The 62,985-nt window shown below is 43.9% G+C and overlaps 2 protein-coding genes across 4 annotated transcripts; one reads left to right on the top strand and one right to left on the bottom strand.

Moving 5' to 3' along the window:
• Positions 1–3,299: 3,299 nt before the first annotated feature.
• LOC8029061 (meckelin) lies at positions 3,300–43,408 on the bottom strand. Of its 3 annotated transcripts, XM_029972522.4 has the most exons (29): positions 43,147–43,408; positions 42,153–42,241; positions 41,960–42,059; positions 39,226–39,310; positions 39,090–39,156; positions 37,503–37,583; positions 35,440–35,502; positions 34,580–34,716; positions 33,724–33,826; positions 33,549–33,635; positions 33,109–33,171; positions 32,757–32,814; positions 32,561–32,650; positions 32,345–32,480; positions 32,147–32,255; positions 30,095–30,151; positions 27,271–27,369; positions 27,100–27,198; positions 26,441–26,527; positions 24,231–24,539; positions 18,151–18,291; positions 14,682–14,762; positions 14,501–14,617; positions 11,930–12,046; positions 9,985–10,015; positions 8,544–8,632; positions 4,911–5,013; positions 4,685–4,827; positions 3,300–4,302 (listed from the first exon to the last, which is right to left on the bottom strand). In XM_029972522.4, exons 1-29 carry the CDS (start codon positions 43,355–43,357, stop codon positions 4,222–4,224), a joined length of 3,033 nt encoding a protein of 1,010 aa, XP_029828382.2. In that variant the 5' UTR covers positions 43,358–43,408; the 3' UTR covers positions 3,300–4,221. The 3 variants fall into 3 exon arrangements, with proteins under 3 accessions (XP_029828382.2, XP_040062946.1, XP_040062947.1); XM_040207012.3 differs by lacking the exon at positions 18,151–18,291 and having other exon boundaries at positions 43,147–43,400; XM_040207013.3 differs by lacking the exons at positions 3,300–4,302; positions 4,685–4,827; positions 4,911–5,013 and having other exon boundaries at positions 8,614–8,701; positions 43,147–43,400.
• Positions 43,409–43,878: 470 nt separating this feature from the next.
• LOC8029059 (mitochondrial import inner membrane translocase subunit TIM14) lies at positions 43,879–44,627 on the top strand. Its single transcript, XM_040207010.2, has one exon. It carries the CDS (start codon positions 44,054–44,056, stop codon positions 44,408–44,410), a length of 357 nt encoding a protein of 118 aa, XP_040062944.1. The 5' UTR covers positions 43,879–44,053; the 3' UTR covers positions 44,411–44,627.
• The last annotated feature ends 18,358 nt before the right edge of the window (positions 44,628–62,985 follow it).

The raw sequence follows: 62,985 nt of genomic DNA, 5'->3' as shown, positions 1-62,985 counted from the left end.
GCAGGCATGTTTGTCAATTTTTAGAAAAATAAATAAATTTTAAATAAATATGATTACTTTATATTACAAGCAAGCTATACCCATAGTTTGCGCCTAAAACGTATTAGAGTTCTCCTAATGTTATCGCTTTAGTTATTCACTCTCAAACGGGCCCCCTCCATCAGTGCGCGTTAATGCAACTGTCCACCACCTCATGCCTTACGATTTTTCCTGCCCCAAGTATTTTTTCTAGTCAAAACTAAGTTTGGATTCGTTCATACCAGACACTAGACAATAACATATAAAAACATCAGTTGATTTGAAAATGTCGACTAGCCATCCTTTGGTCGATCTTATCTGAAATCACCCAGTTATGACCTTGTTTTGTTGCAGGCGTTTATACTCGATGACGAGCAGCGTACAACTATTTAGGCCCTGTGCTGTTTTTGGATACACAACAAATATACACATTTTTATTATTATTATTATTATTATTATTATTACTATTACTATACTAATAATAATTCTTGCTTATTATAGTATGCTAACTTTACTAAGGTATGGCATCACATTATTTGGTAACTGTGCAGAAATATGGAAAAACTAAAATTGACCGCATTCTTAGGAATTTGTTAAGAAGTGTCGGTTATCATTATGATCTTTCATCAGAAGCTGACATCTTTGAGGCTCTACAACTGCCTAACTTCCATTCACTTTTTTTGCAATGTGTTGCGCTTTCTCATTTCTGGTGTAGTGAATTTAAACATTCTTTTGTGCCCCGCAGAGATTGACGTACCTCTGATCGCTTTATAATCCCCCGGTGTTTTAGAAGATATGGTAAGCGAGAGCACTCTTACTGTGTGTATACATTCTTAACAGACTCCCCGACCACTTCTTTCAAGCTCCAGTAGTAAAAAAACTAAAAAAAAGAAAACCCTCGAACAGTTTTACGCTCTAATTAATTGTACAATTTCAATAGTGTAGTGTTGTGTGATATTTTGTATCTAAGATGCTTGCTGTGATATTGTGAGGTGATTATTTTCTGTTTCTCGTATAATGGCGATAGATGTTTTAAATGGGTGCTCTACAGACTTCTTCTGTGCTATATGTGACATTCCATTTGCTGGGTACTGTCCTTCGAGCCTCTACTGGCTTCGACAGACCCGTTACTTTAGAGTGTTATCAAGGTACCTAAATAAATAAAATGATGATGATGATCATGATGTATTCTTGTTTTTAAGGTAGAGCTGCCTTTACTATTCCGGTTGCTTTTTCTAGGTTGATCGGAGGTTCTTCGCTTGTTTCTGCCGGAGAGGTAAGACTTGTTGCAAAGCTGCTGGTGCTTCTCTTGCCTGCGTGGTGGTGTGGTGTGCCGTCTCGTTTTGGGATTCCAGTGTGTCCAGGTAGCCACTTAATGGTCAGGTTAGAATTGTTTTCTGAGCTTCTCTAATTACAGTGCTATTTTTAACAGTTCTCATTGTTCTATCCTGTTTACACGCTCTACACGCCATCGGCGGGTCTGAAAGTCTAGGCTTTGTACAACATTTCGAGAGTTCATTGAATCGCTTTCGGCAGCTGCCAGGATGGATCTCAGTTCGGCCATTTTGACTGAATTCTTCTCCGCATCTTTATGTTCCGATCCTGCTCCCAGTTTATTTCGCCCATGCTGTAGTAACAGCCTCAGAGTTATTCAGAGCATCCGTATATTAACTTATTTGTCACCTATTTCTTTTGTCCCCCCCCCCCCCCCCCCCCTTCATGTAATGCCTCCGGGCGCTTTGAGGGAAAAAATAAATTAAATTAAATTAAATATATTTGATTGATGAAGAATCTGCTAGCACAGAAACGTTTCCACTCTTTCAAAGAATTGTCAGCGGAAGTAAAATCTTTCCCTTTGCGATGCGAAAAGATACAAAAAGAGGCTATTTCACGGTATAAAAAAGGGGCGATCAATATGAATAAATTGTAGTCGCACTCTGTCTTCCGACGTAACAAAGATACCACATTGATCAAGAGTTCCCAACACAATTTGTAGGTATTTGTTATTAATTACAAATATGGCAAATGCTTATAATTTAACTGTTTGGTTTGTTTCGAAAATAAAATAAAATACATTTATTTTCCCTGTAATGCCAAATTAGAGCGCAAATGCTAATTAGAGAGCAAATTAGAGCTCGGTGCAGAGAGGGTGGTAGGCCCCTCCTCCTCCCTCTCCCCCTCCTCCTCTCATTCTTCTCCCTTGCTCCCCTCCCTCGTGACGTCACTCATGAAGGCCTCGTGAAGGTCGTGACCTTCGCGAAGTCACGCGTGGGTCACGCGTGACCCTCTTGATGCGAGACCCTCGTGACGTGACGTCACGTGTAACGCCATTATGGGAAACGTCCCATAATGCAACGCAAGGTTACGCCGACGGCGACGGCGACGCCGCTCAAGCCGGAAACGGGCACCTAAGAGCTGCGCTCTAAAAGGTAATCATTTTATTTTTAGAGCGAGCTTTTTTTTGTAATGTGATGTCATAAAATGTATAAACTTATGAACAATGAAAGTGAGACAGGGGAAAACGTAAAGCAGTAACGAGGGAGTCGGAGCAGAGTAGCGCAATCTAGAACGCCCTCTTTCGGCGACTAGCGGCGAACGCCCGGGGGTTCCAACTCCCATCAGAAATGCATGGGGAAGGTGAGAAAATCGCTGTTTCTTCAATATTGTGGGGATGTACGGAACGTCAATAGTTTTTGACATAATAAAGAAACATTTTAGAATAATTTGCGCTATGTTGCATGCCATGTAAGGGCGTGCCATGCTTGAGCGGCATTACGCAGCAGACGACGCGGCGACGTCACGGAGACGTCGCACCGTCCACGTGACCCGCTCCGGCCAACCCAGGTGACCCGCTCCGGCCAACTCGCCTGCATCGCCACTTAGTTCAACCCCCAGGAAGTCCATCTCCGCTGCATACAAAAATCGTCTGCTTCAAACGCAGACGATTTTTGGAAATTGCCTTTTCAAAATTTTCACACGCATCCGATATTATAAAAACGCTAATAAAGTGTTTAGTGCTTTACCAACTTCACGACAGACTAGTTTCGAAAAGTGTGAACTTGGCATTTATCTTTTAATCAGCCGTGTTGAGTCGATCTCCCTGTATTCTCCCATAGGGCGGTCCGCCTCCTGGAACCCCGAGTACCACGTGACTCGCGCCGCGCTGCTCTGTCGGCAGTGTCTGTCCGCACCCCCCCCCCCCCCCCCCCCCCCCCCCCCCCCGCAGCCCCTTCGTGACGCCACTGTATCTACCCTGTGAGAAGAAATAATCTACCCACAAACCAGTTTGCAAATAATTTATTTGCGTACAGTAAAAAAAAAAAAGAATTGGCAATGTTTAATAATGCATGAAATGGCAAAGTTCTATAACGCATGATATGGAGTTTTTAAGAGTGACTGTTTCAATTGTTTGGAAGTAATTAAACAGTTACTTGTTCCAGGAATGAAGCCAGGGAGGGGGAAGGAGGATACTGTAGGGTTGTCACATGATCAGGGAGGGGGAAGGAAAGGCACTGCAGGAGGGGGTTGATGGCAAAAGGGGAGCAAAAGAGGGTGGGGGCACTGTAAGAGGCTGAAGAGTGATTGGGAGAGGGGAACATAGAGGAATGGGGAGAGGGAATTGGTGTGTCTTGTGGCATAAATTTCCCCACTAAATTTAGTGTTGGAACTGAATTTGTTGCGTCCCATGACCAAGGTGGGGTGGGGAAGGGAGAGGGTATCCTAGGAGGATGGGAAGAGGGGGGGAAGGAGGGGGAGCAAGAGGAAAGATGTCAGATGTGGAGGACACCCGGGGGAGGGGGGGAGAGAGAAGGGGACAGAAACGATGGAGAGAGGGGATTGGTGCATCATGGGACATCAATTTCTCCGCTACATTTAGCAAAGAAAGTGAATTGCTGTATAGGTCACGTGACATAAATTTCCCCACTAAATTTATTAAAAAAATGCACGAATGAACGGACAGACATCCAGACAGACAAACAATATTTTGGGACTAGGGGGTTCCGTTAAAAAGCATTTTATGCTTTAAAAATAAAAGATGAGGTTCTACAGCGGTTCACTAAATGTAGTGGGAGATCAAATTCAAGTCCTACATTCCTTTAGAAAATCCCCCCTAGCATAAAATAAATACTGTGACAGCAGGAGAATGAAGCATTGAAGATGCCAGTTAGATGAGAGACCTTGATCATGAGTTCCTTCTAGGTTTCACCACAAGAACCTTTCGTCCACAAGAGCCTTCTTGACCAGGTTTCTCCTGCTCAGCAATCTTCGAAATCCTTCTAACATCTGAAAAGTTAAGAATATTTTAGTACTTCTTATGCCACCTTAAAGGCCAATAAGCAGCCAGAAAAAAAAACAAAAAAACTGCCTCAATTCCTCCTTTCTGTATAAGAAAGAGGGAACCATCCTCTTGCTGCAAGTAGCAGCTTAGAGACCCACTCCTGTGGGGAGGAAGAGAGAAGAATGCAAGAGAATGGAGAGAAGGAAACGAATTTCTTCCTGGAAGATGACGGCGGAATTTTCACTACACAACTACACAAGTCTCCACCTTGCCACATAGAAGAAAACTAAAGAAAAAAGCAAAATCTTTGCCTCAAGTCTACTATTGCAGTTTAAATTGTTTCACTTCAATTTTTTTTAAATACTTTTTATAGATAAATTAGCAAACCTTGTCAATGATGTAGGTGAAGACTGCAGAGATGACAAAGTCAGAAGATGCAAAGTCAATCACACAAAACATGAGCATGTCGAAAATAACAAGCGTAAGCTCGTGCCCATGGTAGATGACAGCATCAAAGGAGTGTCCATTATCTGAAATTATATAAAAAGCAGGTCATAAGAAAATCAATCTTGATAAAATGAAAACTGATGCATCCAAAGTTTTTTTTTCTTACCATTGTAAAAAAAGCCACGGTCTACAACGTCACTGAACTCAATGTCAAGCAACTTCTCAAAAAGTGTTCGATCTTTTACAGTGTAGTCAATATCCTTCAGGGACTGTAAAAGCACACAGATCAAAATGAGAAAAAGTAAAACAGTTAAAGGGGGGGGTGCAACCATTTCCGGACTTCGGTCAAAAAGTTGTGGAAGTCGCCCTCTGACTACTTGTAAGGTAAAGAACAGAACAGAACTCCGATTTCGCCTGCGTGTCCTCGTTGTTGTGTAAAAAAAAAAAGGATAAATATTGGCATTTCTGGCACCTCTCAACTCACTCCGTCTTCAGGGTCACACCTGGTCGCGCTTCTAGTGACGTAATTCGAGCTGCCGTGTAGGTTCCCCGCGTTTTCTCTCGGAGGACGCTTCCTCTCCCTCTATCTGTTGAGATTAGTGGGCGTTATGCTGCAGTTTAGAGTCGAGCAAGGTCAGGTAATCTCGCCATAGTTCCTTCGGCTGCCACTTGCGGCTACAGGTGGGGGAGAAAGCTAGACTTTTGCTTTGCGATTATGTAGCGGAATCGCAACGTTTTTTAATGAAGGAGATGTTTTCTCTATCCTCCGGGACACGATAAATAATGTAAAAATGACGAGATACAAATTCTTTTAATCTTAAAATCGTTGCACCCCCCCCTTTAATGATGTCTGCTCACATGAGGCCAACGATGCAGAGCTGACAAAAATGTAAATACAATATACAGGGTGTTTCACCCATGAATGAGAATAGTAATTAAAAAAAAGAAGGCACTTGAAATGAAGTGATTCTTTTGGGATAACAATATTGACCATGGCGAATGTCAGGTTATGTAAGGTGATAAATACCAAGTTAGTGACCCAAAGTCGCTCATGAACTTTTGAAATATGCTCCTTGCCTGCCACAATCCATTTAGAGCTTTTTGCCAGTCGTACAAGTACTATCTCCCAGCTGGTGTTAGAACTTGGACAACTAAACTGTACTCCATGCTATTCTCTTCTCTGGTAAATTTAAACTGTAAAAAGGCACACCATGCTCTGATGTCTCCTCAGGCGCTCAGCTATAGGCTTTTTTTTTTCCCCTCAACTTCAGAACGGGGGACTCCAGGCAGCCTAACTATGCCACAAGACGGCACGGAAAAGAATTTAATTTTTCTGACTTCTAAAAATTGCTATAGCATATTTGGAGGACAGGCAACAGGTCTCCAACTGAAATGTGACAGATAAGGAAAATATTTTATAAGGTAGACAGTAGATTTTAGGTGACTCGATTTCTAGTTATCACATTTCATTCATACTCTGACGCCTGCCACAGTTGACAATGCTATTCCAAAGAAATCATTTCTTCATTTGAAGCATCTTTTTTTTTTTTTTTAATTATTTACAGTTATTGGTGAAACATCTCGGAGAGTCGCAGCCTGCGGGATGAGACTCTCCAAGACACAGCCCGCAGGCTGCATCTCGGAGAGTCGTGGCCTGCAGGCTACGGGCAGCCCGCATGCTACGGGTGATCTGATCTCGTCGGTTCATTTTCGCTTGATAAGGATCCCTGCCCTTTTAACATATTCACATAGTTTATACTTATCTGTGTTCATTTGCCCTTTGTCTCGCTTAATTTTTTGCTTCCGATCTTTTTGTAATGTACAAAAATTCCGCTATTTGGCTGCAAGCGCGAGCTATTTATTGAAGGATGCATCTCGGTTGTGCAAACTCCCGATCAGCGGGAGCAAATGCCAAAGATGAAGCTACAAACTCGGGATTTTTTACTTAAAAATATATATATATATATCCCCATTAAAAAACAAGTATATTTGTTCAGGGCGTTGTAATAAAAACAGTCAGAAAAGCAAGAACTGTCAATTTAACCGATTGTTTCTTAGGGACACAGTGAGTTTGGTTAATTCTTGAGTGAATCAAGCAACGGGAACGATAGTGTACTTGTTCTCTTGTTCCATTAAAAATGCCAGCACGTTGGCAGGGCGGTATAATTTTAATTCTTGTTTTCACATGAGGTCAGGGCCCAAAGTAGTCATTCAAACAAATCAAATCTATAGATGTGACTGGCAAAACTGAGAGTTTACAAAAAGCATAGAGCATTGAGAACCCCTGATTAGAATATAGTTTTCCATAGACACACATGCAGCTCATTCACGACACGCTTAATAACTCTGACGTGGACTTCTTCACTCATTTTGAAAAGTTCAAGAAAAGTGTACTATTACGTTTCCTTGCTAGTCATATTTTTTAATTGCCTCACGTATATATGCACCCCTCCTAAGGCCTACCAGGTGTTTGGGGACACTACAGAACACATGATTGGTTGATTGCAGGGCTGGGTGGAGATACTCCAAAAAGTATTTGGGAATACAAATACTGAGATTCATGTATTTTAAGACTCAAAATAGAGATACTGAGATACATTTGTATTTTATGCAACGGGATTTTAAGACTCAAAATAGAGATACTGAGATACATTTGTATTTTATGCAACGGGATATCCCGAGATACTTCTGCAAAAATGGCGAAAAAGTACTCTGGAATAAAAAGACGGATACTTATAGAAATACATTTGTTCCCGAACGGTGTTACGTGGGGAGGGTGTAGTTTGTGGCAAATGCAAACGGTAAGTACGCTTGTACTCCTCTTTTTGTGTCATTTCATGCACTTCCCCTTGCTTTGAACTCTTCATTTATATTAATGCCGCTAAAAACAAAAACAAAAAAACTTCACCCCCGATGAACCACATAGTTACTGAACGGTAAAGACTGCGTGCTTCGCTTGACAAAAGGCGTCTGCACGAAATGAATCCTGTTTTGCCGTGACAGAGCATCTCAAACTGTTGTGTTGTATGCTTCTGAATCACCCATAATGTGGGGAGACTAGACAACAGAGCCATACCTTCTCTACACTCAACTCCTTTACAGCGTTCGCTCTAAATCAACTGGAAAAAGTGAAGGGCTTCGTGAGAGGCCCGTTCACACTCTTGTGACCCCTTAAAACTTAGTGCCTTGGAACCTCTTAATATCTCGTACGAGAGGACATACTGGTGCCATCTATTGGGTAGCAGAGTAAACTTAGCGGTACGGCATATTTTCTATTTCTCTAGCGCATTATCCTTTCTTCCTTGGCTCAAAAAAATTTTGTCAATGTTATAAACGAGCCTTTCTTATAGGTGTTAGCGCAATTGACCTCGGAAATCTCGCAAAACCTTCGCTCTTGTGAAACGCAGTTCCAGGGTCACCGCATAGATGGCACCAGACTGCCCGTGTGTTCCCTCATCCTAAGAAATTTTAAGAGGTTTCAGCAAGTCTCGTCTCTCTCGGTCGTACTCGGTTGTAAGAGTGTGAACGAGCCTTTATAGGGCAGGTTCACATTATAAATTTGCCCACTTTCCACTTCTGTTGCAGGAAAATCCCATGTGTATTTCAAGTGAGCAAAACTCATTTGTGAAAAAGAAAGCTATACCTTCTCAACAGTTTTGATATAAATACCACATCCTGGCTGTCCTGGTGTTACCTTACTAAAAATATTTACGAAAGAAATGGCAATATGAATAAACCGAACTGAGTCAGCACAAAGGTATATCAGAATGGCATCGATTTGAGCAAATTTCCTGCTTACGTGATCGAGAAAGGCAGATAAAAACTTGGTGACAATGTTATATGTGTTGACAACAGTATCAATATTGGCCCTGGAAAGATGTCCATCCGCTGACAAAAAAAAAAGACAATGTTGAAAATTGGTCCGGTCACAGTGCTCTCAAATGCACTTTGATCTTTCTGAAACAGCACATATTTTTTAAAAATAGAATCTTACATGAATAAAAAAAAATCTAAACCAAGGCCATAAAACCAGAAAGCCAGTAATAGTCATGCACAATTCACCTCATTTAATACAATCATAATGCAAAGTGCCACCTCAAATATTCTGCTTAAGGGGATACTGAACCTAAATTCGGATTTTGAAAAATAAGAATGCAGAAGTGCCGAATGGGACGCTACAAACTCCAAGCCACAACTCGTACATCGGCATCTCGAATGGACGGCCATACTTTCGGGAAAGAAGGGCGCGATCAAGCGAGGGCTACGACGTCATTGTCCTCCTGGAAAATTTGAGAACGAGGGGAAGCGGCCTCGCTTTCCTCGGCCTCGCTTTTCTCCTCCTCGCTTCGGTTCACCAACTCGACGGGACGTAGCGAGGAGGAGAGGGAATGAGAATTGCGATGTGATTTGTTGTCTCGTCGGCCTCGTCAGCAGTGTTCAATCGCGCACTTCTTTTCTAAAAATATGGCGGTCCGTTAGAGATATCGGCGTATGAGTGATGTTTCGGGGTTTTGTAGCCTCGTTCCTATCCGTCCAGCCTTGTTTTGCGAGCTCGAAATTTCGGCTCAGTATCCCTTTACGACAGAGGAATAATATTTGGCTTTTTAGCCGTTAACCCAAAACGAAAGCATAAACTGTATCTCTATCATCTAAATATTTAATGATCCAATCATCCTCTCGAGAGTTACAAGTCTGAACATTCAGACTGATTCTGTCAGCATACATTTCGGTTAAACTCTTTGCCTTTCTAATAAATATTTGGCGCAGTATGGCCATAGTAGCTTTGCGCCAAAAAGCCCGTAATCAACGACATCTAATAAATATTTTTTCTCTCATTATTCAAGTAAGGGAGAGAATTTAAAACCTGAATGAATCGAGTTCAAGTGGCACTTCTCTGAGGAAAGGATCAGCTTAAGAGTAACAAACACTATTAATCAGTGTGTGTGGCTGTTTCTATTTCGAAATTCACTAAAATATGATACCGTAAAATACCAAGCATCGACCCATTGCACAACAAGCGCCCACCCCTCAATTTTGCAACATTCAGAAATTACAAAAAGGGCATAACTTTACATATTGTTGACCTAAGGAGTGCCCATCCCCCAGTTTTACATAAATTAATTATCTCCATATTTTGAGTGGGTGCTTGCTCAGGATTTCACGGCAAATGTGAAAATTATGCCAGATGCTCTCAATGTATACTAGTACTATATACAGATAAGAAAAGTGTATGCTCCTACCTATCTGGATTCTATCTGGTGCTTGAGTGTACTAGAAAAGAAACAAAAAAACAGTGTCATTTAATTAATCATTCAAGGTTTTTTTTATTTATAGCTTTATAGCGTTTTTGAATAAGTCAGATGAAGCCGAAAAACACTCACCGGTAAGAATATTGAAGATTTGAATTTATCCGAAAAGCTCAGAATTTCGTGACTGTCAGTGGTGAAAACCTAACCAGTACCCAAATATTTTTTCTTGACTCCCAGGACAACTTATGAAATTTTTATTTGTTACGACTGTTCTTTGTAAAAGTAACAAAAGAATGTCTTTTGACCTCCTATCAGAAAAAAAGGAAGTAACTTTCCTATGATAAGAGTGAAACAGGTATCGCTATCCCTGCCACTTCACTTAGAACCTTCCTCCTGGGCACATCTTTTTCCTAGATGTTCATTCGTCTTTCTCCTGCCTCCCCCTTTATGGGGATTATTTGTCGTGTACGCTGACGACACTGCCAGAGATTCAGTCAAACTTTTCAAGACCTCTGCATGATGTGCAGAAATCAAAAGCTACCTCGAAATCAGGCCAAAAAAGAGTATATAAATTTTGAAATGACTGGCAGAAACAACAATATTGTCTATACGTTTTGCCACGTACAAGCTATAGCGTGCCAAATGGAAAAGGTATCCTCCACATTGCTCAGTACTAAAATTCCAATTGGCACATCCATACGAAGAAAGCTTGTCTGGAGACAGATAAGTCTTTTTCATTAGCTGTGTGTTTTTTGTTGTTGCTGTTTTTTGTTTTTTTTTACATTGTAACCCAGGGGCAGGGGACAAACGGGACTGACAACGCAAAGGATCTAAACATAGCTGAAGTTTCATTAGGCCAAATCATCCTGTTGTCCATCAAATTTTGCCCCCGCTCCTGGGTCACCATCTCAGTATTGAACAAGCTCGCCTGCACACTTGATTCGTTTTTTGTTTTTTTTTACAAATAATTTATATAATGAAAGGCTGATCTCTCAATCTATTGGCTATGAGAAAACTTCTTTACCGAGCATCTGAAAAACTAAAAATTTTGTGAACGATGAATAAAGCTCCAAATAACACTGAATTTTAGCAAAAAAATATATTCTGAATGACACCCTCCAAATTTGCTCAAAAATAGTAGTCTGAAAATGAAGCAACCTGCTTATAAGATGAAGTTATGTTTCTAAAGTTCAACGTCATTAAAAAAATTATATAAATGTTAAATACAGCACTACTGCCAGTAATCTGCATAGTTCAACACATTTCGTATACAACTATATTCAAATAGTCTAAAGGGACACTGACACACCCTCCCCCCCCCCCCCTCAATACAATTTTAATTTTTTGCCAGGCGATTGTCAGAAGACTAGCCCATCAATATTTTGTGACAGTGTCACATATATTCTTAATAAAGTAAAACAACGCAACTGCTCGAAACCGAAACTGGACTGGGGAGGAAGAAGAAATATAGAAAAAGAAAATGTTGCTGGGAGTCACGTGACTGAGCAACTGTTTTTCTTTCAATCAACGTATTTGCACCTCTTTAGAAGCCACAAAAAAATTGGTCTATTTTTAATATTAAGTGTGTGCCTTCGATGACCCACGACTTTGATTATATTTGGTGGTTGTTTAAACCATAGAAAATGGCACGTGACCACGGAGAAGAGCGTGAGCGTGACTCAAACCGTCCAATTCTCGATCGGCGGTTTTCGGGTGGAAAGAAAACAAATTTCGAGCTGCAAATTGTGTTCTGCGTAGTTAGGGTCTCGTGTGCCATGTACAAATAAAAATCTATGCGAGCATAAATACCCTGTCAGTGTCCCTTTAAGTGAGAGATTCCCTAGTTCAGAAAATGCAAGTCCTGACTGGTAAATTTAAAGGAATGTTCCGACTTCCCGTGCATGCAAGCAAGTAAGCTTAATTGCTTATTCCTTACCATAGTAAGTGGTCTCCGCATGCGACAGTATTGCTCATAAACGCTGGCTGGCAATGCCATCTGGAAAGTTTGCTGCTCGGTATCTGGCAAGAGGCCTCTATGGCCACACAGGTCTTCCTGAAAAATGTAATAAAAAGAAAATGGGCTTCATTTATGTGTAATGGCAATACACCGACAAAGGTACAAAATTTATCCATGTAATATTCTACTGGTTCATTTTGTTTCAGCATCCATCACATAGGCTGTTCAGGAACTAAGCTAATAAAGGCTATAGAAAGGCTTTGGAATTCCAGCAGGACTCCCTTTTCCCACTATAAACTGGGAGTGCAAACTCATGCCTGTCTCAGGCGCTCTTGCTGAATTATTCCCATGGAAAACTGAGGGCAACATGTTATTTGCAAACGACAGGCCATGACACCTCTGGAATGAGGCTTTTGTTGGATATGTGGGAAAGAAGAAGGTCGACGAGACATAATCAAACCTATAAAACATGCTCTATTTACTATGTAGCTTCCCTGCTGATGCCGCCACCAATTTGAAAGCAAGGTTGATTTGTGAGTCTGCTCACCGTAGCCCAGTTGTGCAAAGAGCAAAGCATGGTGAAGAAAGTGGAGGGGTTTGCTTTCCTGTTTTGACTGGGCTAAGTTTATTGATAGCTTGAACATTTCGTGTTGGTCATCCCTGAACCAAGCTTCCAGCAGTGTTCACAAGACTAATAAGACTTCTACCAACCCCAGATGGCTGTATAAGTAAGGAAGTCCAGAGCATTCATTTATGGTTTGCATCTAAAAAGGTTTAAATATATGATTAAAATAGGTATTAATCGATTCACCAAAGCTGACCGACTTTTGTGAGCCTCTTTTTTTTTTATACATGTAGCTGTACCAAGAATTTTTCCATAGGAGAGCATTCACTATTGCTACTGTACTGGATTTGACCGGCTGAAAAATGAGATTGATGCTTGCTTCATACTTCCAGCACCACATAGCAGTTGCTTCCGGAAGCGCAGCACAAGAGCCAAAATTGTGATGCCAATCTGAAAAAAAGCTTTCTTCCACATCGAGCATCCATTGTGTTTCAAGGAGGACTTGCTATGCGGCGCTGGCAGCACAAAGCGGTCATCATCCAAATGTTACAGCCAACGAAGTCTAGTGTAGTACATAGTACTATACGAGAGTGTCAGAACTAGATAATGCAAACCTACGAAAAAACCCAAACCAGTGCTAGCCGTGCTCTAAGATGTAACACCTTAAAGAAAAATGTGCATTAAAGGGCAACTCCGCTCAATTCCGAAAAATTTAGGCTTACATGCGATTCAAATTCACAAAGCACTACTAAACAACTCTACGTCTTCGGATTCACGAAATGTGGAATATTATTTGTGTAATCCTAATTTAAACATCAGCTGATACCGAAACCGAAACTTCGGTTGCGTCAGGCAACATTGGTCTCGGGTCGTCAGAGTCATGGCCACGTCACGTCGAACCACGTGGTGTTGTGACGTTCGGGAGGGAGCGAGAAACAGGACACGCGACGCGGGCAGGCGGGCAGGTCGCTTCGCATGGCGTGGACGGTGATGGCCCTGGGGAGAGGGGGAAGGGAAGAAGACGAAAGAGGAGAAGGGGAGCGGAGAAACAGACCGATAAGCGCACAGGGCAGCGCAAACGAGCGCATCCGTGTTACGGTGATCACGTGGACGCCCGGTCAGCCAACACCGGGAGGAGAAACTCATGACGTCATCGTTCCATTTCGCTCCGAGAAGTAAAAGCAAGCAAAACGTGAGAATGACGTAGTCATGCCTCTGACGTAGTGGCTCAATGTCGGCTGCTCCAACTCCGTGGCGTTGACTGCGCTGATGATAGCGCCTCGCGCCGCACGCTAGAGTTGGCAGATTTCGGCGACTTGGCTCGCTTGAAGGTTTGCTGGCCAGTTTATTAAATATATAAACGGAATTAGATCGTAATATTTGACATGGGGTCTTCCTATATCATACTGAAGAGGGCTACATAGTTTTATAAATATCAAAAATGAAGCGGAGTTGCCCTTTAATGCTTCCAGACTTTTCTCCCCTCAGTGCCAAAAACCGAATATTGTTTGAAACATAAAATGGTTTCTCAGAGTCCATTTTTTGCAATGTAATAAATGGGATGAAGCTTGCACTAGAAAGGCAAGTTGGAATGACTATGGGTATATGTGAATAGGGGTGTGAATTGCACAGCCCTGCACAACTTGTAGCCTCAACAGTGAGAAAAGTAGACCACATCACCTTTGAACTCTGAAAGCCAGAAATGTCAGAGTGTAATAGACCAGTATCACCAGCCAGTTTCGTTACGCACCGCTGGCTCAATGCATCGAGGAAACTTTAGTCTTTTTGCACGTGGGACAACCTCGCCGAAGCACTGCACATTTAGAGCATGACACAGCACGAGTCGTCTCGAGAACTGCCACCTGCCTCCCTTGAACTAAAACATGTGCTGAACACTTGGTGAAATTGGTCTATTCAAATCCAGCTACCATTATTTGCACACCATAAGAAAAACCATACCAATGAAGCAACAAATGGAGGTGTACCTCTTCCCTACGCAGCAGTTCGTGCATTTCTCTCATGGAGACATCTGCTTGGCCTTGAGCCGACCTACCATGGATATAATATCCAAACTTTGGCTGTACAAATATGAACACACTGATCTGTGGGGGAAGGACAAAGTATATAAGCAATGTGGCGGACCAAGATTTCCCCCCTTCAACTTACATTGCTGACAGAGCACAAGTCAACGAAGTGCTGCAGTTTGTCTTCGTAGAAGCGCTCATAAATGAACTTGTGAAAAAAGACCTGAAAAGAATGAGCAAATCTGTTTCAAAATCAATACCGACTTGCTCAAATGTGATGCCACATACCTAATAGTTTCATGCAGACTGCACGCAAAAGACAGATATTTCTTCCAGAAAAAATAAGAATCAATTAATAAAAGTGTCTCCAGTGCATTGCTTAGCCAGGCAAATGAAATGCACAACACAATGAAAATAATATCTAAGCTGCATAATACCCTGATTCAACCTCTGACTGCCCTAAACAGTAAATTAATAAAAAAAAATTTAAAAATTATGGCAGCACTTTTATTGTACCTGACAAAATCGCCACATGTAGAATATGTTTTAGGTCAATAATATTTCAGTGTTATTGTTTATGTACCGAGACTCATACCATGACTTCCGACAAGAACAGCATTGGTTGTTGCTTTTGTCACAAGATCGCTTACGCCAACCAATGAGGTGACACCAATGAGGGAGCTCTGCTGTGACAGTGACACTATTGCATTGGCCACTGAAGTATGAGATCTACCAAGCCAGTTAAATCTTCTAAATTTGGTGGATTTAGCAGGTCACATGACCACTGTGGCCACGTCACATGATGACGTATGGCACTTAGCAAAAAAAAAAAAAAGCAATTGGGAGAAACCAGAGATAACCAAAATTTAACAGTAAAAAAAATAAATTTCAAAAGAAATAGAAGTACAAGAAAGAAGTACACCGAGTATAGGCTGACAATGCTGTCGCTAGTGCCACAGCTGAATGCACCTGAGAGCATATACCCAGAACCCAGTGCATACAGTTATTTGTTATGGGATGTGGATACAACAGATGTATCTGCACCCAATCCACAATCTGCATTTTTTTCTTCTTAGATTTTATGCACCTTGTGCATGTGCTCTCGCACAAACAAAACCTTCTGAAGACCACACATCTTGTGCCTTTTATTTTCATAAATTTATATGAAAACACAGACGCTCAACTGACGGATAGTATGGGTCACTGAAAATTCAGCTAAAGAGATTAATGGCACCCTCTGCACAATGCACAGTGCATGCAGTGTCCAGAGCAGTCTCTCACGCTGGGATTTTAATCTGCAGAATTTTGCAGTCTTCCAACTCACATTATAACTTAATGTACAGGGTGGCACAGGCAATCTTCTGCTTGTGGAAGATTCACTTGTGGCGCCATCTCCCAATAGGTGCAGCGAGCGGACAACAGATTGCAGCGTCTACTTGCTGTGCCTTTTGGGAGATGGTGCCACAAATTTATGCAGAGTGCAAGTTCGTCTGCTTCTTTTGCAAGGGTTGTGGTGATTTCAGGACACCAAGCTCTAATTGGCTCTGATTGAAAGATAGTGGTTAGACCTCTAGGCAGCTTGCTTTGAGGTCTACCCACTATTCTTCAATCAGGGCTCTGCATTCTGACATCACCACAACCACTGCAAAAGAAGCAGACGAACTTGCACTCCGCATGGCATCACTATACTCTGTCTGCGAACGCGTGCAACTTGAACTTCGCAAGTTTGTTGCTTTAATTTTTTAGAGAAAGAGAACTAAGCCTTGAACTTTCACATGGTAAAACTGACCTACTCTGTGCGCTTTCGGTGAAAGTTTGAACCTTCTATGTGCAGGCGCCAATTTTTCCGGGTCGTTTAAAAGCGGAAGATCTGCTTGTGCCTTGCTAGGCAATTGTGTTGCATACGTGAAACGTTCTAGCATCATAAATATCATTGTTTAGCAGCACGTCTAGCCTCTTCAGCCAGACGCCTACATTCCAAGAGCTCTTCATTAGCTAATTTAATGCATGGCATGTGTACACTTGAAATTATAAACCTGGTTATCTTCCAGAACCCTCTTAACACATTCCTTCTCGCCTCCTCGCCTACCTCTCTTCCTCACTCCACCCCTCGTCACATGACCTCCCCAGTAACCAATCAGTGTCGAGTACCTCACCCCTCCTCTCCCACCCATCAACCAATCAGTGTCGAGCCTCGCGGCCACGCTTTTATTCAGGCTTCACTTTTGGGCTGTATGAAATGCCAAACACCTAGTCAAAGAATGCTTCACGTTAAAAGTCATTAGCCTTTAGAGCAGACAAACAAACACTGACTTCTTAAAGAGGCCCTGCAATCATATTTAAGTGTCTACCTTTTTTGCGGTTTCCATGTCTCTTGGGGTTCAGGCAAGCCAGCGGGCACGGAGAAAGTAACTAGATATCAGTGCGTCACATTATAACCGGACGACGCGGAAACCTCCTCCACCAACGAGGGCGACCCGCAGTACCAAAAGCGAGCAAAATGTGACGTCTTTGGTCCTGGGCTTACTACTGGTCAGAGCCGCTAAAAGCTTCTTTTTAGTCTAAATGCAAAATATAAGCTGCGCAAACCGTTTCAATTATTTATAGAAGTAATTTTTCTTTTTTTTGCTCAGTGTTTTAGATCAGAAAAGAAACAAATGCAGTTTATGAAGTATGGAAACTAGATATGACTCGTCGACATACCCGCCACCAAGCGGTGGAAAAGGCGGCGCATACTAGAAAGGAGTAGTGGGATCAGGCGCCGACACGGAAAGGTCCCGGATGTACGCGGTGGCGCTGCGGTCGTATGGACAGGAGGATACGACCGGCTCCGAGCGTTCCGAAGGCCGAAGCTTTGTCTTGTGGTTTGGCCATTTCGCGGTATGGCAGCGCGAAGTGGCTCCCATTCTGAACTGATCTTTACCCCGTGTTTGCTCTCGTTTGTGGCCAAAGAAGTGTAACGCCGAATTAGTGTTTAATCGCGCAGCAAATGCAGTGAGAGCCGCTCTGGCCGCCCGCTGCATACAGCCTATTTAGAACATGCTTTAGTGGCTCCCTCTCGCGCCGTCGACACGAAGTGCGGGAGCCGTGAGCGCTCGATGAGCTCACTACCCCTCCTCTAGTTCGCGGTCACTCAACCAACCAAGGACGTCATGAGGGAGGTTATTTTTTGCTTGTTTTTGTAATTTTAATTTGCCTATAACTTTTAAAATAAAGCGAATTTAGAGAAAAGAAAAGTTTCACTAAGTTACTACATTCAGTGCGCTCAGGTTCGGTGCAAATTAAAAACCAGTAAAAAAGTCTTCGCACGGCCCCTTTAAGAACAGAAGAGACAGCGCCAAGCAATCTTTGCCTCAGCAATTCAGCAACCACCTGCTCTTAAAAGGTTTTACATCCCCACCCAATGTGGGAACCATGAAGATGGCATCCAGTGTGCACCCATGAGATAGCCATCTGAATACGATGCACCACCACAAACTTTTGTTAATCTTTACTGGCCTTCTGAGGTTTTGTTGCAGCTATCAGCAGATAAGCAGGGTTCTAGAGACCAAGTGAAACGGAATGTGGAGGAGAAAAAAAAGAAGTGATAAATTAATTTATAGCTGGCTTACTTGCAGTACTGCAATTGAGAGGTAGAGGGAAGCAGCTAAGGCAAACCGACAAGTGGCACTGAAAGGAATGTTCGCATTCTTGAGGTTGTGGACATAGTAACTCTCGGGAGTGGCGAGAGTCAAGTATTCCAATCCAAGCCCCTGCAAAACAGAGATTGTGAATTGTTAGTCACAATGTATGGATACATGCAGACAAACATAAATTTGCAAACACAAAAGCCAATTGTGAGAGCTGAGAAACAAAAAATTCAATTTCAGGAACTAGAAGGTTCCCTGTATCTCGGCACTGCAGTCACTGCCTGTTGAATATAGCCTAAACTAGCACTTTCAAAAAAGGGTGGCTGTAGCAACTGTGCTGTAGCAACTGCACAATGTTGAAAGTGCTTGTTGATATGTATAAACAAATCTGTATCAATTTGTGTACCTCCTATACAAGATGTGCACAGTAACTGTTCCTAGCCTAGTCCTTGCTTTTGTTAGGGTATATACCATTTAGGTAGAAAATGCAACAGAGCCTGAAACACTAAGTTAACTGAATGCCTCCATATTTGCTAAACAGGCATGGTGAGAACAATGGTTGGGGCAGTATGCTCAGTACCCACTACAATAAATTCAAACTATTAGGCCACATAAATATCAGTGAATTTAAAAATATGTAAAACATAATTTGAGAGTATGTTCTAAACACCATTGTAGTTCACTTCTTGAAAATGGCTCCAGGTGCAGTCAAACTTTTTAACGGTAAACACCCAGCTCCAGTCTTGGGCAGTAACTGGTTAGGTACTTTTTTTGGTAACTTGTAACTGCAACACATTACTGTTTAGTGTAAATGACTTATAACTGTAACAAAGTTACTATTTATTGAAAGTAACTATAAAGAGCAATGTCATTACAGTAAAACATATAAAATAGCGCAACAGAAAACAAGGACAAGAAGTAAACAGGACAGGCGCTAATGTCATTACAGTTACTTTTCAGATTTTGAAACAAAGCTATTTGAAACACGACCAATCGTCTCGCAACTTCTGAGAGCAAGCACCATAAGAAACAGCAGCAAAAACCGTCTAAAGCAAAAAAAAAAGTTTTGTTTAAAAATTATTTTGAGTTTTTCAAGCTTGGCCAAGCTAGTCCCGCCAGCTATGGCGATGGGAACGATTGTGATCCTACTTGTGCATGGTATATCACATACAGCGCGCGTAGATGGAACAAACCGTGGCATCTTTAAAGCGTTTCTCCTTTCTTTGCCTGATCGAGGGAGTGGATGCTTTTCACAGAGGACACTTTTTTGTGATTGTTGCCAAAGCATGCCCGTGGATTAGGGTACAACCGATTTTCCAAACCTCGTTTTTTTTGCTGCCGCTAAGCGTACGTTTCCCTCTAATTTGAATCAACCAACTCCCAGATGAGCCTCTGTGGTTCTCGAGTTCTGACCCCATTCCCTCACCCTACCCACCTTCCCTTTCCTTAATACAATCCGATTACAGTCCTCGCCTCTTCTCCCATATGTCACCCACTTGTTGCCTATTTCTTTGCTTCCCGAGTCCAGTGACTTGAGAAAGAGCATTCACTAGCTCGAAACCTTTTCTCTGTAGTTTTTTTTTTTTTTTTTTTTTTTTTTTTGTGTTTTCTTGAAATTGAAAGACCGCCATTAGCCGGGACCAAGGACACCTGGCATCATTTGATTTATATAGCGGTCTCTAGTTGCGTTGGTGGGATGAAGTGCAAATGTGTCCGATCTGGTTAAAAAACTGATGGAGAAAATATTGCCAAGCCAGATCAGAACAGCTGACTGAAATTCTTGATGCAGTGACCGTTTGTACCTTGATAAGTGCTCCCTTTATGCCGCTGCCATATGGTGTCCAGCGGATTTGAGGGAGCAGTATCGACGCAAAATTGACCTAAAAGTTTTCAAGAGGAGCGCCGTGTTTCACAAAAGATTGTGCACAGAAGTAGAAAAGGATTTGGCTCCCGTTCTGAACTGATCTTTACCCCGTGTTTGCTGTAGTTTGTGGCCAATGAAATGTTATGCCGAATTAGTCTTTAATCGCGCAGTAAATGCCATGCGAGCCGCCTTGGCCACCCGCTTCATACAACCTATCCAACACGTGCTTTAGTGGCGCCCTTTCGAGCCGTCGCCACGGAGTGCGGCAGCCGTGAGTGCTCGATGAGCTCACTATTCCTCCTCTAGTCCACGGCCACTCAAGCCAGGACCTACGACGTCATGAAGGAGGTTATTTTTTGCTCGTTTTTGTAATTCTAATTTGCCTATAACTTTTAAAATAAAGCGAAATTTGAGAAAAGAAAAGTTTCTTTAAGTTACTACGTTCAGTGCACTCAGGTTCGGTGCAAATTAAAAACCAGTCAAAAAGGTGTTGCAGGGCCCCTTTAAGAGAACATCTACAAAGCTGATTGCAAGGTATGACTTGCATTATTTTTTTTTTGGTCTCACACATGCAAGATTTTAATTGTTCCGTTTCATTTCTCCTCACTGATGAAATCCGAAGATATGATTGACCGACTGTAAACTTGCACCACGTTTGGATATTCCCGAGCATATTGGTCGCATGTGTACACGTCTAAACCTTAAAGGATACTTCAACAAAATTTGAAGTATACCTGTCGTGTTCACAAATGCTGAATATGATCCACAATATCCGTAAATGATAATCGCACGTTCGTATTTTGAGCCCGATGGCTGTATTTTTCGTTATGAACGGTCCACTTTGGCAAACGCTCGGAGAGCAGCCAGCTGAGGGCACGTCACATCCGCCGCAATCATGACGTAGTTTGTCTAAGGACCTTACGTCCGGATGCAGCGAATGCCCAGCGAGCTATCCCAGTCAATCCCGCTCTGTGGACGTAACCCGTAATATGCTTTCCGCGCGTCGCTCTGCCCCCTCTCCAAGGTCACCTGACATTCCCACGGCCTTGGAAAGGCCCCGATGGCTCGTAGAATCCGCTGAAAGCAGCCGAAGCACACCAGCAATCAGGCCACCGCAAGTAACCCCGAAGCTGTCTTTGTACAAATTTTGAGTGATGGGTTAATCTTTTGTAATCTTGTAGAGGGACAATAGCGACTTCTGTGACACACAAAAGGGATTCTCGGGGAGAGGGGAGTTCCTCCTTCAGCTCTACTCTCGTAGTGGCCGGAGGCGAGGCAGTTACCGTCACTACCTGTCAAGGTTCCTAGACGGGCATTACAAACGAGGCGTTAGTGACATCCACCAGGTGCTCTTTGCTAATTGTTTAGTTTGTTTTAAAATTCCTTTTTGTGTCTTTTTCAACAAGAAATTGGTATGTCTGATGTGATAATGTTCCATTCAACACGAATAGACCAAGAAATAAGCGCCGAAATTTCGTTGTAGTGTCCCTTTAAGCTGGCCGCGCTTATTTTCAAGTTTTTCTTGGATCCTGGATCATCACCCAGCATCAGCTGGCTCATCATTGTGAATAATTAAAGCCCTCCGTAATTTTGTCGAAGAACAGAAATGTTTTATTGATGTCAAGTCACGCAGTATTTACCCAAATACTGCTCTTAAATATGACCTGATTCAGGGTTCTATTTGAGGTAAAAATTTAAATAGAAAGGATCAAACATGCGAATATTGAGTATTGGGGAAACCTCAGTTTTTAGGAAACAATATTCATTACTGTGAAGAACAGATTGTTTTAAAAAAAAATCTACACCACTTTAAAGGCCTATAACAAAGGTACCTTTTGAATGTTCTTAATTATTTTTTTTTAAATAATGAAAGCGTAATGGCATTACATTTTCGCAGTACCTGACTGTAACAAGTTACCCTTTCAATTTTCTAACTACGTATATACTTGTAACAGATTTACTTTTTCCCCCTGAATATGCATAACTATAACACAATTAGGGGGGTACATAAATCGTTCCAATAGGAACTAGTGCACAGTGAACAACATATATACTTGTAATGTATACTATGTAGTATGTAGTATACATACATACTATATACTTGTAACAGATTTACTTTTTCCCCCTGAATATGCATAACTGTAACAGAATTACTTTTTAACACCAACATGCCCAAGACTGGTCAGCTCAAATCAATAGAGCCCTGCGCGGATAACAGTTTGAGTATCCACATCTGATCCGCATCCGCAGACTTACATTATTGTATCCGTATCCAATCCGCATCCGCATACTTCGTATCCGTATCCGAACCGCATCCCCAAAATGTGGAACCATGTCAATGTTCTTGCAACCACCAGAGGTTATGATTACATTGAGACTAGTAAAATCAGCAGAAATCACACCGACCGTGCTCTTCCCCGCTGCACACGGAATCGGAAACTTTCACCTACTCTCCCCTGAAACCTAAACGCCTAAAAAAAAGGGTCATAAAAAAATAAAAAAAACGTTCGGAACGGGAGGAGGAGAAGCAGTGGTAGGAAGACAAAATCCTTTCTGTGATGTTACCGAGCATATGCAGACGCCTCGAGTCTCGCGGTGTTTCGTGTCAGCCAGCGGGCAGGTGCACCAGAGTCCAAGGCCTGATCGGATCGACTAACATGGTGTTCGAAAAAGATTGCGGCCTGCAGGCGCCCAAATATATATATATATATTGAAAGAAAACTTTTTTTTTTTTTCTTTTGCTTGGGGCGGCTACGGAGGTTGCGTGTGACAGCCGCTGGCATTGCTGGCACCCTGGCGTCGTAACCGGACGAATATGAACTACCAGACTTTCTTGGCTAGAACTCTAAGCATACAAAAAAGAAACAGGCAATTTAAGGGCTGCCTATGTGTGTGCGCCGCTGATTCCGAAACTTTGCAAACCGTGGCGCCACAGGGTCGCGCTCGCTGTCGAAGCACTTCTTTTGTTTTTGGTATCATGACAACACCACTCTCTGCGGAGGGGGGGAGGTTTCTTCTACTTTTTTGTGACTTGTTCGTTTGAGCTTTTCTTTGCCCGGAGAAAGTTTTCCGCTCTTTTCCTGCCAAAGTACTAGCTTTCTCGGGACGATTGATGCCCAGCATTTTTTACTTTTACTTTTTCTATAAATAGCATTTTTGACGAGATGAAATGCACTAACTGAAGCGATCTTCAGTAAGAATCAGATCTTTCTTAGGATCCCCATCGTTTCTTCGAAACGCGTTTTATGGAAATATGTTTCGTGGACAACTTTTCACGGAGATACATTTCATGGACACACGGTTCGTCAACGCTGTACGTCTTGTGGGCTCACGCCCCTGCGACGTTTTGTCGACAACGTATTTGTTCACTAGGCAGCTAAAAGCGAGCGTGCGATTCACTAAGGCGTGCTTAACCCAAACCATGTCCCCCTCCCCCCTGTTATCCAGCCGAGACGCAAAAAGTTTGTTACAAAAATAGCAGGGTTGTGTGCGACGAAACGTCTCAGGTTTTTCGATGAAACAAACACGAGAAGCCTTTCGATCAAACGTCGCATGTCGACAGTACGATCTGTAGATGGAACGTCAGTCAACGGACCGAATGCCACCGGACAAAAATTTAGATTCGGATCCGCGGCTATCCGCATCTGCAGCCCCTGAAACCGCATCCGATCTGCAATCCGCCAAAATCCGCCTAATTTCTATCCGCATCCACCAGTTTACTGCGGATATCCGCAGATATCCGCGGATAATCCGCGGATATGCAGGGCTCTACAAATCAAAACAATAAACAATTTAATCGTGAAACTGCGCTGGCTTATTAAATAACAGTACTAGGAAAGATACTCAGAATTGAAAAGTAAAGTTGTCACCTTGTCAATGTATGATATGTAAATGTACAAAAAAGGCCCATAGACTTTCTCCAGGCCCCAGAGAAACTTTGCAGCTGGTGCAGTTTGCACACATTCGTTCCATGTGGTGCTGGGCCATCCCCAGAAAAGTCGCATGAGAATTTAGAACCGACAGTGTGTTTGCCGAGGAAAATTGCTTTTTTTCTTTCATACTTTTTTTAATCAGCATTGTGGCCGAAAGCAGGGGAAACAAGCATGCTGTCACTCAGTCCTTCACGGTTTCATATCCAAATGTAAAACAAGACCCAAACAGGATGTGAGAATGTGCCGACCATTGGGCCATGGCTCACCTTGAGCAGCAAAAGCAGGGCCAGCAGCTGCATGGGGAGCGACACCCTCCTATGGCACTGGAGTTCGCTCCACTCGTTGGCCACAAAGTAAGATCGCCAGATGCTGACTGCGGTGGTACTCTCTCCGGCCGCGCTTCCGGCATCGCTTCCAGATGGAGGGTGCGAGGAGTCGTCGGCGCCGGGAAGTCGGGAAGAGCGGCCGGGACGAGGGTGCCGCGGCCAGGACGGCGTCGCGTGCGGGCGCTCCCAGTCCAAGAAGAAAACGTCCACGCTGCTTTGCACAAACACAATGTGCAACAGGTACAGGGCCTGAAAGGAGGGTGCGATCACGTTGCAGCAAAGCCAGCTCTCCACATTTCGTCGCAAACCCGAACGACTGCCCTGAGTTTAAGTCGCCGAAAGTCCGAATGAGGGAACTTTCCCGACATTGCTGTGTAACGGGCAATAAAACAAGTAGATCATGCTGTAATCTTTGTTTTACCCAGTCACATGGGACCTAAGAGGGAAATGTGTTGCTTCGTGCAAAATGTCGCAGCCGCACCGGGGCCTGCCATGTGCCGCGTGATCGTCACGATGCGAGAAGTTGTTCCAGGGCAAGTGTGAGTGTGGCAGTACCATACAACCTGGATGTCTGTGATATACTGCTTTGAATAAGGGAAGCTTTAGGTTAGAGCACCAAAGAATGATAAATCTATCACAAGTATGGGAGACCCACCAAACAGTGCTGATTTCCTCTAATTACTGGACACTTTATGAAGTACAGGGCTTTAAGTTACAAAGCGGCACTTTCGATGATGTGATCATTTCGAGGTATTATGGAGCACTTTCTGGAGAAGCAAAAAGAACTTTTGGGGCATAAACACACATTGATTCTCATTCATTCCAATGCAAGTACCTACTACAATAAGATTTATGTATGTTTGTCTGTCCAACTAAAAGACAGTGCTTCTTTGCCTCCTCATGTTTGTGCAACCGCTTGTTAGCATCCGTAGCAAAGCATAACTGAATAGAAAGCTAATTTATGTATGTGCATCAGTGTAATATTTTATGTAAGGTCTTATGATGATGCACAATTGTATGTGGACAATAAATATGTTCAGAAGGCTATTCATCAGATTTTTCCCATATCCAAGTTACCAAAGTAATAAAGTAATCTTAAATTTGTAAAAAAAAAAAAGCTCAAGGTACAACTAAGCATTTCTTATGAGTTGTGAATGCGAAAGCATGCAAGCCGCTCATCTGCTCCCTTTGTCGTCTGCTGCGCACTAGCGCGCGCGTGCTTCGGGATCTCGGAGGCCATGGAGCAGCGGCCAATGGGAGCCCCGTCGGCGCGCGCCAGCCAATGGAACCGAAGGCGAATCGCTCCTATTGGGATCGCGGCGGAAACTAGGAGCCGTCTTCGCGCTTCAAAGTGATGACGTCAGCTCGCTCCATGAGACCCAGTTAATGCTTTCGCATTAAAAAAAAAAAAAAACATTCTAAACACTTTTTTTTTTTTTCGTTTGAGTACTTAAAGTGCTTTTAAACAGCACTTTGCTCTGGAGGAGTGTTTTCGCACTAAGCAAAAAGCTGCGCAACGACAAAGCGACATATGCAAAATCAGGAGGTGCACTGCACGAGCGTAGCTTCTCCACTGTGCATCAGTGCGCGGTGGAATAACATATCAAAATAATGTATCACTTAACGGAGGTAGTAATCCGCTCGAACAGACTACGAACAATGTGAAATATTGCGAAACTTCTGAGCATTGTACCATGTTCCATACGAAAATATAATAGAGTGATACATTATTCTAAGCGATAACAGTTTTGACAATTTGCTTACCACAATGGTCCAGGGAGTGCAGGGACGTCTAAGCTATTAGTCTCAATATCGATAAACTGAAATGAACTTTTTGTGCAATGTCCTCACATTCTAATCAAATGTAGCACCGTAAAATACCGACCATTTGCCCATTCTACAATAAGTGACCACCCCTCAATTTTGCAACAATCGGAAAATACACGAAGGACACATCTTTACATACTGTTGACCTAAGAAGCACCCATCATGATTTTATATGATTATCTCCAAATTTTGAGTGGACACTTTCTAGGGATTTTATGGTAAGATGTAGCAGGGTCAGTACTGCTCTTTTTGTTGCATCTGGATCGGAGTGAGATGTTTTACTGTGACATAAACAAGTAAAAACAAATGGAGGGGTGTCTTACTTTCATGAAAAATGCAAAGATGATGAATGTCTTGATTTCTTGCTCCTGATGTGGACTTGGCAGCAGGAGATGGACAACATCTTGCATCTGTCAAAAACAACAGGATGACAAACATATGCACTGTTACTTCAAAGTAATCTATTCTCCAAAGTGTTATTGTTTGCATGTGCGATTTGGAAAGATTATTTGTAGATGGGTTCCTTAAATCAAATGTTTTCAAAAATCTGCGACAAAAACAAATTACTAAAGAATATGTTAGCATCGACAAAAATGTGTACGTCAATGATGATTCCAAGGGCAAAGTAATAATAAAAAAAACAAGAAAACAAAAAGAAAAAATCTGAAAACCAAGATGGAAGTAAACAGTAACAAAAAAAAGTACCCGAACAGATATTTGTAGAATATACTGTAGATGCACCTTGGATGATAAAGCTTAGTGCTTGGCACTATTTTGTATGAATAAAACATGAAAAATCATACATCCTGCATTCAGGTCAACATACACACAAATAAAGATAACAATAAACAACCATTCTTTGCTCACTTAGGTATATGACTTGAGGTGCAAAGACATGCAGACACAAAGCATTACAACTAAGGAAGAACTGCATAAAGGATGACATGCATGAACATATAGGCCTTTTACGATATGGACTTGCCTTGTACATTACTAGCCAGTTGAGTGATGCACACAGCACAACCATCAGGAAGACATTGGACAAGCTGGCACAAGTGAAGATGATGAGTTTGAGCAGTGCCTGTAGAGTGGTATATCGTAGTCATTATTATTTTCTCTTTTTTTTCCTCTCACTTGTAACGTTTATACATACCACAATGTTAACGGACGTTTTGCCGGACCTGCGAGCCCAGCTCCCCATCTGAATGCACGCCCACAAAATGGCGAGTGAGCTCAACACACCTATGGCAATCTAAAAGAAGGGAATAGTGAACAACATGGCATGGGCCGCTTTGCAATCCCATAAATGCGCTTGTCTCAGATGTACAGGCAGAGAGGGCCACCCGATATTTGTAACTAGCTATGCAGAAATAAAATTGTTAAAATTCAAACAAAACTGGGAACAGCTGCGAGCAACACCAGAAATACTTTTTCCAATTTAATACTTTGCACCAAAAACAATACCTTGAAGCTGACCCCCAAAATAAAATTAAGGCAGTTAAGAAAAAAGATTGCCCTCCTGAATGATGGCCTATGACAGGCCAAAGTTGGGTAAAGTACATCTAAAAAGTACTTGAAGCAAAGTACAAAGTAAACGAGGTTATGCACTTCAAGTAAAGTAGTAAGCACACAGGGCACAATGTACTTGCAGTAAAGTACTAAAAATACAATGTACTTCCAAAGTAAAATATACCCTAAGTACTTTTTAACACAATATTTCATGGTGCCGTTTCATTTTTTTTTTTTTGTCATTTACTTGTAAGCATTGCCTCAGGGGTAATTACGGTACATCAATTATTTATTGAAATGGTGGCAAAAAATGGACGCATCTCCATGTGGTAAATGATGTTGATTGGGGCGAAGCCCTGGTGGTGCTGTTGATACTGACTTTATTGTTCATAGGTAGTGCTGATGGTGCTAATTTTTTTTATTGCTCATAGGTAGTGCTGAGTTCCGGGTTGCGTTTCGACTTCATTATTACTGCTTTATGGTCGGTTAAATGCAGAGCCAGTGGTTCTTCTAGCGGATCAGCTTGGATCGGCTAGAAGCCGTGGGAACGCATCTCCACCGCTTAAAGGGATACTGAACCAAAGAATTTAAAGTCCATAATAAGTGGCACACGTTCTATCCACGAGCCAGCAGCCGCCGGTGTGCGCGAGCACACGCAACGAAAATGATGTCAAAGGCCTCCATTCGCGCTTAAGAGAACAGTGAAATGCATGGGCCTCAGGCCAAAGGAAAATAAAGACAGGCTTTTCATCTCTACAAGTAAAAGCTACGTGCTTGTTAGACCAATTAATCGCTTACCTTTTATACCAGACACCACTGAGTAGATGAAAAACTTGTCTTTACTCTCCTTTGGCCCGAAGCCCACACATTTCACTTTCATCTTAACCGCAAATGGAGGTCTCTGACGTCATTTTTGTTGCATGTGCTCGCGCACACCGGCGGCTGCTGGCTTGTGGAAAGAATGAGCGCCACTTATTATGGACACTAAATTCCTTGGTTCAGTATCCCTTTAAGTCAACGGTCCATGTCAGAAAGGGAATGTGTGGTATGGATCGTGGTGATATATGCAGTTGAGCATTTGACCGTAGTGCCCTCTCGTCTATAAACGTTAAGCCAATGCATGCAAAGTTTAACACGATTATATAAGCATTTGACCGCAGCGCCTTCTCCTGTATAGATGTTGAGCGGCTACATGCAACGTTGGAGGCAGGCACACACATTGCAACCAGCACCCCCTCCCCTTCTCCCCTTTCCGTTCCAACCGCTAACCGATTTGCCGAACTCTGATGCTCATACGGCTCATACCTTGTAAATTATTGTAAATAAGCTGTTTGGAAAAAAAAAAAAAGAGTGTAGCGTAGGGGTTAAGACGTCTGCCTCGTAAGCAAGCGGTACTGAGTTCGAACCCCTTTGCGGGCGTAAGTTTTTTTTTAAAAGTGGGCCGATCCCGAAGGCAGTGCAATCGATGTGAGCGCGGATGCCGGACAAGGCTAGACCCTAAGGAGCTTTGCCCCTAATACTTATTTGTATCCAGGGTGGTAGGAAGCTTCTGGAGGCGACATGATGCCACCAGAGGTGAAGCCGGGGAAGACTTCCGGTTTGGAGGTACACGCCCCCAACGATGACCAAAACGAAAAGACGCTATGGGTGGAAAGGACAGCGGATTTAGCACCAACAGCTGCTTTGGTCACCCTTGAAGGCATTCCCATTGACAGCGACCTCTACTTCCGGCTTTACTTGAGATTTTCTCGTTTGGCTGGCTTGAGCCAGTATGTCACCTCCTCTTCTTCCTACCTCCATGTTTGTCTTGGTTTTATAGCCATTACTTCACTTGAAGAAATGACCAGATGACGTCCCGAAAGACGGTAGCGCGTTTTCACACCACAATATGCCTTTTCTTCTTTTGTTCTTTTGTTATAAATTGGAGAGCTCTTTACTTGCCCCCCAAGCATTTCTTCAGAGTTGATGAAGCATCATTTTGTGATACAAATTAAACAACGCCAAATTTGGGGAACATACTTTGAAGTCAAGAGTTGTACTTTTCTCGGAAAGTACCAGAAAAAATGCTTGAAGTAAAAGTTATTATTGAGAGAATGTACTTCACATAAAGTACATGTCTTCTAAACCTACTTGAAGTAGTACTTTAAGTACAAAGTACTTAAAGTGTTTCCCAACACTGTGATGCACTACTGACATTACCAATGAGCTTCAATGATGGCTCATTGACATCCCCGACATATTGATATTCCCCACAAATTAACCGATCTACAGGTGTTTTGATGAAATCTGCATAAAGAGGCTCAGCTGGTTTATTTATTTCTTGTACAAAAGGGACCAATTATTGCTGATGAAAATTTAAGCTTCCTGAACATCAGGTGACAGGAGAAAAAAAAAAAAAAAGAGGTTTATGTAGCTCGTACTTTGGACAAACAAGAGTAGCGTGTCCCAGACACCTAGATCACCCTTACCGGCATGTCATGTGCAGTCTGGTTTCGATCAGAGGAGTAAGTGACTGAAAACGAAACCTGCGAGAAGAAAACAGTGTAAGGGATCTCACCAGTTCTCATATCGGTTAATGAAAGGAACCGAAGAAATTATGCAGATGCATCGGAAGGTACAGCCTCTGGCTCAGCGGCGCCGGAACAGGGGGGGGGGGGCAGGGGGGGGATGGCCCCCGCACCCCGGACAGTTAATAAATTTAATGGAAACAATACGGGGGGAGGGGCGCAAAATGGCCATCACCCCCAACCACAACCGCCATTGCCCCCCCCCCCCCCTCTTTGGAATAGTTCCGACGCTTCTGCTCTGGCTAGAAAAATCTCTAGAAATAAAGATTCAAACATGGAAGCTCCAATAGCACCTCAGAATGGCAGTGCCCTGGGAAGATTACTTTTTCGAGTTCTTGCCATAATTATGGCGCTTTTTTTTCTTTAAATTTATACTAGTACACAGGGTATGGTGCTCGGAAGTTCCGCAATATTTCTCATTGTTCGTAGTCTGTTCGGGAAGGTTACTAGCTTCGTTGAGCGAGCTTCTCGCTGCGCACTGGTGCACTGCGGAGAAGCTACACCGTTGCAGTACACCTTGTGATTCTGCATATGTCACTTCCAGTGATGCGATTGAACAGAGTTATTTTGTAGCACCTTTTGGAGCACCTAAAGGTCAATTATGAAGCAGCAAAAAGTATGCTTGGAGCACAAGCACACTCTTCATTTTTATTCATACCACAGCGAATATTATATGTTAAGATTCATGTGTTGGCCTATCCAACTAAAAAAACGTGCATGCTTTGCCATCACACTTCTGTGCAATGGCAGGTTTGATTTCCTTAAACACAGCACTAGCTGCTCAGTTGCAAATAGGAGCACCAGGCATGGCAACAAGATGCTGATCGACGAAGGACAGTATGGACTGTTGTGAATGGTCATTTTAGGTACAAAATAAAATGTAAACCCTTTTAAGTTTTAAAAGTTGTAATAAAACAGAAATTCTTAATTTAGATTTTAAAAAATTTTAGCCCTTTGGCTCAGTTTGGTGCAAGTGGTGCAGCGATCATCACTGGTTTCGCTACAGCACAGCCTCTTGCTAAGAAAGACAACACTCCTCCAGAGCAGAATTTTTAAAAGCACATCAAGTACTTAAAAGAAGATTTTTAAATAAGAATAAAAACAACTCCGTCTTTTTTCTTACAAATTTAGCGATATTTTTGTAACCTGGGTATAGGGAGAGTTGATGAATAATCTTCTAAATATATTTATTGTTCACATACTTATTTTGCATCACCATCATCATAGAGACTGAAAAATTGAAGCTCTAAGAGCACCTCAGAATGGCAGTTCTCTGAGGAGATTACTTATTCATGCTTTTCCCACAAGCTTTTGCTAGCCTTGAGCTTCATTTTTCTTCTATAAATTTATATTTGTATTTACTGAAATATCAGATTGGCCAAATTATGCAGCTAAAAGTCTCAATAAGAGAGTACTGGGCAGATGCCCAGTACTCTCTTGAACATCAACAAGATGTTACAAAGAAGACATAAGCGATGCCTAAGTTCAGATTATCAAGATCCTTTCGAGTACAGGTTTAGCCATACAGATGTAACCATTGAATTTTCTCTTCTCCACTCGCTTGAGCTAAGCAAAGAAGACACAATACCTGAATCTGAGGAAGCAGTTGGTCATTGCAGATGGTTTTGTCTACATGCTTCAATAAAAGCAACAATGTATATATAGAGTACATTGTGCATAAAGATCAAGATTCAAATTAGGTGCAAAAATATACAACAAATTTCAGAGGATGGAAATGTAAAATGCAGCATTCAGTCTTTCCTCCTATGATAGCAAGTTTTGTTACTTCTGTCTCTAGGCTGTTGCATTTCCATGGGTTTGTTTCACACACACTCCAGCCAATCTCTTAGCATATTGCTGGACATTCCTAGTGAGTAATTGCAGACTGACCTCAAAGCTACATTTAAAAATCCAGCTCAGAAATGAGGATGTTTTCTGATGCTGTCCACTTACAGGAACTTGCAGGTTTTGTTCGTAGGCATCTCTTGCGACTTCACCATAAGTGACGGTCAACAGCGGTGGGTAGATGGTGCCAGGCTTCACTTTTTTATGCATTGTGATGCTGTTAGATAATGAAGCAATGGATTCATTAGGGACAAAGAAGATCTCAGTAACTGTCAATATTGTGTTACAGATAGGAGACATGCGTACTGAATATTGATGTCTTTAGCGTAACGTAAAAATCTGACGGGCGACTTTTGCGGGGCTGCAGTGTCTGTGCCGTTTCCAGACATGGGGTCAAGCAGAAAGAATCGTCTTACTAGCTGCCATGTAGACACGCCCTCATCTGAAAAATAGTGTCGAGAGTTAAAGTTTCGGGGGCTCTTTTGTCACGGATTCCCTCTGCCAAATGTGCTGAATACTTGCCACTGAGTTTCTTCAAGTTTTTCTCCATGTTTTCTATCTTAGCTGGCACTGGATATATTTTATCTTCATTAGCTTGTTTGCTTTCCAGAACTGTACATAAAACGAAAAATTAATGAAGAAAAAAGCACAAACAGGATTAATAGGCAGCTCCTAAAATATTTGAATCTGTCTCCAGAAGCATGAGAAATATCCTTACAGAGTTCATAAAATATAATTTGTGAAGAGTCCCACAAATCTCTCACTGACTTTTGGCACTGAAAGTAATGGAAGATTATATGAAACAAGAGTTAGCAACATTGCAGTGTTGTATCCATTTGACTTGCACATTCTTTTCTCCTACCAGTAGAGAGTTTTAGCAGAGTGTTTTTTCGCCCCGATAACAACACCCGAAAACGATACGATGCATGCCCAAGTTTGGCGGAGGGCAAAGGAGGTATCGTTATGGGGGCGAAAAAACAATCTGCTAAAACTCTCTAGTATGAGCAGATAAACATAGCCAGCAAGATGCACATTGAGAAGTAGTTTCATAAAAGAAATCTTATACCCACCTTGTCAAAAAAAGTTGTCCCAAATCGAAGTACATCAGCATTTGCCAGAGAAGTACCACATAACTGCAAATGTAAATAAATTCAAAAATTATTTGAAAAATAAGGGAGGCACTCACTTGATCGAATGACGTTTTAGCGAACGCCCACGTTTCATCGAACTACACTTTAGCGAATAGTCGGACGCCGCGAAGCGGCATTTTCGGGTGGGCCAAGTGAGTTCATATTTTTGTACTGAGTTGCCGCAGACTGTCGCCACAAAGCGGCGTAAAGCGCAGCGCGACGGATGGGTTAACGCGCGCCCCCGTTATTCGCTAAAACGACCATTCGCACAAATGTCGCCGTTCGCTAAAATGTCATTCGCTCTTGTGATATGGACCCGAAAAATAATACAAGTTTGCACAAATTAGTGCTCACTGAGGATATGAAAATATAACACGCACCATCAGCTCCTGAATTTCCAAGCGTTGAATGCCCATAAATTTTCCTTTGAGGCTATATTTGGCAGCAACAAAGTGTAGATAAGAGGTCTGGGAATGACAAGAAGGAAACGGGAAGCAGTGTTCATTGCAGATCCAATAGCTGGGTTAAGGCAGTGACCACACCGCAAGTCCTCACCTCTTTCCACCGCTTTATAGTGAACTGGTTCGGGACATCTGTTCTAGACATCACTGCAGCTGCGTCATCTTCCAGGTAAAAAAGCCATGGTACACTGCCTTGCCTGACAGTGGAACAAGAAAACGGTGAGGTAGAGCTTCCAAAAAGGTACCAGCACCGTGACGACACTGCAGTACTAAAGAAGCTTTTCCTCTCACTCTCGCAACATAAAATTGTATCCCCCAAAAACAAAACTGATGCAAATATGTAGTGATGTAGCGATAGACAAAAAAAAAAATTACATGCATCAATAAACTCAAATTACAGTGAGTTAACTACAGGCAATCTGGTGCTATCCTTTCATTATCTGCTTTAATAACAATGTAAATTAAGAATTTACACCATTTCACCATTCAATGTACTCTACATATATTAGTATAACTCTCGAATTAAGATGCGCCCTAGTAAAATGTTGTGCAATTGATGTCAAATGGACCTTTTGTAGAAACATCGGTTCGAGAGTAAATTTTTCCAGTACGCTCTCTCTCTCTTCTTTCTCGCTGATCAGAGAGGGAAGATGGTTTCGTCATGTCGACTTTGGGGCGGAAGATTACGCACGATGGGGACAAAGGCGAGTTTGGGGGAGCCGTATCTAGGTCACAACGCCTCAATGGGTAAACGGGATGTAGCTAGCGTTTTGGGTGTGGAACGGGTGGGAGAAGCCTTGCGCGCGCGTTGTTTTCTAGCCACTTAGCCTCGAACCCAGTCGCGTGTCTAGGTGGCAGCACATATTCGCCAAGAAGTCCATTACCGCAAAACATGCTACGTAGGCTTTTTTTCGTTTTTTTTGCCAAATGTTTGAGTTTAGTGGACGTACCCTTGTCTTGGTCGTCCTGCGACTCCCTCGGACAACTTGAGGTACCGGTCACAGACAGAGGTACCAGACCCACGACTGTAGAAGGTCAGAACGCAGAGGTTGGCAACAATCTGGCACGCAGTTTCATTGGAGTACACCTGAAAATTGCACCACCTCGTATTAGAAAGACAAACATTCAGCTTTCTGTGGTATCACAAGGAGATAGTAAACTTGCAACAAACATCAACCAAACAAAATAAGTGCATCGATTCGGACTGAATTAAAAGCTCCATCTTTCCTTAGCTCACTATCCACAGTTATCAAATTTCTTCAATGGTGTAGTGCCATTGCAGTGTTTTTAATGCGAAAGCATTAACTGTCTCGTGGAGCGAGCCGACGTCAGCAGCTTTGAAACCACGCCAAACGGTTCTTAAATCCTTCTCCAAGTCAAGCCAGCTCCCACTCACCGGTTAGCCACGGTACCTTTTACAACGCTTCGATCCCATTGGCTAGCGCGCGTGGACCAGGATCCCATTCGCCGGACACGCAGTGCCATGGGGCAACCAGTCGTTAAAACTGACGCCGCGCATCAGTTTCAACGACCGGCCACCTCATGGCGCTGCGTGTCTGTCAGCGCGTCAGCGTGTCAACACGCGCATTCCCCTTCTTGTTCCCCTTCTCCAGGGAATATTTTCGTCATTCTTGTCCAGCTTGCTTGCACCTTTGCATTTAATTGCATTATAATAATCTTTTTGCTAACCAAGTGTCTAAAGAACAGAAAAATGTTTGATATGCCGAATGTCCATCTTTTTGATACGTATTGCGTGCGATATTGATTATTGAGCAGGAAATCCAAGCAAGTGTTAATATGGTTTGCTTACTTTGCAGTTGTACAAGGATGCTTGCAAGATATCCTTAAATAGCATAGAAAGTATGGTGCCACCCTGTGAAGGAAAGAAATGCATATAGTATATACGTATAGACCTTTTCATCCTCCTACGCATGGGCGCTGCCATCTTGGAATCACGCGACGCGGCAGCCATTAGGTTGCTTCAACTTGCTGCTCCGCTCTCCCCTCCGTGCCTTGGCGGATGCGTTGTATTCATGTTTTTCGTCGCGTTTCACCGCGCTTGCTTGCCTTACTTCGGAAACTGTAGTCCGATACGTCTACTCGAGGACTCTCGAGGTTTGTTTACTAATAGTGGCGGAACATTCTCAGTAAGAAGCGCCTATATTTATATCGCGCATTTAGGATCGCAAGGCATGACGAGTCAGCACAAGGAGACCATTTGAATTCCCTGAAAGTATCGTTCTTTGTATTCATAATATATCGATCAAAGTTTCTTTTGATTATGTAAGGAAACTCGTGGAGGAGATAGATAACGAACGTTTAACTTGTATTTTATCTGAGGCTAAATGTAATGGTACGTCAACATCAAGCGATTTGTTAGTTCATAATATCACATGTATACATGTGTATGAGGTTTTGAATATCATTTTTTTTTTTTGCGACGTAGACATTCGGTTGGTCGGTTTACTTATGAAGTTTAAGAAATTGTATACCTTGCTCGCTCCCATTTAGACAGACGTTTAAATGATTTATTGATTACATTTAGATAACCAATGCCCTCCACTTAATTTACTTAACACAAAGGTTGGGACCTCCCACGTAAGAAACTGCCACATACACTTTACAGTAGCGAGTTTTAGAATAGCGTGCACAAAAAAATAACGTCGTTTCTATTTGCAAATTTAAAACGTAGTTCGTGTTCGGCGCTTGCGCATAATGACAACGCTTTTTTTTTTTTCTTTCCTAACGTTGTTTTATCTTTTGCCAATATCTAATACCCGCAATAACTGACGCCCCCCCCCCCCCTTTCCAAAAAAAAAAAAAAGAAGAGGCGTCTGCATAACAGCTATTTGAGTCCAGGATTGTCGATGGCAAATAGAGGTTTACTTTTTGTGGCTGGCTACGCCGAAATTTATAAAGCGAATTTGTTCTAAGAAATAAATATTTGTTCACTCAGGTTCGTGAAGTGGTGCCTAGCACTAGAATTCAGCCAAACTTTCCGAGGTATTTTTAATTTTACTTGGCCAATTTTACGGAAAACAAATGCAAGATTTAATTTGACGGGCCTGTCACTCATATCATATCCTGAGTAAGCAAATGTTCATATTAAAAGAAATGTTTTTCCTAGGGCAAATATCGCGAAATGCCGCTTATGAGTACTTTAGGAGGATTGATAATTGAAGAAATTTCCTACTCAGCCTGTCAAAACATGCTCGAGTACTAAATTAAAAGAGAGGCCGGGACTATATTATATGTTTATATCAATTATCTGCGTCATTACACAATATGTTTTTATTCTGCGAAGTTCACTAAAGGTTGGGTGCCCACGAAAACCAAACAGTGAGCTGTAAACTCACGAGTTCATCTGTTCTGGCCGATTCAGAACGTTGCTAATCAAGCTGTCGATATGCTTCCCCGCTTTACATTTACATGTTACTCTCTTCATTAGTTTGTTTTTCTGGACACTGGTGTCATTGGGTACGGCCATACACGATGGTATTCTTCCCTGTACATCAGTCAGGCGTTTCGCAACCGACCATAATCAGATACCTCAAAGGAGTTGGTAAAGAAAGCCCACAATTTAAGCTAAAATACACCTCGTAGTCATCAAAGTGGCTTAATACTACTGTTTCATTGGTTGCGTGCTACCAGGAAAATAATCGTATCACAAAGTTAAGCAAAAACAAAGTAAAACAGCAACATAGCCACGTTCACGTTGAAACCGAAACCAACCAAATTGAAGCAACATAATGGCGCCGAGTGCGTCAGCGCCCTCTGTCCGCCGGTGAGGCAACTACTAAAATGAAAAGGTCTATAGTCGTGTATGAAAATTTGGTAATATATGTAAATTACAATGAAGCAAAATAAACAAACCTCATATGTGATGTGCTGAGCCGACTCAAGGTTTGCATCCAGCATATCTTGTGGAAGACAGCTGCCATCAGTCAGGACATACTGAAAATGAAAGCATATTTAATAATCGAAAAAATGTGTAAGTGAAACTTGCGAGTGGATGCTCGCTAATTATTGTTTTGTGCTGAAATGTCAAGAAAGTACCACATAAAATCAGAGGAGGACTGTCAAACGCAAGGTATGGCACTTGCTCACACTGAACGTTTGCATAGTTCACAATACCCTGGCCAACTTTGAAGTTTGGGGAAAATTTACATCAGCATGCAAGTGGGCATATGGCTGGCATTTTATAGTTGGCTGAAATTACAAAATCACTGACTAAGGGCTATCCAACTCGTGACAATTATCATACATAATTTGAGTTTTGGGTCGTCAGAGCTTTTTTTTTTAAATCAAACTCAAAGAGCACTTTTAAACACACCTTACTTTGGAGTGCTCAAGCGAGCACTTGGAACGAAAAAGTTGACGATTCCACATTCATTTAAAATCGATCAAGGGTGCAACATATGCTTGTGAGAGTATACCACCATAAACGCAACAGTCCAGAAGAAGTTGCCTAGAACTTGTTGCAATATACACAGGAGTATTTGACAAGGAACTACAAGGGATGCAAGTGACGATACAAATGTTTCTACTCAAAACTTGAGCACCCAGTGACACAGTCACACGAGGCATGTGTTCTGTGTTATGTCTCGTGCTCATAACACATAACTCAGTTTATATGTCCATAACAGATGAATGACTAATCTAGGATACAATAAATAAAATACATGTATATCTAACAACTGTCAACAAGACTACCAAAAAATTCTGAAAGAACGCCCACCCAAAATGAAGAGATAAATGGTGAAAACATGGGGTGGGCGATCTTTGAGGATGCCACAGCAAAATTTCATAAAAATTAATGATAAACACAACGACCCTGGCTAAAAACAATGTCAAGCAGGGGAACTTATACCGCAGATCATGGACACCGCAAATTCGCATTTCACGATGAGATAAACATGCAGGAATTCGCTACGAACTCCTGAGTTATGGGAACGGATACCGTCGATTGCGGACGCAGCTGATTCGCATTTCATTGTGCAAGATACACGTCGGAACAACACACGTGTTACGAGAGCCGATACCGCACGAGCAGATCGCGGACAAAAACATGGGAACCCGCTATGAACTTGCTTGTCAGACGTGCCAGTACAGCAGATTGCGTGGTTCATGCAATTTCCGTTGGACATTGCGTGACATCCGACGGGAATCGGGGGGGTGGGCGATGTATTGGAACTTTTATGTTACAGATATTTAGCCAGAAAAACGGGATGGGCGATCTCTCTAAACTTTACGGAATATGCAACCCGTGCATTCCACATTATTTCGTCCATCCTCACAATTATGTGTCCCTTGCAGTTGAGGGCACACAACATGAGCCTAGCAAAACACTGGAACATGAGTGTAGGTCACACTAGCTATGTCCTGACAGAGGCAGAGCCCACATGCTTATCTATAAAAACGGCTGGTACAAACTGGCACGACAAGATCATCTCGACATACCTTTTCAGGTGGACAAGAACAAGTGCTGTTGTCAGCAACCTGAAACTCTGGTGGACAGACCACACATCTGCAAGACCAAACAATAAGAACTGCATTAAATCTTACAATGTCTCCCTCTCAAGCTCCATCCACTTACTTTCTCAGGTTTGGGTCGGGCCAGGTTTGTCCGTGGCACTTCTTACATGTCAGCCACTTGGAGCCAGTGTCGTCCAAAACCTCTTCTGAAAGTGTATGGAGAACTTGCAGAGAACCGGACTGTTGCACAAGCTCTGGCATCATTTATCAAACCTTCTCGATTGTACTGTTTTGGCTAAAAAACACCTTGGTACAGTTAGAACTCATGCGAGAAGACAAAAAAGTAAGGATCCAGCTTCAGGAGGCCACACATGGTTGATACACATCTGTGCAGAAAACGTTTGCCGATTGTTGGTTTAGGACTAGGCCATAAAACCCTGCACTCATTGAACTTTTCAAGAAGTCGCCGCAAAACAAAATATGTAAATAGTGAAAGAAACTTGTCTTCCGTTGCGTAGTAGATAGCACCTAGCTATAGGTTGGACCTTATGGCAGACACGTTTCCAAAGCTATAATATCGTAAAGCAGGGGTCGTAAACCTTTTCCAGCAGCAGAGCGAGCAGCCACACAGCAGACACGGAGGGTGCCGGACGGCAAGTCGCGAAAAGGAAGTTGGGTGGGGAAAAGGCAAAAAGAAAGTGAAGACGTTCTCTGTCCTAGTATGGGGATGCTCGACAATGCCAACTGAAAGTGCTTCTTGTTCCTGCCTAACCCCACGTGACGTCAAAACTGTTGCATGGTCCTTGTGTCTATGTTCTGTGTGAGGAAGCGGCAGGGGGGCAGGGTTCTTTTCTGGTGCCGTGCCGGGGACCGCATAAGACTGCCTCGTGGGCCGTATGCAGCCCGCGGGCTGTGGGTTGCCGATTCCTGCTGTGAAGTAAGGAGGAGGCACCCACTCAAAATTTGAAGATAATCCCGAAAAAGTGGGGGAAGGGCTCTTGTTAGGTTATCCGTTTTACATATATTTGTACTGCGCATATTTTTTCATGGTACAAAATTTGGGAGTGGGCGTTATGTGTAATGGGCGGATGCTCAGTCCATCTTTCATGACAGTGTACAAGGTTCAGTAGTTTTATTATTAATGTTTAATGAATTCATTACAAGTGTAAGGAATTCATTAAACATTAATAATAAAGCAACTGAACCTTGTTCACAGTTATACTGGGATTGTGAAAGCACCGTGCTTTCACAATCCCAATATAACTACACGGTGATTCAAGGAGACGCCAGGCTCTTTAAATCGACCGCAAAATTCGATTCTTAACCTATCGCGCTACGACTTTGTGCAGCGTTGCCCACAGATGGTGCATTTTTTTTGTAAAATTTGCAAAGAGCGAACTTACCTCAGAAAAAAGTATAGAAAGAAAAAGGCTTAGCTCCTATGGAAACGCAGCAACGCCATCGGTCTTCAAACGACACGGCGCCGTTTCGCACGAGAAAACAAGAGATGGCGCAACAAACGCCGCAAACGAACGAGCAGACGGCGCCGAGCGCCGGCGTCTTTAGCAGACAATCTTTTCGACTCAAAAGCAGTGCACGTTCTGCGGGCAGCGACAGTCGCAGAGACAAAAACAGGCGCGGTAACAACAAGAAACTGCAGTTCTTTGTCTGCTAAAGACGCCGGCTCTCGGCGCCGTATGCATGTTCGTTGGCGGCAGTTGGCGTCGCGACCGCTTGTGCCATCTCTTGTCTCCCGTGCGAAACAGCGGCGTGTTGTTTGAAGACCGGTGGCTTCGCTGCGTTTCCATAGAAGCTAATTCTTTTTCTTTCTTTACGTTTTCCTCAGTAAGTTCGCTCTGCAAATTTTACAAAAAAAATTGCACCATCTGTGGGCAACGCTGCACAAAGTCGTAGCACGATAGGTTAAGAAACCGAATTTTTCGGTAGACTTAAAGAGCCTGGCCTCTCCTTGAATCACCCTGTATATCACCTCTTATTAAGCCATTTTAATGTTAAATTATTATTGAGAAGAGTCCTATATTTTGCTCCTTTTTAATTTTTGAGTGTGGTCCAAGCCTATAAGACAAATAAGCACATACACACAAACTAAAAGTATGAAGTCACGGCGCACTTTCCGCCTTTGATTGGATGAGCCAGTGGATGAGCATGCACAGAAAGATGGCGAACGCCATGACGTTGCACTTTCACCACTGTTTGATTGACCTCTCGGACTGTACCATCGGCTGTGCAGAAACTTAAGGTGAAGCAAAGTATAGGCACCCGTACTCTAAACCAAGAATCTGAGTTGATGTGATCTTTCAGGCTTGCTTCTCTGTACTATTTAAAACTGCAAGATGTCAAATACTTTTTGTAAGAAAGCACCAATTCTTACGTCAACTAGAAATTAAGACAAAAAAAAAAAGAACAGGCAACAAGGAAGGTGTAGCAGCAATCAGTGTGTTGCTAAGTGCAAGAAACCATAAAAAGCAAGCATCAAGTATTAAATACATGTGAACCTTAAAATTACTTAGCAGGCAAAAAATTATTACATACCAACTTATGTGTCTGATATCATGCCAAGGCAGTGGGGCTGGCTGTAGAAGGAGACATGCACAAATGCTTCTCTTTTTAAAAAGTTGAGTTCTTATGCATGCAAAGTGGCTACAGCTCCTGTGGGCGGAATGAGTTGTGTTAGCTGCATGCGTACTACAGCTATGGTGACAATGGCTTGTCTCGACACAATTGAAAATGTATAGCTGCTGCATGCACAGGTTGTGTATGGGGAAATCGAGGCATTGCATGTGCATAAACCTAACGTGAACATAGTGGATAATATATTAAGAATTTTACCATACCAAACACTCCATCAGTGCAGCTGCTGCAACTGTTGGTAGAGCTCTGAAAAGGGGACTGAGCTGCACACAGAACGCATTCCCAACCGTCTGATGATGCCACCTAAAAAAAGAGATACAATATACAAATAGAGCAAGTCAGAACAAGCTCAGTCACTGGGTCGATGACAGGAAAGGACAAGTATGGGAGACTCGCCTGGTTCGGAGGGCATGGCACGCAGGAAAGTTTTGTGGCACTTCGACGCACCGTCATCCGGTGACGTGGCAGGCACTTGCATGACAAGCCTGCAGACAAAGCATACTTTCATTTTGTCCAAGCCTTCTTCGGGGGGGCATAGTAGCTACCGAGACAAGAACTTCCCAGAAGATTTGTCTGAACTTTTGGGGGGTTCTGAAGAGCGTAGGCCATATCCTTCAGAAATTTAGTTCTAAAATTGTCAACTGTGATGGACAGAGAGGTTCGAGTTAGACAGAGTGGACTGAAAGCAATCAATATTCAGCTTTTCTTCTGTAGCCTGGCAAAGATTTTTTTGTTTTTTTTGTTTTATGAATTTAAAACTTTGAAAGTATGCTTAATATAAGCCTCATGAACGCACCGATGAGTCTTTCTGTTGGATTTAACAAACCCACCTGGGATGTCTCCTAACCTCAAACAACTCCACAACTCGCCATAACAAGTATGCACTCAATGAATTCTCGCTATTCTGAGGAGCTAGTCGTGGCTACCGCAAATTAAATTATGGCACATGTTTGCCAATATTGTATGAATGAAAGCATACTAGCACAGCAGTCGTTTGAATTCCTCCAAACTGAACGAGTCTCTCGGGTCGGTGAGCGAGTCTCTGGCACGCGCAATCTAATATGGGCCTGTTCACAGTGCGAGGCTTCGAATGCAGGAATACATATTACGAAATCCCACTCTGGCTTGAGAAGTGAAAGAAGCTAGAGACAATGACTGCCTTTCGCTCTATCAAAATGAGTGCCTTGAAGCGTCGGAAACACCCAGTCTCAACCTCCCCATCCTCACTCGTGCAGCCTGTTTGGCAGGTAGGCTTTCTCCAAGGGGCGATCTACGCCACACATCACGCGTGATATCGGAGGTGGTACATCAAATGTAAAGATAGTTTTGCTCGCGTTGACACTTCTCGTAACCAGAGTACCAGAAGTAATTGCGTAAGGAAAATGCGAACCGTCTTTGGATGCCACTTGAAGACCTTCTTGACCTCCGTTGGCGCCACACTTGACGCAGTTGTGAGCGATGTCGTTGTAGTAGCTATGCTCGTCGCAGTCGTTCGGTGTAACGTGCTTTAGCAGGTACCTCGACTCGGCGAAGACGACGAGTGCTGCTAGAATCACTAGCCGCCTCCCGCGTTCTGTCCCAACGCCGAAACGAATAACCATCGGAACAAGAGGGCATTCAGCAGCGTCCGTCGCCGTCGCAGAGATCCTGTTGTTAGCAACCGTTGCTAAGCGCCGGTGCTGTACGAGAACACAAAACTCGTCGCAGATGAGCGGCAGTCGCAACCAGCCACTTAAACTGCTGGATTTCGCAGCCTGCTTTAATATTTATTTTTCTAACAAAAACTTAATTAAGACTAAAAAGGGCGCGTTTCGCATACATCAAATAAAGCAGATAAATGATTAAAAGGTAAACATATCTTTCAACAATTTTACAGGTGGCGCTACTGAAGGATGCACGAAATGGCGGCGAGCACAGGACGACGCCATTTCGTGAAGAACAATGGCACGTGGAAACAGCGGAGAAACAGTAGTCAGGTTTTCTTTAAGTCGCTTTAAATAATTAATTCACTTTAGTCACGCTCAAAAGTTTTTTAGTCGACTCAAAAATAGAAAGTACACAGTTTATAATTATTTAAACGATCTATACAATAATTTTGTGCATATACGAGTTACTAAAGCAAGGTTTATAAGCGGCAGCCCCATCGCCACGTTAATCGTCGATCTTCGATTCGTCGTCTGCTTCCAGCGTTGTGGCGTGTTCGTCGTATTCATTTGCGTCAAATTGCATCATTCGTGCGCTTGAAAATCACGGCAGTGTTCGAGTTCCCCGAGGCCTGTTTCTTCTTTATTATAACAATGGCCTCGAGCCTAGTGACCACCGGACTTGCGCTCGCCGCTGTCAGTCTCGCGGGGAGAGTCGTCCTTCGATCGTCGGAAGCGTGGTCCAAGATTCTGCAGCAAAGCTGGAAGTCACTGCCCACTGCCGAATCCTTCCTCGGTTCCAAATACTACAAGGGTGGTTTCGAGGCGAAGATGAGCAAGCGAGAAGCGGGACTCGTCCTGGGCGTGAGTTCCACTGCCAGTAGGTCTAAGCTGAAGAACGGTCACAAGAAGATCATGCTGCTGAACCATCCCGATCGCGGTGGATCGCCGTACCTTGCCGCCAAAATCAACGAAGCGAGAGACTTACTGGAGGTTGGAAAAGCGAGATGACTGCAATCGTGAATCTTGTCATATTTATGTCGCGTGTCCTCATCAGTGGCTCGTTCTCGCACACTGTTTGTTAGCTGATGACTGCTGGCACACTGCCCTTGTAAAATGATGCGTCATCCCGAAATGCATGAACTATGCAACATCTGGTCACTGTTGCGTCGTGCTGCTGCGAGCAGTGCCAGCTCGGAACGTCGGCAAATAAATATACGGCGTGCAAGTTTGGAACACTCTCTCTCTCTCTCTCTCTCCCCCCCCCCCCCCCCCCCCACACACACACACACACACAAATTGTTCTTGCAGAGCGCAAGTTCGTCTGCTTCTGGCACAGGGGTTGCGATGATGCCAGAACGCCGAGCTCTTATTGGCTGATCGAAAAAATACTGGGGGGAGACCTCAAGGCATCTATCTAGCATTGAGATCTACCCACTATTTTTTTTTTTTTTTTTCTTCAATCAAAGCCATTTAGCGCTCGGCGTCTTTCTGATGTCCCCGCAACTCCTGCGCGAGAAGCAGGCGACTTGCTTTTTAGGAAAATTTAGAAAAAAATATCATTTGTCAAATTAAGTTATTAACTACGGAGCTAAAGAAAGAAAAAAAAAACTTTTTACAAGTGTGTTTTTAGACTTTCCAAAAAAAAAAAAAAAGGCTAGAGGCACAAAAAAAAACATAAAAATAATATAATCTTTGTTGACACGGGAGAGCCGCGGCGCCGCCGAAACAAGTTTTTATTCCATGTGGTGCCATCTTCGGGCCGCTGACATTTTCAGCGGTCGTGCTGTCCTCTGCCCGCTTTCCAATGCCACAAACATGCGTATGGTGGGTATTGAGACTGCAGGCTGGAGGCGAGTTAAATCAAATAAAAAGAATTGAAATTGATCTCATTGACGTGTTTCTGTCCTCATGGTCCCCCCCACCTCTTTCCTCCATTCACTCCCCGCACCCCCCCCCCCCCCACACACACACACACACACACACGCGCGCGCGGGAAGGGGGCAGATGCCGCCAGAGGTGCCCCCCCCCCCCCCCCCCCCCCAACGTGACTGGAACGCCTGGTACCCGGCATCCCACCCTCCTCCCCCGTTACTACGCCACTGGTGTAGTGCCCAAAATAATAATAATAATTTTATTTGCAAATACTGTAAGGGGCACATGTATGGTGTGCGGGGCTAGGCAGATTGGAGAACGTTCAGAATATCCTTTTGGTCAGAATAGCCCCGGCGAATTTCTATTTATGCAGAAAAAATACGGTACGGCTGGACTACAAGATACCGTGGCGATATTCAAATATCTTTGAATAATCGTCCTCGTTAACTGGAAGAGACTTGTACACTAGCGAACGTTAGAAAACACCGTCCCATTTATCCCCATCATTCTGCATGTGCAACCACCTGCTGGGTTCAAAGCCGGTCTACTTCGGTGTGCTAAAAGAAATAACAAAGAAAAAGAAGGAACGTAAGGTATTTACGCACGCATCAGCATACCGGCCAGCCGTATGCTGAAGCGAACCCACTTTTTTCCTCTTCCATTTGAGGAACTTTTCTCGCCATAGGGACAAACCGAGCTTCTCCGGGGACTTTCAATCCCGAAGAAGAAAGTAGCTGGAGGCCCTCCGCCATTACAGATGTCGTCGGTGCCACAACGGAAAATGGGCCGCCGCATTCTGCGTAAGTTCTCACATTTAGCGCGTGGCGTGTGCCACAACGTACTCCTTAACGTAGATACGACTTGCCACGATTCGCTGGGAATCTCTCGGGTAGGTTCACCGTATATAACACACAGTTCGCCTTCAATGTCCTTGTCCCGCCAAAATCTCACAAAAAAGGCGTAACATCAGGTCAGCTTTCTTTGGCGCAGGATAAAAGACGGATATAGAGGTCGAACCACGCTATTTGAAGATTAGAGAAACCTTTAGTTTATATTCAATATTAAAATACATAAATTGGTAAGGTAGGTGAACTGATCGAGAGATCTCCGGCTTAAAAAATGGGCGGCCAATTTTCTGGGGACGTGACGACGTCGGGACGGCGCCATCCCAAATACCGAAATCGAGCGATAATAGTCCGGGAAAAGCTAAAAGAGGGACCAAGGTGACCACGAGGCATTTAGTTGGTCACTTTGTAAAATAAAATGCGCGTTTCTATTTTGGCCTCGTAATAAGATCGCTTGATTAAGTTGGCCGGCCGAGCTACCCCCGTTCGTGAGGTGCGTGGACGTAGCAACGGCAGGCTCGATGAAACCACCGCAATAAAAGTGATAAACTGTTCTTGCAAAGGCAGGCAGGACTACGATAACGTCATCATGCTACCGGTGTTGCGGCTAAGTTTTATTTAAAGTGACTCCGAAATCATAATTTGACTTCACCTCTTCTTGCCTCGACGCCATTGTGAAGTGATAGTGATTTGATGTGGCGGTTGATCTCCTGAAGTGCCTCGATGTCTTCTGAAGACTACGGTGGCACGAAAGTTTTGGGTGCAATCGTCGAAAGCGAGTGCGCTGGCCTTCGAAGAATGCAGTGGCCCAAAGTGGGTGTGTGATCTTCGAAAGTTCGTCGATAGCCTTTCAAGAATGCGATGGCTCGAAAATATGTGTGTGGCCGTCTCAAGTGTGCGTGGTGCCCTTTGAAGAATGTGATGGCTTGAGGGTGTATGTGTGAGGCTGTGTATCGCTCTTTAAGAGTGGTGGTTCGAGCGCTGGTGTGTGATCTTGGGTGGTGCAGTGATAGCACTTGACGGCTCTAGTGACCCCCTTTTTTTTTTTCTTTTTTTTTTTTTTTATTGATTATTTAGCGAGTGCGCGTGTCACCAGGCAGGCTTCTAGTTCCGCGCAGCCATCTGCCGTCCGTTGTTTGGTGCTTTACGGTGTTGGTGGTGGTTCGGTGCTATTGCGGATGTGTTGTGAGTGTGTGTTGGTCCATAGAGAGCACCTCTATGGACCATCGACAAGTGTCATCGGCATGCGTGCAGCAAATCTTAGCCAAACGTGTTTTATTTTTTTTAGCAAACGTGGTTTTTAAAGGATGCGTGGTGCATTTTGTGGTGCGATGTGCGGCACACGTCAGCAGTGAAATCGCGAAGGTTATGGTGGTTTTTATCGTTTTGTATCAGGGTTTTTGTGGCGCATCTTTGGATACAAGAAGTGCAGTGCTGCGTGCCATCGTGAGCGATGTGAATGGGATCGTCGGCTGGAGTTGTGTGGTAGGTGTAGTGCGTCCGTGTAAGGCCACCTAGTGTACCGACTGGGTGCCAAAGTGCTGTGCTACGTGTGCGTGGTGTCTGTGCGCGTGCATGGAGGAAGAGATCAGAGTTATTCGGTGCGTAATAATAAGTTGATGCGTGGCAGCGTCTTAGTTCTACCTCCAGGAAGTCTGTGCTCAAGTCTGCTGCGATTTGATGTGGCACGGTTCAAGGCACCTCCAGCTCGTCACTGTGCTGTCGGGAAGTGAAAATCGGCCACCCCCGTGCGTCCAGTGTGTATCTCTTGAGATCGCTGCAACGAAGAAGTCGCTCACCCCCAAGTCAGGCGCGTTTCATGGTTGAAGTTCGCGCGCGCTCTCGTAGCGCAAGTTCACGCTGTGAGCTTTCTATGTGCCATGTGCCCTGCGCCGATCGCCCAAGTTCGCGAAGTGTGAATTTTCAGTGTGTCAGGTCAAAGCCGCTTTGGTCAGGTGCCCTGCGTCAATAGTGTAAGTCCGCGCGGTATGAGTTTTCCGTGTGTCACGTGTGCAGGTACGCGCAGTGTTTTTTTTTTGTTTTTTTTCGTGTGTCACGTGTGCTGCGCCGAGCGCAAGGTCGCGCAGTGTGAGTTTTCCGTGTGTCACGTGCCCTGCTCCGATTGCGTGATTTCACTCAGTGGAAGTTTTCCGTGTGTCACGTGCCCCTGCGCCGATATCGTGTATTCGCTCAGTGGGAGTTTTCCGTGTGTCACGTGCCGTGCGCCGATATCGTGAGTTCGCTCAGTGGCAGCTCTCCGTGTGCCACGTGCCGTGCGCCGATATCGTGAGTTCGCTTAGTGGGAGTTTTCCGTGTGTCATTTGCCCTGCGCCGATGGCGTAAGTTCATACAGTGAGTTTTCCGTGTGTCACGTGCCCTGCGTCGATATCGTGAGTTCGCTCAGTGGGAGTTTTGCTTGTGTCACGTGCCCAGCGCCGACCGTGCAGGTTCGCTCAGTGGGAGTTTTGCTTGTGTCACGTGCCCAGCGCCGACCGTGCAGGTTCGCTCAGTGTTGTTTTTTTTTTTTTTTCGTGTGTCACGTGCCCTGCGCCGAGTGCAAGGTCGCGCAGTGTGAGTTTTCCGTGTGTCACGTTCCCTGCGCCGATAGCGTGAGTTCGCTCAGTGAGAGTTTTCCGTGTGTCACGTGCCCTGCGCCGACATTGTGATTTCGCTCAGTGGGAGTTTTCCGTGTGTCACGTGCCCTGCGCCGACATTGTGATTTCGCTCAGTGGGAGTTTTCCGTGTGTCACGTGCCGTGCGCCGATATCGTGAGTTCGCTCAGTGGGAGTTCTCCGTGTGTCACCTGCCCTGCGCCGGTAGCGTAAGTTCATACAGTGAGTTTTCCATGTGTCACGTGCCCTGCGCTGACATTGTGAGTTCGCGCAGTGTGAGTTTTCCGTGTGTCACGTTCCCTGCGTCGATAGCGTGAGTTCGCTCAGTGGGAGTTTTCCGTGTGTCACGTGCCCGGCGCCGACATTGTGAGTACGCTCAGTGGGAGTTTTGCTTGTGTCACGTGCCCAGCGCCGACAGTGCAGGTTCGCTCAGTGTTTTTTTCCGTGTGTCACGTGCCCTGCGCCGAGTGCAAGGTCGCGCAGTGAGTTCTCTGTGGTTCACGTGCTAGCTCTGCGCCGATAGCGTGTGTTCGCTCAGTGGGAGTTTTCCGTGTGTCAAGTGCCCTGCGCCGATAGCGTGAGTTCGCTCAGTGGGAGTTTTCCGTGTGTCAAGTGCCCTGCGCCGATAGCGTAAGTTCATACAGTTTTCCGTGTGTCGCGTGTCATGCGCCGATATCCTGAGTTCGCACGGTGAAAGTTTTGCGTGTGTCACGAGCCCAGCGCCGACAGTGCAGGTTCGCGCAGTGTTTTTTTCCGCGTGTCACGTGCCCTTCTCCGATATCGTGAGTTCGCCCAGTGGGAGTTTTCCGTGTGTCACGTGCCCTGCGCGGATAGCGTAAGTTCATACAGTGAGTTTGTCGCGTGCCCTGCACCGATATCGTGAGTTCGCTTAGTGGGAGTTTTCCGTGTGTCACGTGCCCTGTGCCGATAGCGTAAGTTCGTACCGTGCGAATCCTGTGTGTCGCTCGCCCATTGAAGTTCGTGTGTGCACCCATAACACAAGTTCGCGCAGCGTGAGTTTTCCGTGTGTCACAGGCCCATTGACAGTACTGCTAATGCTTCAAGCGTGACATCGCCGAATTTACGTCGACCGCGTGCCCCGAATATTCTGCTTCCATTCATTTGTATCAGGGACATGGTGGTTTAATAAAATCCCAGGACCCGGAAAGGTAAGTTAGCTAGGCAAGCGATCGAATTGCCTATTAGAGCTTTTCTTTTTTTTTTTTTTGTTCCCTCTCTTTTTTATAACTTCAACCACGAATTAAATTTCAATGCATGCCATAGTACGAGCGCGTTTATACCCTTCACCGATTATGAATAAAAAGTAAGCCACTTCACTTTATTTTTAATATAATGAATCAAATTATGAATGCATGCAGTTGTAATGTGAGAGCATTATAGTATAATGCGCTGTAAAAATAGCCGGTAAACTTCACATGCTGTGCAGTTCGTTGGTCATTCTTGCCTGATTATTAAATGCGTAAAAAGAGCAAAATCTGAGCTTGCGAGTTGAGACAGGTTGGGGACAACCATTCTGTCGCGACGTTTCAGCGAACGCGTGCTTTTCAGCGAATGACTACGCCATCCGTCGCGAAGCAGCGTTTACGTCTGCGCTACATGTGAGCATTCGCTCATAATGGGTCTGTATACCGCTAACGTTGAAGCTTGGGCTAGTTGGTGTGCCAAGGTTAAAACGGCGCAAACGACGAGGGTCAAGGAGGACAGCGCTGTGTCTGTGTCTCCTCTCCCTCGTTTGCGCTGTCTTAACCTATTGAGAGGTTTATATGACAGGCGAATGACATTTTGGCGAATGGGGGCGCGTTTTAATGCCCCCTCGGGCCGTCAGTCTGCGGCGGCTCGGGAGAATCTTAACCCAACATTCGCTAAAATGTCCTAATCAAAAAAGAAAGAAAAAAAAATAAATAACGGCGTTTGCTGCAACGTTTTTTGACCAACAAATTGCTACCCTCGCTTCGGCGTCTCCTGAGCGTGCATTCGCAGCCAAAGCACGTAAAACACCACCTCCCTCCTACTTTCAGTGACTAGGGGCTCTAAACTCGTCTAGCACATAGAGCCCAAGGTTTGCTGAGTGCGACGATTGGACGATGGCGAAAAAAAACGCGAAGTCAGCGCCGGGATTGTCCAATCCGTGTGCTCCATGTAGTTCGGCTCGAACTTTGTGTTTGACGAGTTTGGAGCCCTATTACAAAATTCGTGCGCTTTGGTTATCCTTGGGAGGCAATGTTCTGTAAAACCAGTTTCGCTGCATCTCATTCGTTGCCGCAGTGAAGCCAACTTGATCACAACGAGTACTTCGCTTGAAACTGGAAGGTAACTATTCATAATTTAGCCGTAGTTTTATTGGTCTGATATTTTGTTGCTGCTGCAGAAGCTGCATATCAGCTTGTAACCGGATAGAGTTAGGTCTTCGGTGCTCTTCCAGCCTATCTTTGTAGAGACACGATTAGGGGTGTCGCGAACCGCTGAAGGTTGGGTTCAACGTTTTCGATTGGAGGGTGATGGCTAAGAGATGAATTAAGGCCAGCACTGATTGGTTATTTCAGTCTTCAGTGATTACAATTAGTTTATTTTAATTGCAACTGTTCTCGCCCATACATCAAAAGTAGGGGTGTCGCGAACTTTTGTCGAACCAGATTTTTAGGTCGAACTTTCGGGGTTCGACCCTTCGAACTTTTAACCAAATTCGAGTTTGTGGACAGTGTGGCCAGACCTTGACACAAGCATGTCTAGGTTTGGAAATTTTTTTTATGAAAAGGTTTTTTTTTTTTTTATTTTATAAACAGTTGCAATAAAATAAACTAATTCTAATCACTAAAGAAGTTAACTTAATTTTTGTACTGTGTTAATTGAAATAACCAATCAGCACTGCCTTTTATTCATCCCTTAGCCATCACCATCCAATCCGAAGCCAACTGGTCAGCATGTCGCGCATGCGCACACGAGTCGAACCTCAATACAAGGTTCGTCGAATTTTCCACTAAAAGTTCGAAAAAGTCGAACTCGAACCCCGGCCGGTTCGCGACACCCCTAATCAAAAGTGGTCCCAAAGTGGCAACAAATGACGTTGCATGCCGCGATTCTGGCGGTTGGTGGTAGAAATGCTGACGAAAACCTCAGGCGAACGTGAGTGCCGCTGTCGTCACGGCGTTCCAGGCGTCCCAACTTCCGGCTGCTTTAGCTTCCGTGGAGTGCCGCATTGGAGAGCGACCTGCAGCAGAACAGGCGTCTCCCACATGCACCACAGCTATTGGGACGCCACCACGTTCGCGACCGGCGACAGCATGACACTGCTAAGACGTCATCAGGCGGAAATCGAGGGACCACTTTTTTGGACCCGGTAAACACACCAGTCGGAGAAGCGTTCTAGGCACCGTATCTGGCCAAAAGGTCGAAGGTTCGTCAAACCGGTTCAACAAAAGTTCCCTAGACACGATTGGGCGAGTGCGTAATCGGAACGGGAGATGTCGAGAACTCAAACGTAGAGGGTCGGCGAACCTTTAGCATAATTCGACGAAGTTCAACTCATGGAAACGAAGAAATATTGGTTAAATCCAGTATACTGGGATCCTCGACTTCTACGGGAACATGTCGAATTTTGTGATACAATAATTACTACACTACTTAATTTCGTATTTTATAAAATTTGCTAATGTATATACAATATAATATAAAATATGCGAACCTTTAATGCTTTGGTTAATTTAATAATGCAAAACAATATACCGAACAAATATCGCACCTTGCCTCCGCTTGGCGGAGTCGACATTTTTTTTTTTTTTTTTTTAGAGAGGCTGTATTACAAAGAGTTTCCAACTCCACGAAGAGGGTCACGTGGCTTATGGGCCGCGTTTGCAGTACGAACTGCTTGGAGGTACGGAAAGCGTCAATCGTATGCAAGCATCTCCGCCATTATGCCTGCTTTCCTCATCGCCTCCTTGATCACAGGCGCATGCACACTTGCAATCAATCGGCGCGGCCATTAAATTGCAAACGCTTCATGATATGAGATGGATCCTCTCTTCACTCGGGGCGCTCTGCTTATTTCAATATTCGCGTATGCGCACGGCAGTCTACTTTCAGGTTCAACAGGATTGAACTGGTAACTCGGCAGGTCAGCGAAATCCTCGTTTCTCTTCAACGAGGTGTTTCTCTTCTACTTTTCAAGGGGATTTGGTTTCTGGAATATTTCGAAACTTGATCCATTTCCGTTGAACAGTTGTGGATTGGATCGCTTCGCTGTTTTAACCGACGTTATTTTTAGGGGTGTCGCGAACTTTTGTCGAACCAGATTTTTTGATCGCACTTTCGGGGTTCGACTGGGTCGAACCGGTTTGACGAACCTTCGACCTTTTCACCATATTCGACCGGTTCGACGGTTCGACTTTGTGGACAGTGTGGCCAGACCTTGATACAAGCATGTCTAGGTTTGGAAACGTTTTTTTTTTTTTTTTTTTTTGTTTTTTTTATGCAAAGGGTTATTTTATAGTGTGAACAGTTGTGATTAAAAGAAACTAATCACTGAAGAAGTTAATAATTTAATTTAATTGTTAGTACTGTATTAACTGAAATAGCCAATTAGCGCTGCTCTTAGCCATTATCATCCAATCCGAAGCCAACTGGCCAGCCTGTCGCGCATGCGCACACGAGTCGAACCTCAATAGAACGTTCGTCGAACTTTCCACTAAAAGTTCGAAAAAGTCGAACCTGGTCGAACTCGAACCGCGGGCGGTTCGGTTGCAAGCTAAGAAAAAACCGGAAATGCCTCTCAGAGGAAAATGTAATCCTACGCCGAGAAACGCCAGCCAATCGTTTTCATGACGTCACGATTCCGTGGACCAATCGCGATCCTTTTGAAAAAAAAGAAAAAAGCTCAACATGGCTGCTGGCCTTAGCAACGCGACGCTAGTTTCTCGTGATAATTATTCTGCTTTTTTGCACCGTGTTTTACGTGCCCGAGGTTACGCCACGAAATCTTAATGGTATCGGCTTGCGTTTGCAGCAGTTTTTGCGCGACAGCGTGAGAATCCAGCGACGCTATCGCCAAAGAAAATTTCGAAGCGGGCGCGAGGCTTAGCACTGCTGAGAGGTATGTTAGACGGTATCTTAGACAGTATCTTGGACAGAAAATGAATTGGGAAGACGGTACATTGGACATGACTTTCTTTCTTTATTAAACAGCTATTCCGTTGACAAAAACGTGTTCTAACTTATTTAAATGTCCTGAATGAATTAAATAAATATTGTAGTAGTTTAAGACACGTTTCCTGGAGGAAGAAAAAGCAACGTTGCTAGCGAACTACTTTCTCGACGGCGGAGGCACTTCAGATGGGCGCAATGCGCTTGTGGGTGGAGCTAAAAGATTGTTCTTAGGTTGCATCCGACTATAGTTATTTTTCACGATTGTGCAGTGCACATGGTAGATAAATGCTAGCAGCTATATCCTGCGTCGGAGGGTAGCTTGCACCACCTGACCTCGTTTATATCTAAATTGTCGCTGCGTATTTCATCCCTTCCATCTCGAACTCTATAATCTCGAAGCATTCATCCTTGAGTAATTTCGCGCTTATTTGCAGGCGTTTCACTAATCGCTTGTTTTTTTTTTTTTGTTTTTTTTTTGTTATATTTTTTTCGTCTCCACCCTGTGATCCCCGTCGACAAAAATTAGGTAATTGTAAGTCTATGCTTCAAAATGGGTGGTAGCTCGCGTCATCTAGTGACTAGCACCGGCCTCAATCTGCATGGCCGGATATATATTATTGGCGATGGGCAGAGCCGTTTATATAGAGTTTGGTTAATGGGAGGCGCGGGCAAAGCCAGCGCGTCCACCAGACTCAGAAAAAGGGCTTGGCATGCTCTCTTGACCAACCAGAAGCCGAAAAGAATCCCCTAGCGGTGGTAGCGAGAAACAGTCTGATCAAAGGTATATGTTCGTATGTGGTGCTAATAAGCGCGTAAGAGTGAAGTGTACTAATTCTTCGTGGTTGAAAATAGGGTGCACATCAAGGCTCCCTTGACGTGCACCCTATTTGCTCCCTTGACGCCTCGCCTCTTTCTCATTTTCCTCCTTACTCTTCTCACTTACCAGGGTAACGTGACCAGATCACGTGACCGTAGCTAGCCTTCGTCTAGCCATGGGGATACTAGAATACACCACAGTCTAGCTTTCGATCTGATAAAACCTACCGGACGGAGCGCGCGCAAGCCTACAAGGAGTCCCTCTACAATCAACCATCCATCTCACACGTGACATGTCACGCGCACCAATTGCCAGAGAGATCCACGGTCACGTTGGCCACAACATCGTTTAAACTTTTTATGACTAGGCTTCACCAGTATTGCAACGTGCCCTCTCCTAGTACTTCTAACCTCCTTGGTGCACGTGATGTTTTGATCATGATCATGCTGAAAGATGCAAGAAACGAATGTGCCGCTCAACTCTGTTTTGCTCGGACAGAGTGTGACCGCTCGGATGGCAGATTCTCGGCGCTTGGCGCAAGGATTATGTCGATCGTTCCGCTAGTCGCACTCTTCCAGCATAATTTTGGATGAGCGTGAATGAAACATCAAGTGTACCATATTTTCAGTCACGGAGAGTTACTCCCATGCAGTTATCAGGTTTGTTTCTCGCGACCACCGCCAGGGTATTATCATAGGGCGGTAGTTTGCGCCACCTAGTGTACTGTCCCTTTCAGATTTTTCTTTAAATTCCGTCTTTATAGTCTCATTCACCAATTTTATGAAATATGTCACGCTCCCTATGGGCATTTTCCTCCAATCTTTGACCTTCACTTCGTGAGTTTAGTTCTTCTTTCATCCGTTCTATTATGGTGCCTGGAACGCGCATAGGGAACGCGTCTCCGACTGCTGTGTTTACCGAGCATAAAAAACTGGTTCCTCGTATTCCGCCTGATGACGTCCGCGGTCCTGGCGGCATCACATCAGTGGTGGTAGATGTGGCACCGTGTGTGGCACACGCCTGCTCTCTCCCAGGTCGCTCTTTAGCTTGTCAGGTCCGCGGAAGCCTATTACCGCCATAAGTACGATCGACACTCACGTTCGTTCGTACTTTTTGTCAGCCTTTCTATGTCCAGCCGCCAGAATCGCGACATCCGACAGCATGACCCTCCGGCTTTCGTGACGTCATCTGTTGCCACTTCGTGGCCACTTTCGATACATAGGCAGAATAGGACGCTAAACACGCCAGTCGGAGACGCGTTCCAGGCACCGCTATACTCCGTTTCACCTTATGTTGCACCGCAGCGAAGGCTCGAAGCGCGAGCTCATAGCGTTGGCAGCTACCTTTAATGCACGAGAGCTTGTGCCACCGGGACGTGCCTTAGGTCAAGGAGCTCGCGCTTGAAGCCTTTCGTGCGGTACATCAGAAGGTGGCAGAAATACCGAAGCCTGAAAAAGAATGCCCCGAACGTAGGTACCCGCTCTGCGCGTGCAGGCGTCTTCAGCTTTAACCAACGTTACAAAACCACTCCGTTGGGAAATGTCCTCGAGAACCGAGCTAATGGCGAACACAACGCCGCAATTCCTCCCTCAGCGGCCACTCGTGGAGCTGCACGTGACGTCTATTTTGGCTTTAAATGGCCATTTTGGTGGCGCCGAAACAGATACAGCGGAAAAGGTTACTGGGGTGCCACCCCGGTTTCCCCGGCGGACGCGCCGCGTCTTACTACCGAAATTAAAATGCACCTACGTCGGGACGCGCTACCTGAAAGCACCGCTGAGATATGGTTGTATAAAAACAATATTAATTGTACCGCAAAACCTTGCAAACTAAAGATTTTAAAAAACATCATGTGCCCTTCATTTTGTACTAAACTTCAATAAATTTCATACAAAAAGAGTCTTTTCCGTTTGTTTTTACGCAAAAACATGCTTTCTAAAAGCTCAAGGTGACCACAGTACAGGCAAATGATAAAGAGTGGCGCTGTTGTCGTATTTAGCTCGGTGTCGGTGGACGCCAGCGGCCCAGGTTTCGACGGCGAGTTTCCCAACTAAGTGTTTTAGTAACGTTGGCTCTAACTCTTCGAAAGCAAAAATCTAAAAGAAATCGCACTTCTCAGGCGCGTTCCATGGACGCTTTATTTTGGTTATTTACTTGGAAGTTTTTCAATGGGGAAGGCGAGCACGTGCAGCGCGTGTACTTACGTTCCCGACATTCTCTTTGATGCTTGCGTAATTTAGCGAAAGGTCTGTTGCAAGCATGGCGCCCCGAATGGTGCCCCATGAGCAGAGGCGTCATGAGGGTCAGCGGCACCCGGGGCGGTAGGGCGCCGCGATGTAACATCTTTCAATTCCATCATTGCATAAAAAAGTTTCAGCTCAGGAGGCAAAACTTATTTGTCACCTTTCGTAAATGGCAGGACCCCTCGGCTTGCAGGATATCTGCCACGTGGAGAGCGCGGATTATCGGGTGGCGCTGAGGCGCTCGTTCTATTCATTACGCCTGTTGATGCTAACATACCCCTGTCGCACATACCTCATAAATGGCCATATTCCACCTAACGGCGAGATGATTCGCCGATTGCCCGAATACTCCAGTTCAAATGTCTACGACTCAGTTACTACAAAGTGTCGCACAAAAAAAAAAAAAAAAGTTAGAGCAGATAAATGAGCACCAGCCACATAATAATAATAATAATAATAATAAATAATAATAGTCTTTATTAATCAAAATCAACAATATATTGGACATTCGGGAATAGACCGGGGATGCGTCATGGTGGTGGCGATTGAGTTATTAAAATGGCGCAGGCTTCGAAGTTTGGGGAAAATTGGGATTGAAGTGAGTAATTTGAAAGTTTGGGGTCCCAATCGTACCTGGTTCGTTGGTGCGAAGAACTGATGACGAACTTGAACCACCTGTATCCGAAATATCACATACTCGACGTCTACACGGCAACATTAAGACTCTCTGATACAGAAACAGCTGGTGGTTCTCAAAGGAGTATCCGCGGACACTTTGGGGTCCACGAAGGCATTCTAGGGGTCCGTGAAGCCCTAACTCATCTGTCAAGCCCTGCAATAAAAGTTTTTTTTTTTTTTTTTTTGCTTCAGATTGAGAAGCGTTCCTATTTTCTGGCGAATTTTCTCGTGTGTGTGTCAATGAGAGAAGTCTACTTCAATCTAGCCCTTACTCATATCCAATTATTAAATCATCCTTTCCTCATCACGAACGGGATCCTCCATCATCTCTGCCGATCCGCAAGGGGTCTGCGAAACATCAATGGTTGAGAACCACTGCTCTAAAATATTATTTTGGTATTATATATATATATATATATATATATATATATATATACGGTAAGAAGGTTCAACGGGCCGGTTGGACGTAAAACGAAAGTGGAGGAGATCCAGGAAAGGCCTTTCTTTACTGCACCGACGTTTCAAGCGGGGACCGCTTTTCTTCAGGGTGAATGGTTGTGAAATGTCTTCTTGTTGATGTTCGTGTGGAAGAGGAAGAGTGTCTATGAAGGGTATTCAAAATATTCAAAACAGGAGCAAAAAAATTATCGTAAATCTTTGAAATTAGTAATTATAAACAATGTTAATCCAAATCAATAAAACGAAATAAATTGATTTGTAGTATTTGGCACAGTCTTTGTTACAGCTCCTAAGCACAATCACCTCCGAGCAACCGGAGCGCACACAAAAGTAGCAATGAGGATGTGTTCGGGATTAACACCGCTTCGAGATCGGAGATCTAGACAGCGCAAGGGTGCCGTGGCGGTTTTTTATGAAGTATTTATGTCATATTTGAATGATGTTTACGCGCCCAAGAATTTAACGCAGCGGAAGGATTACCACGGGACGCACGCTCACGAGGATGTTCACGAGAGGCGTGGAACGAGCTCACGATGGCAGGCGCCTTTGGTGCAACAATGTCATCGACGCGCTCGGCTAGTACAGTCCGTGCAAAACCAAAAATAATTCTGTGGCCTCGGCCCTACACACAGCGTGGCAGCCAAGTGAGCACGCCTGGACTTGCATTAATACCACAAGCAGCCGAATTGAATTTGTGAATGAAAAAAGCCTCCTTCAACTCTCTATCGTGATCAGAGCTAAATCCAGATTCCAGAAGGATGACACGTATTTTTTCAATGCTATGCTCTTTAAGATGCATGTGTTTTGAGAAGGGGAGCGTGGGTAAGGACTTGATATGAGACTTGTGATTGTTGAAGCGCAACCGAAATGAAGTACTGGTTTGTCCTATATAATCCATGTTACATAGTTTACAGCGTAAAAGATAAATAACGTTACGCGTACCGCAGTTGAGGTTTCCAGTGTTTTTGAAAGAGAAGCCAGAGTTCGCGCTAGTGACAAGATTGGTGGTTTCGACATATTCACAAATTTCACACCTGGGCGTCTGGCAAGGTCTACAACCAGAAACGTCAGAAGTTCTATTTTTCGAGTGCACCAATATGTCCTTAAGGTTTCTACCTCGTCGATATACCACGCGTGGTGATACAGGAAAAAGGGTGCGTAGTTTATCGCTTTGCTGCAAAATACTGTGATGTTTCCTGAGAATATTGTTTAAATTTGGAAGGCGGGCTGAATATGTAACCACCAGGTTTGCGTGCTCGTTTTGTGACTTGATGCTAATGGACCAACAATTTTACAAAGAACTTCAAGCAGATCCGACCAAGAAATTCACTAAACTAATAACGGACACTTTGGACTTAATGCTGGATAATGGAGACATTTCGGAGGAGATGCATAAAGCAATGAAGCCGGCCTATCCAAAGGCTGGCCGCTTTTACACATTACCCAAAATTCACAAACAAGGAAATCCAGGACGACCAATTGTATCCGGAATAGACACGGTGACAGAGAGAATTTCTAGCTTTGTCAATTTCCTTATTATGAACCTTCCTCCTACGATGCCATCATACATAAAGGACACAAATCACTTTCTTCGAGAAATAACAGAACTTGTAATTCCTACTGACGCAATCCTGGTCACCATGGATGTTGCGTCCTTATATACAAACATCCCTCACCAGGATGGCATCGAAGCAGTAATCAAGGCGTATAACAATGACCCTCCAACAATTCGTGTCAACAACGACATCCTCGCAACACTTCTCAGGTTAGTTTTAGAACACAACAACTTTGAATTCGAAGGACGACACTTTCTACAGACTCGGGGAACTGCAATGGGCACAAAGATGGCCCCTAACTATGCAAATCTTTTTATGGCCGATTTAGAGTCACGCTTCTTGTCTAGTCGCTCTCTGCAACCTCTGGTTTATAAGCGATACATCGATGATATATTTATGGTATGGGCACACGGGGAGTCAGCACTCACAGACTTCATTCGGGACTTCAACGGTCTCCACCCCAGTATTACGTTTTCGCAAAGTTATTCTAAAACGAGCATTGACTTTCTTGACGTGACAGTCGAGATCAGCGGGAATGCTCTTACAACAAAACTCTTCAGGAAGTCGACGGACCGTCAACAATACCTGCACTTCAAGAGCTCCCACCCTAAACATTGCAAAACAAGCATTCCCTTTTCTTAAGCTCACAGATTCCGGAGAATATGCTCCAGTTTAGATGAATTCGAACGCAACGCCAGCAATCTGAAACTCGTGCTATCCAAGCAGAATTATCCACCAGCAATTGTCGATAAGGCCATTGAAAAAGCACGTGCTCTCGACCGAGAGCAAATTATCAATCAAACCCCAACCCAAAATGTCACAAAACGAGCACGCAAACCTGGTGGTTACATATTCAGCCCGCCTTCCAAATTTAAACAATATTCTCAGGAAACATCACAGTATTTTGCAGCAAAGCGATAAACTACGCACCCTTTTTCCTGTATCACCACGCGTGGTATATCGGCGAGGTAGAAACCTTAAGGACATATTGGTGCACTCGAAAAATAGAACTTCTGACGTTTCTGGTTGTAGACCTTGCCAGACGCCCAGGTGTGAAATTTGTGAATATGTCGAAACCACCAATCTTGTCACTAGCGCGAACTCTGGCTTCTCTTTCAAAATCACTGGAAACCTCAACTGCGGTACGCGTAACGTTATTTATCTTTTACGCTGTAAACTATGTAACATGGATTATATAGGACAAACCAGTACTTCATTTCGGTTGCGCTTCAACAATCACAAGTCTCATATCAAGTCCTTACCCACGCTCCCCTTCTCAAAACACATGCATCTTAAAGAGCATAGCATTGAAAAAATACGTGTCATCCTTCTGGAATCTGGATTTAGCTCTGATCACGATAGAGAGTTGAAGGAGGCTTTTTTCATTCACAAATTCAATTCGGTTGCTTGTGGTATTAATGCAAGTCCAGGCGTGCTCACTTGGCTGCCACGCTGTGTGTAGGGCCGAGGCCACAGAATTATTTTGGTTTTGCACGGACTGTACTAGCCGAGCGCGTCGATGACATTGTTGCACCAAAGGCGCCTGCCATCGTGAGCTCGTTCCACGCCTCTCGTGAACATCCTCGTGAGCGTGCGTCCCGTGGTAATCCTTCCGCTGCGTTAAATTCTTGGGCGCGTAAACATCATTCAAATATAACATAAATACTTCATAAAAAACCGCCACGGCACCCTTGCGCTGTCTAGATCTCCGATCTCGAAGCGGTGTTAATCCCGAACACATCCTCATTGCTACTTTTGTGTGCGCTCCGGTTGCTCGGGGGTGATTGTGCTTAGGAGCTGTAACAAAGACTGTGCCAAATACTACAAATCAATTTATTTCGTTTTATTGATTTGGATTAACATTGTTTATAATTACTAATTTCAAAGATTTACGATAATTTTTTTGCTCCTGTTTTGAATATTTTGAATACCCTTCATAGACACTCTTCCTCTTCCACACGAAGATCAACAAGAAGAAGACATTTCACAACCATTCACCCTGAAGAAAAGCGGTCCCCGCTTGAAACGTCGGTGCAGTAAAGAAAGGCCTTTCCTGGATCTCCTCCACTTTCGTTATATATATATATATATATATATACATTGGCGACGCGCAGTGTTACGAAAAATGGACAAATTCGATATCGCAAAAACTGCGCGCCGCAAAAAAAAAAAAAAAATGCTTGTGTCGTTTTGGTCCTGGGCCAGGGGCCTATTTAGGAACATTATTAACGTACGGGATAATTATATAGTTAATTATTTTTGCGTAATTGATTTTTTTAATATTGTGTTTAAGAGCTTGGTTTCAATTAAAAACTTGCTGAGCATCATCGAAAAACACTAAATCAATAAATTGCAGAACGATAGAAGACACGCGAAGTATTTTACGGATTTCTGAAAAACCGCACAACCTCGACGGGTTTTTAGGTTCGGTTTGCTATCAGTGCGCTTCTCGGCACCGACGGCACCGCGCTCCGTGAGAAGCGCAGTAGTGCGCTAAAGTTACCACTCGTGGAGCAGGCACAAGGCTGGCGCTAGATAAGAGACGGAAAAATTGCGCGGGCGCTTTACCGCAACCGCTTGCCTTGTACCTGCTCCACGAGTGGTAATTTTAGTGCACGACTACGCTTCTCACGCGCTGAAAGTCTTTCTGAAAATTACCGATTTAGTGGTGCTCGGTGACGCTGAGCAAGTTTCTAATTGGAACAATATGTCTATTTTCATTAATTAAAAAGTTAATTGGTGAATTTTAACTAATCAGCTGACTGATCGTTACGTTAGCCCCCTTTACCTTGTCCCCCTGTCGGTATAACTCACCTGCGCAGACCACATTAATCTAGCTTTGATGTTTTTTTTTTTTTTCTTTTTTTAATTCTCGTAAGCTTAAAACACCACACACACACACACATATACCGGGTTTTTTTTTTTTTTTTTTTAAGCTTAACAGATTTGTTTAAAAAAAGCCCTGACAGTTACATTTATGCCGCTTTTGGAGGTGAGTTATACGGCCAGGGGGACATATTATAGGGGGCTAATCGTAATGATCAGTAGGCTAATTAATTAAAATTCGTTAATTAACTTTTTAATTAAGGAAAATAGACATATGGTTCCAGTTAGAAACTTGCTCAGCGTCATCGAAAACCACTAAATCAGTCATTTTCAGAAAGACTTTCGGCGCGTGAGAAGCGTATACATTGTACTAAAGTTACCACTCGTGGAGCAGGTACAAGGCTGGGGCTAGATAAGAGACGGAAAAATCGCGCGGGCGCCTTATCGCAACCGCTAGCTTTGTACCTTCTCCACGAGTGGTAACTTTAGTGTCCTACTACGCTTCTCACGCGCTC

The sequence above is a fragment of the Ixodes scapularis genome, unplaced genomic scaffold, assembly GCF_016920785.2.
Source record: "Ixodes scapularis isolate PalLabHiFi unplaced genomic scaffold, ASM1692078v2 PGA_scaffold9__187_contigs__length_104089568, whole genome shotgun sequence".
Lineage (NCBI taxonomy): Eukaryota > Metazoa > Arthropoda > Arachnida > Ixodida > Ixodidae > Ixodes > Ixodes scapularis.
This window is presented reverse-complemented; position numbering and strand designations above follow the sequence as displayed.

Bases quoted from the DNA above. Each gene is read 5' to 3' on its own strand.
- LOC8029061 (XM_029972522.4), bottom strand. From the start codon at position 43,357: ATGGTTATTCGTTTCGGCGTTGGGACAGAACGCGGGAGGCGGCTAGTG. The intron at 18,292-24,230 runs GTGAGCCATGGC...TCTGTTTTGCAG, and splicing joins CCCTGCTTTTGCTGCTCAAG to GGGCTTGGATTGGAATACTT. The intron at 12,047-14,500 runs GTACACCTCCAT...TACATTTTTCAG, and splicing joins AACTGCTGCGTAGGGAAGAG to GAAGACCTGTGTGGCCATAG.
- LOC8029059 (XM_040207010.2), top strand. From the start codon at position 44,054: ATGGCCTCGAGCCTAGTGACCACCGGACTTGCGCTCGCCGCTGTCAGT.